The sequence below is a fragment of the Vigna unguiculata genome, chromosome 7 (assembly GCF_037176805.1).
Source record: "Vigna unguiculata cultivar grain cowpea cultivar isolate G323 ecotype 2 chromosome 7, ASM3717680v1, whole genome shotgun sequence".
In the NCBI taxonomy this organism is placed as follows: domain Eukaryota; kingdom Viridiplantae; phylum Streptophyta; class Magnoliopsida; order Fabales; family Fabaceae; genus Vigna; species Vigna unguiculata.
Window position 1 is genome coordinate 46,127,808 of NC_140798.1, and position 72,089 is coordinate 46,199,896.

The following is a 72,089-nucleotide window of genomic DNA, read 5'->3' on the forward strand; positions in this document are numbered from 1 at the left end:
CAAATTAACAGATTAAAAGTATGAACTCCGCTCATCACCATAGTGCAGGCTGGCAAATTGACCTATAAAATGTGTATGAAGAAAAAATGGTTCCAAATTCCATTGTAATGTGGTTATCTAACTGACGGGTGCGCTTGAGGGAGGTACATGGACCTCACATGCAAATGCCCAAAATTAATTATGGGCCGTAAGAAAAAGAGAAATTGTGCAAACATGTTAAAACTTGTCTCTGGCCGAATTGGAAAGTGTAGATGATGGAGATGGAAACGGGTTAGTCGGGTACGGATAGTGTCACCCGCTATCCGATCTGATATGTGAAAAAATATTTGCTGGTTATCTGTCTAATTGTTTGTTAGATATTTATTTAAAAAATATTTGTAATTTTTTCTAAAACTTACGGATATATATGAATATTATATTTATGTATCTATAAATATTTTTAAAAATATTTATAATTTTTTAAAACAAATTTAAATAAAAATATAAAAAGTCTAAAATATAATTTTAATTAAATTAACTTAATAAAATATAAATTAAACTTTTATTTTAATTGAATTAAACTTAATAAAAAATAAAATAAATTTTACTTTTACTTTTTATAAGTAATGGATATTTATAAATACAGATAGTATAATACTGACGTCATATAAGTATTAAAAGGTGATATGGAAGGAGGAAAAAAAATCTACAACGAATCTTCGATGGAACGTGACTAAGGAAAGAAAAGGAACAACAAGTCAAGATAGCTTATAAATTAGTTTTGAGTAAAGGAAAATATAAAGAACTTGAAGATGAAATTATAAAATCATCTCAAAGAATGAAAAAAATAAATAAATCAATTAACTCAACCACTTGATAGTTGAACTGCTTTGTGTTCAAAACTTAATTATTCAGTAGTCAAGCTAGTTCATTTTGTATGCATCTTTTCTGATTTAAAAAAAATATGGGAACTAAGATCTCCCCCATTATGATGAATTGCTACTTTACACTTTACTGGCAAGTGAACCTCTTTAATCATCTTTCAAATTTTTTTTTTGATTAAATATGTTTTTATTGTGAAAATTATTAGCCCATTTTCAAAACTTTAGATTAATTAGTCCCTCATCTTAATAAACGCTTGAATTTAGTCTTTTAAACCAAATTTTGTTAAGTTTATTTGACGTTTTAAAAGCGTTATTAGGCAAACATTAACGGAAAATGAGTTAAACTATGTAAACAAGTTAAATACTATCATAAAATACGTTTAAAACATCCAATTAGTTTTAAAAAATTTAGTTAAAAAAACTAAATACACGTATTTTCAAAGTTAAAAGACTAAATTAGTCTAAAATTTTGATAAGGAACTATTTCCGATTTACACGGGACCAAAATCATATTTTACTCTTTTTTTTTTCTCTAACTACCACAAAAAAATCTTAATTTAAATTGATTTTAACGTTTTAGATCATTTAAGATGTTCGTTGTCCAATTTCATCATCCTATTTTGTTTTACACTTTGTTTATATTCAGAGTTTATTTACAGCCCATTCTGTCTAAAATTATTGTTTCATTAACAGTGCCGTTATCTAAAAAAAATACCTGAGTTTTTTTTATACATGTAAATATCGATTAATACAAGTATATATATATATATATATATATATATATATATATATATATATTATAATATATATATATATATATATATATGATATTTAAACAAAGTTATTTATAATTAAATCTTATTTTATATTAATGTTAATATTAATATTTTTAATCAACTAAAATATTTTTTTTATCTACCATATTTATCAAATTAATCATAAATTTTTACGAATTTTATTTTTAAATATTTTTAATTTCGTTTCTTTATGTTTAAAATAAAAATATTACTTTATTTCTCTATTTCCTTAAATTCATTCACCAACTTTCTCTTGAATTATCTTCAAAAAATAAAAAAAATTAAATATGATATTATACTAATGGTAGACTTGACTATATTGTCCACATAGTAAAATGGTGATCAATTATAATATTTGAATTAATTTTGTATGACTGTTGTTTTTCGTTATTTTAAAACTTTTTGGCGTAAACACTAAATCAATAAAGGGACTGAATATTGAAGTGAGAATTTAAATGGATGTCTATGTAAAAAATAATAATAAATTTAAGACGGTAAAAATGATATAAGTTAGTTTCATTATTTGTTATATAATCACCGCTACTTGTATATTTTTATCAAAAAAATTTCTATTATTTTCACTATTTTTTTATCTTTGTTTTCTCGTAACAATTATTATTGTATTGTCATTACCTCATAAAGTATCACCATTTATATTGATTTTTTCTTTATTGTCATTAGTAATTTAGTAATCTCATAACAATTATCATCATTCACAATTATTTTTGATATTTTCATATCATTAATTGTTATTATGATCACATTATTATCATGTTCTTCACGAATCATTATCACCATCCCCACACATACTGTTATTCAACTTTTATGATGATGTTGTTCCCGAAAATTATATACAATCACTTTTCATTTTACTGTTCAGTGTTTATCATATTCTTGTAACATATGTCATCCTATGTTGTTTGCCACCAAATAAGTTTTACATATTCAGTTTCGTTTTAACTTTTTTTAATGAAATACGCTATACTTTTTAATTTAACAGTTAACGATGTTTTTCTATTTTTATAATTTTTTCATATTATTTTTAATATGGTTTATTTTTTAAAATAAGTTATTGTAATTCCTTTTATGAAAATCGTGATAATAAAATTATTACAATGACACATAGCTTTTGTGACTTATATTATTAGTCAACATTGAAAACTCTAAAATTGTTCTTTCCTAGTCTAAAATAGACATGTTTTCTTTCTTTTATTTATTTTTCATCACCACCCTTTTCTCCTTTCTTTTCTTTTTCTCTGTTCTGAGTTAATTTTATTTTTCATCTGTGTTGATTACCGCAGAACCTCTTATAAAAAAATGTATACTTCTTAGAAAAAAATTCCTTCATTAAAAATACATATATAAAGTTCAAAATAATCACAACTTTTTTTTACATGAAAAGGTTGGGATCACAATTTTTTTCATTATTTTAGAAAAAGTAAAATAAAATAAAAAACAGACATATTAATTTACTGGTTTAATTCTAGAATCGATTTGAACTATTATCGTAATAAAAATTACATTGATTGATAATTTATAATTTTAATAACCATTTTTATTATTTTCAACAGTCAATTTGATGGGCCGCTTTAATTTCAAAGACAGCAGTAGTAGGTAAATTATAAACAAATATATATTTTTTTTCATTAAACGACCTTTTGAACAAAAAATATATTGCAAGTTGCAAGTCATAAAACTAATATATTACATTAATGTGAACAAGTTTTTGTTTAAAATTTATGGATAAAAAATATAATTGATATATAACGTCTATTAAAGTAATCGTAGATTCTGTATTAAATATTGATCATCAGTAAAATCAATAAATATTTTTCTCACATAACATATTTAAAAACTAGACTTTAGACTTTTTAATTGAAAAAGCGATTCAACAAACTTCTTTATAATCACTTTTAAGCGAAAAGGATGAATAAAATTAAACAAAATGTCTACAACATTCAAAATTAGCTGTACACAAATTAAGAATTTCAAAAAGGCATACAAAAATTACAAATTAATTTATATATAAAGTAATTTTATTTCATAAAAGAATTTATTATCATTTTTTTCTCTAAAAGGTTTTGTGATGAATTTCGTGGAAGCTTAAACAGAACAAAAATCAAATGTAAAATAAAAACCAATTCACATATTCACATGTCTTCCCAACTTTAGTTAAACAAGACAAATCCAAATGCTCCCATCCACCTAAGATGCTTTACTTCTTAGGGCTCTCTCTGTATTTCTCCACGTGACGTAACGTAACGTAACATAATCAAATTCTTCCCAACAATCAAATATATGTTTGTTACAAGTAGTATACAGCTCATAAAATCTACCATAAATTATAGATTACAAGAACTGTTTTTTATCTTAAACGTTTTTTTTTTCTAAAAAAATGAAAATTGAATATTGTTAAAATAAAAATCTCATTAATTTTCAAATATTATAATTAAAAATATGGTTAAATATTATATGTGTCCCTTAACTTATAAAAATTGAATCCTCCAATATTATCTAATATTAGAAATGTGTAGATTTATTTTTTTAGTAATTTTTTTAAAGTTTATTTTATGTTTGAAACATGTTTCATAACAATATATGAGTATATGAGTTGTTTAATACATTATAACAAAGACGTTGGTTAAAAACATGTTTGAAATGTTAAATAAATTCAATAAAATACATTTAAAAGAAGACTAATTTCAATATTAAGTGAGAATTAAGAGATAAAAAAGATATATCTGATGCTTAAAAATATTATAAAATCTTCAAAATGACACGAACTGATATAAGATGTTGATAAAATTGTGCCGAAAACAATTCATGTCCTAAGACGTAGGATTAGTGACTATTATGAATAATTTAGAATGCATTTCAATGATAATATATAATGTTTGAATATGTTACAATTAACATATAAATTTAATTACAAAATTAAAAAAACAATTATAGTAATTTAACAAAGATATTTCATATAGAATATGAATATCCAGCCGCACATGTACTTTTATGATCTTTCTACATTAAAAGGAAGGATATATCCTATTTAGCAATAGTAAGTGGATGGTGTGTGTAAAAGGGACCTTTGTCTCTCTTTTTCTTTTGTGAAAGAAACTAAAATCGGGTTTTGAGATCTCACGAGTATAAACATACCTTAAAACTATTCTCATACACTTTACAGAGTTTGTATAAGGATCACAAAATTCAAACTTACACTTTTAAAGAATATGAGTATGAAACTCATCAATTATGTCAAAATTTTGTCTTTACATTAAACAGATAAACATTGATGTTGGGAATTGATTGGGTTATCTACGGCTATGTTAGGTTTCAAACTTATTTTTCTTGTGCGTGATGCGGACTTTTCCACCACATGGCCACTGGTGCGTGAACAGACACAGGAAAAGAGAAGATTAATGGCCTTCGAATATTATTGGTGTTGGATGCGTGGGTTGGGAGAAAAAGAAAAGGACCATTTTTTTTTTTGGTACAAAATAATTCCAGAACAAGGAACATATTTGTACGAAACATCATCAATAATGAATCAACTTTATCAAAGTTTTCTCCCAAATTATAATAATATTCCAGTTTCGTGTGAACCACAGAAAAGCATGCCCAATCTGTTTACGAATGGTCAAATTGAAAGAAAAGTAAATGGTTGTCGACCATGTTCTAACTATAAACTCCATTATTTGTTTTGATTAATGTTCATCTTTCATAGTACTTCACAATAAAAAAACTAATTATTCACCGTTTGGCCAGTTGTTCTGAAAAAAGTTCCAACCTTTAGATCTGTCCCAGACATGTTAATTGCTGTCCTTTATGTTATTTTTAATCAGATTTAAATTAAAAAGTAATCTGATGTGTTTTTCATACCAATTATTTTTTATTACAATAAGTTATCTTGATTTTTAAATAATTGATAAAAACATCTTCGTACACATTATCATTAATTTTAAGTCTTTTCTTCACTTTCCTCGTTGTCCTGTAGTCTCTCTTCCCACAAACAACTAACAACTATCTTTCAAAGCATTTTCTCATTCACACACACTCGAAAAAAGAAAAGGAAAGAATTTTATTAAAAGATGTAAAAGAAAAGGAAAGAATTTTATTAAAAGATGTATGTATATTAAAAGATATACAAATATTCTTCAAAACATAATAATAATAATAATTATACGATTGTTATAGGAATTCAAATTAAAATCATATCTATTAAATATTTATAAAATTAAAAATTATTATTATTATAAAAATATTATTATTTTATAAATTAAATACTTCATTAATAAATATTAGTAAAATATTATATTAAATAGAATACGTGTTAAACATAATTACTTGACCTACTTTGAAGTATTCTAACATAAGTTTGCACAATTTTTTACTTTTTGTTTTTTTTTTTTTTATTTCTTATGTGCACATGAATTTTTATTCTAGAATATATTCACTAGATATTAGATAGGTGTTATTACGGTTGCTTATTTTTTAAAAAAAAAAACAGAAAATAAAATGGTATTCCAAAATTTTGAAATATTTTAACCATGTAAATAATTATATCTAGATGTATGAAATTCATATATAAGAGATATATTTAGCTCATAACATCAATTTAAGATGTAGAACTATTTTATTTCATATGGAAATGCCTATTTCTGGACAAAAGTTAGATAGAAAAACTGTAAAAGTAAATTGAATTGACAAAATCAAGCATGTCTGTATATTACGGTTTGTCCAATTAATACTTATCTAAAACTTGTCAGTTATTTTTAAGATAAAGTTGTTTCAGCAAATTTAAAGATTAAAAATTGAAAATTATAACTTAAATAAAAGTTATCTGTCACTTCTACTTTGTTTTTTTTATATATTTAGCAACTTTTTCAAGTTAAATGGTAAATTATTTAAAACTGTTTTGTCTAATAAAAATATATTAATGTTAAACATTTTCACATCTTAACGTAAATTAGTGCTTCTTAAGGCCTATTATCTTCTTATTAAACGACTTTCTGTAAATAAATAAAAAATATTTATGAAAGCTAAAATAAAAAGTGACAAATTTAAAAAATCGTAGAATTATATTAATACTTATTGATATATATAAATAAATAAATTTTTGGTGGCTTAGTGATTTATTGAACAAATTAATTTCATAATTCGTTGAGCAAAATTGCATCTACCGAATAAATTATGCAAAATTTTAAAGTATGCCCAATTACTCAAAACCAATTTCAATTCTAAAAGCAACTATTTCATACATTCCAACATGTTTAAAATATGTAAAGCACAATTTAATTATATAATAAGTATAACTCGGATTGAATATCCAAACCTAAAGTCATATTTTAAATTAATGAAATCACAGTCACAACTAATTTAACTAAAACTCTTCAAAACATAATACCAACAATTCATCAACAACAACTTATTGATTTAAAATCAAATTCCAAATAATTTTTGCTATCTAACAATTAATGGTAATATTATAGAGAATAACAAAAAAGAGTAATCAAGACTTCTAGAAATATTATCACAACAATAAAAACACAAATTAAAGTACTTTTTATTTGATAGAGCTATTAAAACTGCAAAATATTTATAGTACAAAAAAAATCAAAGAATTTTTGGCGAAAACATATTGCAATGGGAAAAAAAAACCCAAATTTAAATTTAAATGGATAGAAATGTTTCACGTTTTTCAACCTTCTAGTTGTCACTTGTTTTTTGGAAAGATGAAAAACGTATCAGAAATGAAAGGAGAAGTTAAAGAAAAAAAAAAATAGAATAAAAAGTGTAGGCGAGAAGGAATAAAAATTCCAAAAAGAAATAAAAATAAGAGAAAAAACAAAGAAAATGAATCTTTGACCCAAGACTTCCATATTAATATTTCTTAGATTACATTTACATCTTTAAAAAGATATTATTTTTTATTTTGTTGACTTACACGACAACAAGAATATATATTTTAAGATAAATATTTTAAATTAAAGTAAAATTTTAAATTAGGTTATCAAATATGTTTAAGTAATAGTTTCATATTATGTAGGAGTCAGAGATCAAGTGCAATTTAAATATTTTTTTTTTCTTTCATCGTCTGAAGTACTTTTTAAAGACAAAATTGTAACAGAATTACACACTCCAAAGCGGACAATATCTTAGGAACGCGATCCTTGTTTCTAATGATGTTGTTAGATCAACTTGAGTCAGGTCAGAACAAAATAAAAAGATAAAAAAATAACACACACACTATTCAATTAAATTATATATTTTAAAACATATAGTTACTTTAATTTTTCATTTTTTTTACCTTAATTATATTAAATCAATATTTTTATTTGTAATATTAAACTTACTATTATTAATAATAAATACTATAAATTAGTAGTATAAAATATCCAAAACTTAAGTATTAGACATTTTTGAAGAATATAGACATATTTGCTAAAAAAAACATATTTTTACAAAAAAAAAAAAATTGAAAGCAAAAAGTTAAAAGTTTTAACAAAAATTATTTTTTATATTTATAGAAAATAAAAATGAAGATAAACAGTGTCAATGTAAAAGAAATTATGATATCAAAATAGGAATGTCAAAGTACAATTTTTTTCCATCAAATTCAATAAGTTGAGTGTATTCAACAAAATGGTATTAGTTGATTCTGGTAAAATCAGTAGTTGAATAGGACAAAATGGGAAGAAATTAAAAGTTTTAAAGTTGAACTTGAAAAACGGGGATAGGAAGCAAGATGGGTTGATTGAGAAAGAGGTTTGAATAACAGTGATATATATTTTGTGACTAATTCCTCTTTGAAAAATAACACAGAAAAGGTTATAATAGGAAAATGCTTTGTCAAAAGTTAGCTAAATATCAATGCCACTTCCTTCAAAACCAAGTAAATGCGAATACTTAATCACCCAAAGTCGTAACCAAGTTTGAAAGCAATTACCCAATTACTTCAAGCAATTTCTCTTTCATAAGAAATCGGTGGAATTAAGGATACTCATTTTTTATCTATTTAGTATTCAATTTTTTTAGCTATTTACTCCTTAAATAAATATTTTTACTTTTCATTTTTATTGTATTAATTATTATGTCCTTTTATATTGTTTCATCAATAGTTTTACGTATATTGTTTTTAAGTGAGACAAAACTCTCACTTCGATCTAATAATCTTATTTTTACATTCATGTGGTCTCATAAACAATATAAAGTTTAGAAAAACAAACTCTCTTTTTTTAAATAAATTGAAACTTTGAAATTTAATTATAATTTAAATGTTTTTTCTTCATTAATTTTTTAAGACGTCTTTTAAAAGTAAAATTATAACAAAACTCTTGATTGTAAAATAGACAATAAACAATTCTAAAAGGTTGTTTCACTCACTAAACTTTATTACCACTAAATAAAATTATACACAAATGAGTTAACACGACGTGACGTAGTGAGAGTGACTTAAATGGTTTAAATATGAGACAAGTATCATGGTGGATATCTTGAATAGATAGCATTACATTATTTTTGTTCAGACTTTTTTTCTTCAATTTCAATTAATTTGTAAGAATTAAGTTATTCATATAATAATTTCGATGATTGGAACATCGACTGAAATTTAAATAGTAAATTATTTTGTAAATCAGGAAAAATTTAATTTATAGAACCTCGACCATTATTTTCAAATTTCATTCACTTCTTTATATAAAAACTGGCTTCTAATAGAAATTAACTATTTTAAAGAAAAAAACACTTTTTATGAATTTATTTAAATAAACGCTGATTCTGATTATTAATTATTTATGTCAATTTTTCGAGTCTGTAGATGGAAGAAAATCGATGAAAAAACATCCTTAACGTCACAATAGTGAATTTACAAGATTGAAAGCGATTGATAAGTTTAGTTAGATTTTTTCACCATTCCGCGTGTTGAGCGTGTTTGGCTTGGTAGATAAACGAGGAAAAAGAGTGAATGAATGGTGCATAATTATAGAGGATTTTTGTTTTGCATGAGTATATTTTTAAGACGATTTTTCAGATATTCTTTAACAGCAAGAGTTACTTAAACCATCAAATGAAAAAAAAAAGGATAAAATCAAGATTATCATCTTCTAAGCATGATTAAGAAGATAATATTGATGAAGTCCAACGCAAAATTATAAGACATGTATGTGTATGAATTAATTTATCAAAGCATGCACTTTTTTCATCTAATTATTTATGTATTATTCATCCTGTATTTTTTAATTGAGACAGTTCATTTTGACATCCTTAATACATGTTTGGAAAAGTACCCGAAAAATTTAGTTATAAATTAATTTTCCTTGACATATATTGCAAATGATGTTTTATTTAAAAAAAAAAGTTAATAGTAAATTTTAAGACAATTTTTTATTCGGTAACAAATTTTAAAAGGTTAATTTTTAACTTGGAAATGATTTTAAATTTCAAATTATTTCTAACTGAAAATGAAACCTGACATAATTAATCTAAAATTATGCTAGTTGGTATTTTAATCTTTTTATGGATAATACAAGTGAAGCCAAGCACATGTTAAGTACGAACGGCAACAAACATCTTTAACAAACATCTTTATCTAGAAGTTTTCGAGACATGAACCAATTCAAAGTATCAAAATGATGCAAACTATGTTAAAAATAAGAAAAATCTAATTTTGATTTTCATATCATACCAATTATTTATTTAATAATGTATGCGTTCTTCTTATAATAATGCTACCCACGTTTCGTTGTCATGTGGATCGACAATTCTATCTACTTTCCCACACATATATCATATTGTTTAATATATATATATATATATATATATATATATATATATATATATATATATATATATATATATATATTTATTTATTGTGATTATAAAAATAACATGTCTTGAAAATACCACATCGTCTAGGATAATTAAGGGGATATGTACTAGTAATTATATAATGGGTTCTAAGTCTATGATGTTCTTTGTCCTAGTCAAACACACTTTAAAACTTGTATTTAACTTTTCTTATACTCTTGTAATAAAGTGATGTGAAGTTTGAGTATATATGTTATACAAATTTTCATATAGTGTTACCCTCTTTTGGTTGTAGTTTTTATCCGATTTTGGGAGTTTCTACGTTATATATATATATAAAAGGATTTGATGCTTACAATGTCTTTAGTGGACTAATAAACTTAACGTCTTTCGATTTCATTCAAAGTTTTTAAGTGTTTTATGCATCTACAATTAAAACAAATTTCATAGACAATTTACTTGTGGATTAAAATCACAATATTTTTGTATCTTTTCTATTATTAAGGATGAAAAGTGGAGGAATAAAAAAGTAAAGAAAAATGAAGAATTGCATATGAAGAAGAGAGTGATGGTGAAGAATATGTAAGAATGTAAATTGCAGACAAAGATAACCAAGGTTATATGGGTTAATATATTATTCTAAGTGTTAGATCTCAAATCACTTAATTTAAGATATCATACACTAAAACACATATTTTGTTAAGTTCATTTGACGTTTCAAATACGTTTGATGAAAACATTTTAGTTATTTACACAGTTTGAAATATTTTTATTATAGTGTTAGCGGAGAAACGTGTTTGAAACATTAAATAAACTTAATAAAATTTGGTTAAAAGAACTAAACTCATGCATTTTTAGAAAAGATGACTAATCATAAAGTTGAAGTTAAGGAACAAAAAAGCATACTTAATCATAAAAAATACTACCCAATTCATTTCAAACATCTCAAAATTCGACATCAACAATATCAATATAAAATACTTCATAAGTTAGAATTGAATTCAAAGTATTTTTCCTTCTTTACTTTATGTTTCTTTTAATGATTTGCTCAAAGTAAAAATGTGAGAAAAAAATATAACTTGTTTTCATCATTATAATAAAATCTCTCATTAACAACTAATTGTAGTGAAAAAAAAATATGATTAGTCACTATAGTGATCAATTTAGATATCAATTTACAAAATAATTTTTTTTTATTAAAATAGTCACTATTAGGAATAACAAATTATAATTTCTCTCTAAAATTTAGCTACCAAGGTTTTAACTGTAAAAAAAAAATAGTTTATAAATTGATCACTAACATTAGCTACTAAGGTTTTGGTTACCAAAGGAATTCATTTTTAAAGTAGTTTCTGATTAATTAATGACTAATTTAGTGACCAATTATAATTTTTTATTTGTTACGATACATCCAATAGTTTCATATCACTTAATAGTCGATATTAGACGCAATTTAAATACTTCTTCATTCTTCCACCCTCAGACATTTTTTAAGGACAAAACAGTGACAAATCTCCACACTTCAAAGTGAATAATGCTTCGAGAACATAGTGGTTGATTCCAACGATGTTATCGAACTTGTAATCCGAACATTGTTCATAATAGTAATTATTTTAGTAACCAATATTTTTTTTATTTTGTAAATTAATATCTAAATTGGTCATTATAAAGACAATACATATATTTTTGCTTTAGATGTCACATGCACCCAAACTATTTATATATTAACTGTTAAAAAAAAGAAAACTTGAATATTTGAGAGAAAACAATCACTTATTTAAAACATTTTTTTTTTGTCTATATTACTATATTCTCTAATATTTGTGTATAAATATTATTTCATTATATAAAAAAAATTTCTAGAAATTTAGAAGAAAAGAAGAAAAAAAAACGTTTAACAAAAACGATATACCCTACCCATCCTTTTATTGTTATCAAATATTAATTAAATATCTTTTACAAAAAATAAATATTACACCAAATAAAATATGATATTATTTCATATTCAACGTAAAAAAACATATTCTATTTATTATAATAAAATACCAATAAATAAAATTATAATTATATAAATATTAAATAATAATTTGATGGAGGTAAAATAATTTTAAAGAAGAGTAGAAATTATAGTGTCTTAGAAATAAGTTTCAAAACTTAGGATAAAAGATAATTAATATAAGTATGTTAAGTTATCTAATTAATTAAATACATTTTAGTAATTAAAATGGAAATGAATATGAAAAATAATGACACAAATACACTTATTCGTCCATATTATCCGTAGCTAATTTAAAAAATCTAAGTATTATCAATATTTGTATTCATTTTCAGTTAATATATGAATTCTCGATTAAAATCATGACAGATTCAAATAATATAAACATAAAAAAAATTCTTTTGTCATTCACAATTACGACGATAAATTGTAATATTATATAACACTTATAATAAAGAATCATGAAAATAAACAACCAACATATCAATTTTGTCTAATTAGTTGAGCACGTTTACCATGTGTCCATTTGATCACTATTCTTTTATTCTTTTTTAACCCATTCAACTACATTTAACATAAAAGGAAGAGTTTCGATAAATTATAAAAGAATAAACTATAAAATGAATTAGTTTAATCAAATTTAATATTATTTAACCTGCTAAACTTTATTTTTTTAAAGATGTACATCTAAACTCTAAACTTTAGTTCAATCATTAAATTTTTAACAAATGACATAATTAAGAATGACAAAGGAATTATTGAGACTCATTTTCATTGGCAAAATATGGGGTGAAAAAAATGAGACTAATTTACTTACAGATCTATAATGGTAAAGTGACATTAGAATCTTGACCTGTTTAAATTTTTTATAATTATATTATTTTTTGTTATATATATATATATGATTATTATTATTATTATGTGTACTTATTAAATTATTTAATTATAATTAATATTTAAATTAGTCGGATTTAAATTATAATACTTTTATATATTTGTATCTCCTAAAAATTATAATAAATTTTTTTTTTACTATTTTTATTTTAATTTAGAAAAAATGTTGAATATACGTCGTCTTTATTTCTGGTTCACTAAGTCATACCAACCATATAATGAGTTAACAAATTAAAAATATGAAATTGTCCCGTAAAACTAATGTCAATTAAGATCATAAATAAGTTTGTCCTTGGAGATATTTTTGTTTTGACGGGACTTCTCTTTATTGATTGGGTATGAATATGGGTATTGGCATCGGCCGGTCTTAGTTAATCCGTAGGGAGTCATGGTCCTCCCAATTTTTTTTAACTATATGCAGTACATATTTTATTTATGAAAATTAAATTATATATAATTTATTTATTTTATAAATTATAACATTTAATGTTAATAAATGATAAAATATAAAATTAAACAATAAACAAAATTATTAAAATATCTTGTGTCTTCTCTCTCATTATGATTTTATCACATATTGTATTTATCTTCTACTCTGGTATATTTTCTTTTGTTTATGAAAAAAAAAAAAAGACGTTAGACAAACACTAACTCATCCTTTGTATTTTAATTTCTCATCTGTTATAATAGAAAATGTAATTCTTTTTTGTTTATTATAGGAAAATATTAGTTCAATAAATAGTATATTTTTTTATCTCGTGAGTTTTTTTGTATTTGTTTTATGGGTATAGAATAAAAAGATATGTATTAAATTTCAATTTTGTATTAAATTTTGATAAATTGTTTTTTACTTTTTTTTAAATAGATATATAAATGAACAATAAAATAATATGTTATTGTTTAGGAATGATAAGAGAAAATACCTGTAGAGATGAAAACAAGATAAATTTTACTTTACATAATTTTGAATTATTCACAATCCTAATTTTGAATTAGAGGGAACCTTATATAGAATTAAAAGAATTATAGTTGTAAGATAGGAGTTTCGTATTAACTCTTTTGGGAGATATATGAATTTTAAGTATATTATTTTGGCCTTTCCAAATTTTAGGACCAAGATCTACCACCAAAGATCCTATTTTTTTCAATTAGGTATGAGGATAGGATGAGGTTGTACATATTTGTCCCGTTTCTGTCCCCAAAATACCTATCCCTATCCTATATATAGTAAACATTCACTTAAGTTTATATTTTGATCTTGAGAGTTTGATCCAGACTTAATTGGAATACAGACATATGAAATATTAAGAGTCATAAATATGATGAGTCATATAATTACAATATGAAATATTACGAAGGTTTAAAATTTGTAAACATTTTAAAAAATATGAGAGATACAAGAGATATGATAATTATAAGAGATATGTTTAATAGTATAAACCTTTCATTTATTGGGTAATATAAAAAAGAATTATTGTATTATTATTATTTTTTATTACATTTGAATAACTAAAAAAAATGAAATCGATATTTTCCTAAAAAAAAAATGAAAACCAAACAGATAATTTAACCTATCCATTAAAACCTTTCATAAATTTTTTAGTCAAATATCTTCATTTTAGTCTGTCCATCCTTGAAACAAATAACTCAATAATTTTCTCTCTATTCTCTCGATCCATTCTTAAAAACAAACAAAACCTACCGATAAACCATACACGTGAAGTGGGGATGGAAGAAGTGGTCGTTGCTGCACTGTGGGCCGATGGAGGGAACTTGTTAGATATTGGAGTAAATCACACCAACATTCATCATCATTTTTTCAAAATACTCTTATACCCACCATTTTTTTATAATAAACTCTCTAAATGCTTACATATAACACAAGATTAGAAGATATGTGTGGTCCTTTTAAAATCATGAAATACATTTATATTATAATGGAAGATAATGAAATGTTTTTAAAATAAATGAGAAATTTATGCATAATTTAAAAAAAATTGGTATGTTAGTTTAATTTAAGAAAATCTCAAAAAATAAAAATAAAAATGGTAGTATAGATATTTTGGGAGCATGAACTCACCTTGCCAACTACTGCTACTTCTACTTCATTCCTCCCTTCACGTGGTGGTTGAGAAACCCAACCACCTTTTCTTCTACCTTAATTCTTTCGCAACTCCCTCAAACATATAATCTGTTCCAACGCATTTTAATTCAAATCAAAACCTATTAAGTTTTATATCTTATTTAATTTTTTTTTATATTTTTTTAAAGTTTTAAATAAATTTTAATCAAGAAACAAACCCCTTATAGTGTGGCCTAAGCAAATCATTAAGGATGAAATTTTATTCCATTTCTGGTCCATAACGTGTTATTATTGCAATAATTTAAGCCAACACTGACCCATCTGCCCCAGGTTTTAAAACAATTTAGGTTTCGTTGTTGCATTATAAAGTAAGCACCAGTGTATTTTAGAGATTTTACAGCGCTGTATATGCCTCGGTTCATGTGGACTCGCTGCATAAAAGCACGCGGTGGCAGTTTTGTAATTAAATTGAACTTTTATGCCTCGGTTGTCATAATAACCGAGGCATATAGAACTAAAAAAAATTTGACTCAGCGCCTTGACCACTAATTTAATTTATTTATTTTTTTCACTGATGCAATATGCCTCGGTTCTCTCTTAACCGAGGCAGTAGAGACACTTAATTATTTTGACCACTGCGTTGACCCCTAATTTGAATTTTTTATTTTTTTTTACTGAAGGAATATGCCTCGGTTCTGTAATAACCGAGGCAGTAGTGGTAATATATGCCTCGGTTCATCGCCTACCCGAGACAGTAAGTGTAGAATATGCCTCGGTTTCGAATAACCGAGGCAGTATCCCTTCGTAGAGTTAAAAAACTCCAATTCCTTCGTTGTTCTGCACTAGTGAAGGTACTAATCACAATAGTCAAGTTACTTTCCTATCATAATAGCAAGTTAACAACAACTATTGACTACACAAGCTGATGTAAGACAATTTTTTATATATTTACATTTCATATAATTTAAACAATTACAGAATTTTTTCAGAATGTTTTTATTAGTTTCACTGTCTTAAGGAACACGTTATCACTTACTGAGAAATATATGACCGATAAATACTATTATTGCACGTGTGAATCTTGCTGTAACAGATTTTTAAAATATACAAGGCATGAAAATGAAAAAAAAAGTGATAATATCTTTTATTTTAAATCGTGTACCCAAAATATTTTCTGGATTAAAAGATGGAATGTGTTAATAATATACACAACTTTTTAAGATATGCTACAAGCACGCACGACCACACGAGTTTGACTCGATAATTTTGTAGAGGAATATATAGGTATAATAGTAGCTAGTTAATGAAGGATCAAATCCAAAGAATCTATATTTTTTAGATTAACAATATTCTAATCACAATTCCCACACACCAATATTAGTGTGAAAATCTTAAATCTCCAAATTTACATGCATGACTTGAATTAAAAAATAATTCTTATATGTAACTGTTAACGATAAGTTAGTAACTTACTATTAGTTTAGAGCAAAAGAGTTAAAGTGAGGGACCGAGTTCATAATATTCTAACCAGGTTATGAATTTTAGGTTTAATTTGAACCTTAGGTTTTATTAGTTGAAAAAAAAAAAAACATAACTGTGAATATTTGTGGATATAATTTGTAAAAATAGATATTTTTTAGTTGATATATGTAAATATTTAGTATGGGTATTTAACAAATATTATTAAGGAACAAATTTTATGGTATTCAACCTGTATGTATATAATATTCGCTGAGTTATTGAATAATGATTGAAAGTTTGATTTCATATAACTTTTTATCTTTTATTTAAAGATATAAAATTGAAGTTATTTTTTAAACTTATATTTTAGGTCTACTTATTTAAATTTGTTTTCAGAAAATAACTAATTTCATTTGTGTTAGTGTTTTAGTATGCAAATTTATTAATTGTACTTTAAAATTACTATTTTTTATCTAAGTTTATATTTTAAAGACTTAATTTTAAATTTTATTTAGATAAGATCAGTAATAAATAGACACCGTACTTATTACTAAATGAATTTTAATTTTTTGATTAATTTTTTGTGTTATTTCTTTGTTGTACATTTACAATATACCGATAAACATTTCTTTTGATATTTTAAGATATGTTAAAGAAAATATCTAAAGTTATGTTAAAAAAAAAAATTTAAGTATTAACATAAGTGTATTTTAAAGACAAAAAAAAAAAAATCTAAACTCTACACATATTATAATATCTAAACCTATCAACCACATCATTTTAGGTAGCTTTTGACAATAATGTTGAACTAAAAAAAATTAATTTGCTTTAACAATGAATTTTTAGTTTACGAAATTTATAATAAAACATGTATTTTAAAACTTAGGTTATGAAATTAATTCTGATTTTTAAATATAATAATTTGAAATAAAAAATTATACCACGTGTATATTTTGGTATTTTTTTTAATGAAATAGGTTAATTCATAGTTTGACTCATTGACACCTTTAATTAAAATTATTAAAATCAATGCAAAAAATCTATAAATAAAAAAAAAACTAAAAATAATACCTAACTTCTATTTGTAAGTGTTAATTGTAATTATTTTAAAAATCTACTTATAAAACATAACTAATTCTTATCACTATTGTTAAGAAAAATATTGTAGCTTACAATGAAACACTAACAACTAAGTTTTACCGAAAAACATGCATCAAATTCAAAATAGCATGAGATATATGACATTTAGTTATAATTTTACAAACTAGACGGATTATAAAAACATTATTAATTAAATTTAATTATAAGAAGTAACGCATCACCATGAATAGAGTATGCGAAGATCTATTAAATTTCATATGCTATAAAAATATTATAAATTATTAACGAAAATACAGGTGGCATCGTACCGGTTCGACCGTAAGTTTATCAAGCTTACTTTAATTTTAATTCAAACTTTATTTTTATTATGTTGCTGTATTATTTTAAAATATAAAAAATATAAATATTGTATAATAGTATAAGAACTAATAACCAATTTAAAAATTAAAACTGCGATGCATTTTCTAAAAGGATGTTTATTAAAAAAAATTAAAATTAACGGATACCATAATCATTTTATTTTATGAGAACGTCTAAATTTAGGAAATAAATTAAAAAAGTGTTTTGAAAAATATAAAAAAATGATAGCGAAAATCATATAATTTACATATGTTTATAAATGACTAATAATACATATTAATAAACTGCCTCGGAGAAATAGTGCAACATGAAAATTTTGAAACGCCTTAATTTAAGATTATATAAACTTAAGAAGGTAAGTAATTATAAATTACTATATGTGTGTGATTTAGTTGTTATTTTTTATTAGTAAGCTTTTTAAAAAATAATAAATAGTTGGTTTAAAGGGAAGATGATGAAGTAAAGAGGTTTTGAAGCACATGAGAAACGTTGAGATCTGGAAAGCAAAGGTGTATCTTTTTAGCAATTAGGAAATAGGAATAGTTAAAATGATAAATAATAAAGATAGAGAAGATAAGAATTGGTGTAACCCATTGATTGAGGCAGTGATAGTGGGCAACATTATCGTAGGCATTTTTAATGCAATTTTTATTTTATTTTAATTTTAATTTTATTTTTATTGACGTTGCCACCACTCAAGTAAACCTTTCATTTCAAAGCTTCTCAGAAGGCCAACCCATAATTCCCTTCGACCAAGTTTGCAATTTTGAATGCAATTTTCAAGTCTAAACAAATCCCATCACTGTTATAAAATTAAAAAAAATGAATAATGAAAAAGCTTTAATTCCCAAAACACCCTCACACTTAACCCTTGCTTTGTCCGTTTTTTCTTTTTCTTTTCCTTTTGGTACCAACCAAAACACCTAAAAAAACACCAGCCGAACCGGGCCGAATAAAGCACCAAAAGCGGTCATTGACTAGGCGAGTGGGACCCACGCAACTGACCCGGACTCCAACTCCAAATTCAACTCCATTTAATATTTTAAAAAAGGAAAAAGCAGCCACCATATTCTTTTTACAACAAAACCATAAAAAGCTAAAAATAAATATTTAAATAAAAAATAAGAAACATGAAAACAAAAAGGCAAAATCAAAGTCTGTGTGTAATGGGCTAAGAATTCGGTCCCACGCGCCTGCGTCGTCAGCATCATTACACCGTACTCTTTCTTTCTCTCTCTCTTTCTTTCTTTTCTTTCTCTCTCCATTGTCCCCCTTTATATATAAGCCTCACGAGATCTCTTCGCCACCACAACCCGCCGTGTCAACTCTCGTTGAAACACCACCGATTAAACGTGTCTCTTAAATCTAATTCCCAAAACGCTACCGTTTTGGCCTTCCTTTCTAAGTATGGGTGATAGCGATTCAGGTTGCAAGAAGCGTGTCCGAGATGACTCGGACGACTCGGTTCTGGAATCGCCCGAGGCAAAGCGACTCAGGGACGATTTACTCGAGTTCTTCGACGACGCCGACGATGCGCCGTCCACTCAGGACCTTGACTCCGTCATGAAGAGTCTGCAGGAGGAGATCTCCGGCGTGACGTCAGATTCCGGCGAGTCTCAGGCGCAGATCGGATACCTCCTGGAGGCTTCCGACGACGAGCTAGGGCTTCCTCCAGCCGGAAACTCGTCGGTGCCGGAGAAGAAAAACGAGGAGAATGAGTTGATCCGAGTGGCGTCTGACTCGTCAGGAATCGGCGAGTTGTGGGAGTTTGAGGACCATAGTTCAAGATACGATTCGTTTGATTTGGGAATGGGATTCGGTTACGAGTGCGATACTGCTACGGAATACGCTGCGTTTGAGAAACTTTTCGATCATTCGGATGTGTATTATGATTCCACTGATTTTTCTGATACATGGCGGCATGAGACGTTGCCCACACAATAGATATTTAATTAAAAGGAAAAAGAAAAAAGATAAAAAGATAAAAGTATTAGAGATGTACATATTTTTCACTGTTTTTTGTTCCCTTTTTTCTTGATGAAGGGAATTACAGAAGAAGTTTAGGATAACAGATGCAAAGGAAATTGCTTAGTTATATTTCTAATACTTTATGAAGGGAGTAAATTACTGGAATATTCACTATATTAAAATCTAGAGTCTGAATTGCACGTCTAATCTAATTATCCAAGAGATTTTTTGAAATAAAATGTTGATTTGGTTTTGCAATTACAAGAACTGGAAAATAGTATCTCTCTTCTTCTCTGCTAGATGAACTGCTGCTAGACTGAAGAAACACAACTTGAAAATTTTGAATTTTAGTTTGGCGTGGAAAGTAAAAAAAAAAACTGAGAAAATAATATTTGACTGATACGATAAAGAATTTATTAGTAATATTTGATTTAATTTTATGGTTTGTTCTTCAATTTTTATCAAATTCTATTTTATTTAGCAACAATGGCTACTAGTATTTGTGTTTCTTAATAAGTGGTATTCATCTGCTTTATAAATTTTGGTTCGTTGTGTTTTCTAATTAAGTGATCTTAATATTATAGATAATTTTTTTGGTTTCAATTTTTTTTCATCTATTTATGTTCTATATTCTATAAAAAAAATGGATTATAACTTCTATTATTAGAAAGAGAAGAGAATTGGGGATTCTATTTTTCTAGAAGAAAAATAATATCTATTTCTAGTTATAGAATTTTTCATTTTAAAATATTGGGATATTTTAGTTAGCACGCTTAAAATGTTTGTAATTAATTGTTAAAAAGTACTTCAATTATCTTTTATCCTTTGAAGAGAAGATAAAAACAATCGGAGACCAAGACATGAACTTGAAGAAAGTGTCCGACCAGTCCTGTATAAACAAATAATAAATTCAACATATACAACACAGTACTTTGAATTAATACCTCAAATAGAAAAAAAAAACTATAATAATTACTTTTAGATTTCATTTTATAAGAACGATACAACATATGATATACAAGTGTTTAATAATGAATAAAACATTTTTTTTTCATCTCACTGTATACCTTTTTTGAGAAAAACACTTCTTATTTTCTCTCGTTTCGTTTTGTAAGTTTTGATCGTGTATAATTTTTTTTTAATATGATAATATATTAATAGTAGTTAGAAAAATACATTTAACAAATAACAAATTTTGATATACTATAAATTAATCTATCTCTGGTTGCTTTAAGGGAGAAAAAAACTAAAGTTTGGTAGACTTAAAAACAACGATATATTGGGAGCTGAAAGATACTTTAATTTGATTGAGAAGAATGACAATACCAAAGTATAGCACGTGATGATGCCATTGTTAATCTTGGGTGGTAGACGAAGAAAGGAGGATGGTGGATTTTGGGCCTAACTTTTGTGTATTTCTTGCACATTTTACTTACATACTTGTTGGTGCACCGTACGTTTAACTTGGGCCATTTTTGGTGAGTAAACAACTGTAGCTTCTATAAGCTTTACAAGTGGCTCACACCTCACCAATTACTGCAAAACTTAATTCAGATTTACAAAATAAACAAAAATAAACAACGTTGTATTTGGAAGACAGAAAAGGACATGGTTTTAGGTTTCTTTTCCTTTTCTACATATTCTTTGTTATGTGAACCGATGGAGAAGAGTTATGGTAGGCATAAATGATAGGTAAACCTAACTCATCCAACACGACTTCACACCCAAATAAAAGAAAATTAATTAGATGGATTAATCCCGTTAAGGAAAATGATGGTGCACACCACTATTGAAAAGTATACACATAATAAATGCTTCATTTACGTCACCATTTTAGTTTAAGCTCTTTCGATACTCACCCTTTTTTTTGTTCTATTTTACACATATAGACCATACCCTATTTCCGCATTAGTTATTCCACCCCACACTTTGTTCAGAGGTGCCATTTGAATGAAAGTCTTACCTATAAGTTATTTAAAAAGAAAATCTGTTTTATCATAAAGTTTTTAAAAGACTGACGTATTTGTGGTGTACTATTCCGCTAAGCAAACTACTTAGTGGTTACATTTTTCTCACAATACCATATATGTCGAATAATTTATGTATAGGTGTTATAATAAAAAATGACTTGTTTAAAAGTTCTAATACGACTGTTTAATTATATATAAAGTTATTCTGAAACTTTTTATGTTTATTTTTTACACAGACCAATATATTTAATAGTAAGACAGATAAATAAATATATGCATTTAAAACAGTATAATCAATTTAATATAAATTTAAAAATAGCGGTTCAAAAATGATTTTAATAATATTTTTGGTATGACATATTCAAATAATTTTTCTAACTTTTTGTCTATGAATACATCCATAGGGGATAAATAAAGGTTTAAATATATATTTGGTCCATATTTTTGTTGTTTTTATTTAATCTGATTTTCATTTTTTTTATGTTCAATTAAGTCTTTATTTTTGTCAAATTCTGGTCAATTTAGTCTTTTTCATTGACGGTGTTTAAATAGTTAACGTTTTTGAATAATACATGTCACAGATTTTTTTTTTAATTTAAATTTTAATTATTATTGTTTTTTTTTTAAATTTCAAAAAATTTGTCCACGTGTCAAGTCACAATTGTGTCACATGTCAAAAAATTATGTGTAGATACATTATATATATTTTTTATTTTAATTTATCAAAAAAATATTTTTTATTGGTTTATACCAAAGTCTAAGGACAAATAAGCTGGTGCTTGTAGTTTTTCGGAGTCATATACTTAAAAAAAAGTTAAATACTTCCGTGGGTATATTTTTAATTTCTGTGAAGAAAAAATATTACAACTAAGAGCAAAGAGGAAGAAAAATTCGATAGCGAAGGAGTTTTGCAACTTCGGCCCAAGTCTGGCCCGTTAGATACGGGCCGAGTATCGACCGCATCGGTTTATATTTATTGGCAAGAACAAGTTCTATTTTCATTAAAAATAATAGCACAGAATACATATATCCTTTTATTAATATATGGAGTAGAAGCTATATTAATAGTTACAATAAATTTAAAATTAGGAAGGCCTTTTTTTGTACCTTTGAGGAAAGATTATTGATGTAGAGCCAAGGTCGTTAGTTTGTTTCGTTTCTCGTCCGAATGATGATACCTAGTTTGAATATTGCGATCATTTTTTTAAGGATACTTAATTGAAAATTGAAATAGTTGATGTAATGTTTTAATTGATTTTCAATTTTAATTCATTTGATTGTGCTTATAAATTATAGAGCTAAAATTTCGAGTTGAAAAAAAAAAAAAAACTGGTGTCTTTCATTGGTATGGGCTCGAAAAGTGTAAGCCCTGCCCACGACAGTTTTTCTATTTCAGCCCAAAAAGCAAGTTACCTACAAAACAAACAAGATGTATGAATTATTTGAATTTGACTTTTTAAATGTTGGAAACCTTAACTAAATAATTCCGGAAATAGATACAATTTTGAGATTGGATTCAATTATTTAAATGAGTAAAATTAAAAATTTATAAGCTTAATATCAAGTTATTAACAGCTCGTTTGTATAGTTGTTAAGAAACCATTATGTGATGGTTTTATTTGAGATTGTATACTTTTTTTTTTCTTATGGTAAATTTTTTGCATTTTGTGATAGTTTTATTTGTATAATACTCAGATACAATAATTTTCCTGATATGGAAGACACTATAAATTATTTCACAAATTTAAGACATATATTTTAATATTTAATATAGAAGTAACTTGTATTATAATTTTTTTAAGAAACTAACACAAAGTTATGAAATGGTCAACGATATTTTTCATAATTGACATATTTTTAATAAATGTTAAAATATGATCAAATTATATATTCATTAAAAAACCGAAGAAGAAAGGTTTGTTACATAATATATTTTTGAAAAACATTTCACCTCTTTCGTTCTTAGTGGAATATATAAGTTATATAAGAGCAAATTTAATGAGAATTTGTTAAAATAAGGTTATTTATTAAAGAAATATTATTTAAATTCATGTCTTATAATTTTTTTTTCAATTTTAATGAACATATATTTACAATAATTTAATTAAAATTATGTTCTTAATAATAAAAATTCATTTTAATAATTTTTTATTGAAAATATTCTATATATACAAAATCTCCTTAAAGTTACTTTCTTATCTTTTATCTAAAATCTTACAAAATCCCTTTGATTGTTGAGAATGCACATTAAGATATAGTTGACGAATTATTTAACCATGGTCGTTACCTAAAGCCCATCAAGGCCCATAAAATCATCCCCAAAGACAGAGCGCGTCATGGTCTTCACTCAACTACTGCCAGAGTAAAAACTACCATATTTCCGGATATATAAACCATAGCATATTTTTGGGTATATAAACCATATATCATATATACTTTTATTTATTTAACCATGTGATATAAGTAATATAAGAAAAATTAATAAATAGTGATTTATTATTTATAGGAAATAGTAGATAATTTAATATAACAATAACAATAGATTAAATATAATGTTGAAAAAAAAAACAGTAATAATATTAATCTTTATCTTAAATAATATATATAAAAAATCGTTATACAGATCAATAACAGAATCTATGATATTAATCTTAATAAAGATAAAAAAAATAAAGATAAAAAGAATAATGATATTTATCTTAAAAACAAATACATCATCCAAAGATTTATAAAAGGTTTACAATGAGGCACAATGGTCTTCTCACACAAAAATCTAGCTAATTCTCTCATCTCAATTCCCACCCATTCTTCTTCCACGTTAACGCCAATTCTTCAGCATCGTCCACGTCACCACCTCAACTCACCGAAGCTGCGCGTCTAATCACGCTCTAAAAAGCGTGTGATACTCCTCACCCAACCACTAACATAAACTAGCATATTTTCGGGTATATCATATCATATTTCCAATTATTTATTTATTTATTTATTTATTTCAGTAAAAGAGGTTTTTATTCACATTTGTTGCGCCTTTGGCTCACTCTCTCTTGTTCCTTTCTTCTCTACAACGTTGTAATTGGTGTATTCGGATCGGCGGAACTTTACCGTACCGGCGTGACTTCCGACGCTGTTTGTGACGCCTTACTGCGATAGGTGACGAAGATGAAGGTTTTCGTGAAGACTCTCAAAGGCACTCACTTCGAAATCGAAGTGCAGCCTCAGAATACGGTTTGTTACTCCAAACTTTATCGATTTGGATTCTTTGCGATTTTCCTTTTTCTATTTCGGTCGCTAATTGCGTCCTGTTCTTGAATTCTTTCAAAGGTTTCCCCTCCCTCTAGAACCTGAGATTGAGTGTTAATTAGGGTTTCACTTATTTGAATTCTAATTTAATTTTGATGGCAATTTGGATTTAATTTGTTACTTGAAAGTTAATTCCTGCTTTTTTGGAGTGACTATTGATTTGGTATATGGAATATGCTGGGGAACGAATGAAGTCTATTATTCTCGTCATAACAACATTCTCTAGCTAGATAACCATATTTTTAATAACTTTTTTGTCTTCCGGATCATTGCTCGTGTGAATTGGTGGCAAACTTGTTATTGATGATTCTATTATTAGTGGGAAATCTGTTTTCTATGTTTGGGATTCTTGGGGCATGTGATAGTGAATAAGTTCCGCATTGACAATATCTGGAGTATTACTTCTTAGGAATATCAAACCAGTTTGTATTATATTTTTTTTTTTTGATAAGTACTGGTTCTAAATTCTAATTGCTACTCATATCTATGGAAATTTAAATGCCCGGCTTATCTTACTGTTACCGCTAACACTTGCTCCAAAAACTGACTTATTACCTTATTCTCAGAATGGATGTTATCTTGGTAACTAGGACTGCAGTTGATATGTGAATAATGAGCGCTTTTTAGTGTTTTCGGGGTTGCACGTTTCTAACAATCCAATTTTTCTAAATGCTTGATGTGACCTAAATGTGGAGTTCTATATAATCAAATTTGTCGACGCTTCATCTTTTAAGGGCTTTGTGATTCACTTCTACTTTCTTCTGGTTTGTTTAACATCAATAACTGATTTGTCACATTATTTTCAACCGTGAATATTCTTTTCAGGTTTCTGAAGTGAAGAAAAGTATTGAAACTGTTCAGGGTGCAGATGTTTATCCTGCTGCCCAGCAAATGCTAATTCACCAAGGGAAAGTTCTGAAGGATGCTACTACCTTGGAGGATAATAACGTAGCTGAAAGTAGTTTCATTGTAATTATGCTATCAAAGGTAGTTTCTTTGGTTCATTTATTTATTTATTTTTAAAATGATAATATGTTGCATATTCTGTTTCAAATTTATGTTGAACTAAATTAGAATTATATGTTTAAAATATGCTAGAGTAAGAGCACTTCTGGTGAAGGATCTACTACAACTGCACCATCGACCAAGGTGAAAACACTTTTTAAATGTTATAAACTTTTGCAATATTTCTATCATGTAGACTTTACCCTGTTATGGGATATGATAAGACAAGCATAATGTCTCTTATGCGTTATCTAAACATTCTCTAAAAATTATGTATTCATTCCAGACACCACAGACTAGTGCACCTCCTACTTCAACAGCGCCAGTGTCAACAGCTCTTCAAGCTCCAGCTGCAACTGAGGCACCGTGAGTTGCTAATCTTTCTAGGATATTTTTTATTTGTTTAGATAAATGTCAATTTAAACTATTTTAATGTGTATTATGTGCTATATAAAGGCTTCATTTCAATTCGACAGGCCGGAAACTGTTACTGCACCTGCACCTGCACCTGTATCTACACCTTCAGTTCCAGCTCCTGCTTCTATTTCTTCAGGAACTCCTGTGTATGTGTTATGCTTCCTGCCCTGTGTAGAATGTAGAGTTTATAGTTGCTGTTATTTTTGTATCTGGAAAGACAGAACTCTTCAACTTGCTTGATTCTTCTTTTAAATTTTGTTGCTAAAAATGTCTTTTTAATCAGGGAGGGGTCTGATATCTATGGGCAGGCGGCATCCAATCTCGTTGCTGGAAGTCATTTGGAGGGAACTATTCAGCAAATTATTGACATGGGTGGAGGGAGCTGGGACAGGGATACTGTTGTCCGTGCTCTTCGAGCTGCCTATAACAACCCTGAGAGAGCTGTTGAATATTTGTATTCGGTATGTGAATTTTAGACGTTAAATACTGTGCTTGATGAATTTGTCCTACAAGTATTTCAGTCGCATATAGTTAGCTTAATATAGTATCGTAGTTATTTGGGTGGAAGGTGGACTCTTTTATTTTGTGATATTTTCTTGCCATCTTTCCTTTTTTAAATCCAAATATCATTCATCAACATTAGGGTATCCCTGAGCAAGCTGAAGCTCCACTTGTAGCCAGAGCTCCTGCAGGTGCGCAACCCGCAAATCCTCCTGCAGCTGCTGCTCCACAAACAGCACAACCTGCTCCGGTTACCTCAACTGGGCCTAATGCTAATCCTTTAGACCTTTTTCCGCAGGTAGCTATTACATTTTTTATTACTGAAGAGAGAATGAAAGCTTTTGGTTGTTGTATACTGAACTTTGTGTAACAGGGCCTTCCTAATGTGGGTGGTTCTGGTGCTGCTGGTGCTGGCTCATTGGATTTTCTACGCAACAGTCAACAAGTATTATTATCTTTCTCTTCATTTACCCCAGAATTTCTTGCTTCATAGATATGTTTTAAATAGATATTTCAATTATGTTCATTCGCATTTCAGTTCCAAGCCTTGCGGGCTATGGTGCAGGCTAATCCACAAATATTGCAGGTTTTCTTCTTTGCTCAGTAGTGTATCACTGTATCATATGTTGTCTTCTTGATAGTTCCCTGATTCTTGTTCTTGCTGCAGCCTATGCTACAGGAGCTCGGCAAACAAAATCCTCATCTTATGAGGTTGATTCGAGATCATCAAGCTGATTTCCTTCGCCTGATAAATGAACCTGTGGAAGGTGGCGAAGGGTAAGGGATCATCTGATGTTCTTTTGTAATTTTGAGTGTGTATAGATAGGAGGGGAAGTATCTTTTCTGAATATCTTTTGCATGTTCACTGAATTATATTTTTCATTTAATGTGCTTCAGGAATATATTGGGGCAGATGGCTGGTGGCATGCCTCAAGCAGTGACCGTCACTCCTGAGGAGCGCCAAGCTATTGAGCGTGTAAGTTTGACTTCTTTTTAGGATGTGATGTATATATGCTGATACGTCTGAAATTTATAGTAATCTGAGTTGTGGTTTTTGTTTTCAGCTTGAAGCAATGGGTTTTGATCGTGCGATCGTATTGGAGGTTTACTTCGCGTGTAACAAAAATGAGGAATTGGCTGCGAACTACCTTATAGATCACATGCACGAATTCGATGAACACCAATAGATCTACTTTCCAATTTGCCAAATTATTTCTTTTCAACTTCTTCTCTCGATGGGTCTTTGTTACACTCGATGTTTAATGAGTTGATGTTTGATAATGACAATCTCAAGTGGATAAGTTTTAGCCTCTCCTTTATTATTGCCCTTGTATTTATCATTTCCTCCCTGTCCCTCGAGATTTTATTAGTATTCATATACATAGTTGTTTGCCCCCAACTTATTGGGTTTTTGTGCATCCCTTCTAGTTCTAACGTTTGAGATTCTGCATGTTTTATATGCCAGTAGTTGATTGATGCCAAATTAGTCCTCTTTTGAATACATGGAAATAATTTAAAAGTAGTTATCATCTTGAGTATTTATCGTAAAAATTAATATGAATAGATGTCGGAATTAGCTAAAATGTTAAGAATTTATTCAAAATCAAATCAACCATATTCTAAATGTTTCTTATTGTACTGAATTTTTCCGTTAACGGTTATGAAACTTAGGTAATTTTGTATGGGGTGACATAAAAAAAAAACGAACTGGGATAACTCTGTATAGTTAATGTAAACATGATTTAACTTATAAATTATGTGCCTCGTTAAGTGTACTCGCTGCCATGTAGACTTCAATATAAAGCTACTGGTTGCAATAATTAATTTGAGTTTTTGGTTTCTGGAAGTATAGTGGCTATTGTTGTCAGGATTGGTTTACAAAAATAGAGGCACAATAGATTTTGATCTGACAAGCTGTTGGAACTACTAACTAGTGATTGTTATCCGTTGAATCACCACCGCCCCTATAGACTCGTATATGTCACCAATTTTCCCTGCGATGCTATTTTTATGAGTCCACGTCTACCTCTGCCTGACAAATCATTAGTATTCTGATCAGTCCATCTCCCTCATTCATTTGTTACCCATTCTTATCCATCTCACAAATTATCACGAAAAAAAGAAAATAAGAAATAAATAAACAGAATGTTAAGTATTAGTGATGATTTGAATTGACTTTTATCGTATTGAATAGAGCTGTCAAAATGGGTTAGAACCTGCAAGCCAATCTGGTTTATCATGAATTCGGGTTGAGTTGAAATTTTTTTACAAATTTATATACCGGTTGATTTTTGATTCGGCTCATTTAAAACCTAGCTCATTCGGGTTGAACCCGTGATGAGTCGGAGTTGGTGAGCCAACCCGCAGATAAAAGGGTCACACTAGTGTTTTTTATTAAGTTGGACTTTAGATTGCATTTTTTAGTCAACACATAAATAATTTGTATTTTTTTTATTTTGGTTTATATTTGGATTGTATTAAAGTTTATTTAGATTTTAATTAGAATTATAATTTCGTTTTGACTGAAAAATAAATAAAAAATTATTATTTTTTAATTAAATGAACCCGTAAGCCAATCTGTTTAACCTGTCAATCCGTAGTGGATCGAGTTGAATTTCAATATTTTTGGCTCGTTAAAAGGTGAGCTGGGTTGGGTTGACTCACTAAATTATCAATCCATGGTGAGTTGAGCCAGGTCGAATCAGGTTATTCGTTTGGACAACTCTAATCCTGAGTGCATCGTTATTCCTTAGTCCTTTACCATCATGACGTAAGATGAGAATTGATGATCTAGTTTATTACACCTCTATACATGTAAGAAAATAATACATGGATATTATTTTCTTAGACCTCCATTGATCTCACGAATATGTGTAATTATGAAACTTGGATGTTTTTTTTCGAGATAAGAATGGTTGCTTACATAATATAAAATATAACTGAATATGTACACCATAGATTATTTTACATTAGCTGACTATTGTTTGTTATTTTGTTATATGATAACTGTTATGAATCTATTTAATATAAGAGCAGATAAAATTGAATGTTCATAAAATGATCAAGTAACTGCATAAAGGATTTGGGACATGTTTTATTTTGAAAAACATATCTTTCGTATGTTATCATAGTTCGTAAATTTCAAACTAATTTAAGAAACTTTCTTTACAAGTACTTATGGGGTGTTACAAAATGATCCTAAAAAGAGAATAGGTTGGGCCAGGGCCCAATAGAAAGAGGAAGAATAAGGAGGCGATGGCGCGCGAATGTTGAATACGAAGGGAGCAGGAAGTTAGCAGGGGTGGACATTTGTCTTTCAGGAGTTTGAGGGAAATGAATTGCAAGGAATGTTGTGGCAGAGCGCATTTGTAGCGAATGTTCCCTCAGCGTCTAAACACGCGCTTTGCTTTTTACCATTGCGAATTCCAGTTCCAATTCCTTTTTGACGTTTGAGACGTTCGCAAACACATTGAGATCAAAGGAATCGATAAGCGATCCAGCTATCGAAGGAAGAATAGGATGCCCGAGATGGATGAGGGCGAGGTTATAGATCAACCTCTGACGGCCATAGCAGAGGCGTTTGAGGAGCTGTCGAAGTGGATGAAGGAGAATAACGACGGCAAACACATTCGCCTCGACACTTTCTGCGAGGCCGCCTCTCTCGTCTCCGTTCTCTTCCGTTGTCTCGGCCTCGCTTTCAAATTCGCTGAATTGGAATACGTCGCCAAGGTTTATCTTCTTTTCTTACTTCAATCGTAAATCACACTTTCTTCTCTTCAAACTTCAAAACTACCACACGAGATTGACCGTTGTGGTCCTCATTCGATGAAGAAGACATGTGTAGTTATTTCTATTTTGAGTCCTTTTTTTTTTAACAAATTACTCCAACCGACTCTTCGTATGAATTTCATACAGTATCCTTTTTTTTTTTTTTAATTTTGAAGATAATCACAGCATGATTTGCATTTCTCTAATTAATAACTGTGACCGTTGATCTACTGAGGAGAGTTGGGTTTTCATGACGCGATCAATCATGGTACTTATTTTGTTTTTGTTTTCTGGAGAATATGTAGTGTTGAATTGTGTCTCTGACAAAATTTATTTGGAAGGAGGATATTTTAGGAAAATAAAGAAAAAAAAATCTTGTAGTTTTATTTTGTTTAAAATGCTTCACTTAAATAATTGAATTCCAGATACAATGGTTGGAAGAACGAACACTGGATAAATGGTGCATGTGAAAAATGATAAAAAGAAAACTGAAAACGGTGATTCTTGCGCTCAGGCGATTAAAAGTTATGATTGCAGAATTTAGTGTATTTTAATCTCTATTTTCCTCGAGTTACTCCTTGTGGTCAAAATCATGTTATCTTTGTTTTTCCTTTCAATTTTTTAGATCATATTGAATTTGGATTGTTTGAAAAAATCATGCACTTATAAACTCGGATATTGTGGTGTTAAATATTGCAATTAACACATAACTTTCGTTTAGTAGCTCCTACATTTTGCAATTAACCACGCTGGTTGTGTACACCATTTGGTTTCTTCAGAGTTAATTTTCATCCAACTAGTTTCTCTCTATATTCAGTGCATCATCTTTGCTTTACCTCCTAAAATTTTCACTTCATCCTGTTTTCTGGCTCAATTTGAATGTCTGACATTGTTCCTAACTTTATGAACATACGATGTTGAAATGAACAGCTAGAAGGACTACTGGAAGCATCAAAGACATGTCCCACTCTAAAGGATATTCTTGAAGTTGATGTTGCCAGTGACACAGTGAAACAATCTGGAAGCTATTCCCGTAATCTGCGTAGAGTTCGGCAGGGTCTTGATCTCGTCAGAGCTATATTCGAACAACTTTTATCCACTGAGTAAGAAACCTTTTTTGTGTACAACAACATAAATACAATGCTGAATTTTCCGTGTGAATTATTAGGAAAGGAAGGAAATGGTTTTCACACTAGTCCTTATTACCTTTCACTTTTTCTTTAGAAATATAAAAAATAACTTCTGTTAACCATTGTGAAATGGTGTCAGAAGAAACTTTTTTTAGAAAAGAAAAGAGTACCATTTTCCTGTCTGTTAGTTTCGCCTGCGTTGAAGCACCACATCATAAATTCTATCATTTTGCTTTCTTAATTTAAGTGCCTTGTGGATAGTTGTGATATCTGATTTGTATTTTGGCATTTTCAGAGATTCTTCTCTAAAAGAGGTGGCTTCAACAGCTTATGGGCAGGTTTGTGCACCATTTCACACATGGGCGGTACGAACAGCTGTGTACGCTGGGATGTATACACTTCCAACGAGAGAACAACTTTTGATGAAGCTCAATGAAACAGGTAATTTGCATTGTTTTATTATGTTCGGTGATGTGCTTATTAAGTATATGCAATGAAATATATGATGTGTTTAAATAGATATATTGGTGTTGTAACAGATTGGGTTGAATATAGTTTTGTTTGGATAGATATAGATTTATTTAAAAAACTCAAGTTGTAATAGCTTTTTTTTTCAAGTATGGTTTGACATTTTCAGAAACTGTCTTGTGATGTTAGAATTTTATTTTATAATAGTTATTTTAGAATAGCTATGTTTGGCCTATTTCTAAATAGGCTAATGATAGAGTAAAAAAATGTAAAAGCAATGAAAAACTACGAGAATTAAAATCACTGTTACTTAATGTCCAACTAAATTTTTAGAAAGCATTGGTCCGACATGACATATAAGACCTTAAAAGCTCATGGAGTGAGCTAATCTATTTCTACTCAAGTGAATCCATTGAAAAACTACAACCATATGTGTGTTGGCAGTTATAGTTTAAAAGTTACCACTTACTGTTGAATTTGTCGTTAATCCTAACATGTTAGTCATCTTTTGAATTTCCTATTTGAACTTATACACAACATATTTCTATTCGCTGTATAATTTCATTATTGTTGGCTTTCATTTTGGGGTTAAACAACTTACCTTCTTAGCATATTCTATTTAATTATTTTCAAATTTATAAAAAAAAAAATTTGCATAAATTCTGATATGAGCAAAGGGTTTTTTAAACAAACTTTATCCCATTACCATTTAGATAGATTTTTCTTGCACCAGTCCTTCTTACAGAATATCATAAATTCTTTTTGCAGAGCAATCAGCCGAGAAGAAGATGAAAAGGTATATTGCTGCCTCACATCCGATTATAGAATACATTGATAGTCTGTACCTTTCTCGAAATATTACGTTGGACTGGTGAGTTTATAAAAAGAAAAAGAGAAAATCTACTAAGTTGAATGCCCTTTCTATTTGTTAGAAGGCAGTGTCGTGTTGTTGTATATATCAGCAACCTAAGTACACATGCTTCGATTTTTGTACTATATATATAAAAGATGTAATTATGTTAGTTTTACTCGACGCCTCTTGGCCCTTTAGAGATACCAAATAGATTTGTACTAAATTACAATCAAAATGCATGCGAAATTTTCAGCTGGTTTATAGTTTTTGTGTTTCTGTATGCACGTATACATAATTTGTTTAGAACTACAGAAACCGTTACGTTTGAATCCTGTGAAAGTACAATTATGAAATGAGGATGCGACGCATTTGGTGCATTATTACCAAATATCAAATTAGCATTTTACGACGAAAATTATATGCAGGTTTTATTGATGGATGAATTGATATTCGGTACATTTTATTCATCTGTGATTTTAAATTGTTGACAGGGGCATCGAATTCGCACTCGAAACCTGTACACTAGGGTTAAAATTTGTATAATTTTCTTATAATGATGAAATCAAACATTCATAAACTAAGGTGTGCAAGTTTCATTAAACTTACACCAGTTCAATTTTTTTATTAGTGGTTTAAAAGAAATATACAAATAAAAATCATATAATCTTCTGCCTTTTGGCAAATGTGTATTGGAAACTATTGCTAAACTTTACATATATAAATGGTCTTTCACTTTATCTTAGGCCTGGCCCTGTTTAAATCAACTGTGACTTTCCTTTTAGACTAAAAAATATGTAAACAATTGAAACTTTTTACTCTCGTCAGACAAGGTAAGCTTCGTGACTAGGTAGTGTTTGGTTCGGTATATTTTTAAGAACCAAGTCAAAACACTAAACAATCTTAATATAAAATAGGTATGAAAAAAGAGCTTACAATTACTATTACGCTTGTCTAGACATGTTCACTAATTGAGGTGATGTTCTTAAAACCGAATTAATTTGATAAGATTACTCAGTTAGACAAATAAGTCACTACTTAAGACGCACGAGTTTAGCACGTTGGTTATGTAATGAGTCAATAAAATACAAAAATAACCCAGCATGTTTAGAAACATGATTGATTTGGCTAAAGTGAGTTGAACCAACTGAGCTAAACACATAAAAAACATTTGGTAATCAAAATAGGATAAAGATATAAGAGAGAGACGATGATATCAGTTGGAGAAAGGAAGAGCGCATCACAACTCCCATCCTTCCTAACCAATTTACCATGCAGGAAAAGAAAGCATTGGCTGAAATATATTCTTGGTGGGAAAGAAATTCACGATGAGATGACACATGTCCTGATTTGGGACATTCTTTTGTTAATGGCCCTTGTTGAAGGTGAAGAAAACAATCGAAATACGATGAGTGCCAACGGACCAGTGAGAATCCAATACCAAATCAAGAAGTAAAATGTTTTTTATTAAAAAATCGAACCTTTAAAGCTGCTTTACTGCTTACAAATAGATTGTCAACATAATTGCCTTACAACGTTGCTTTCCCTGTCAAAAAATCTAGTAAATGGTCCTCAGGATAGCTCCTAAAAGATAAAACATGATGAAAGTTGAGGGGGGGAAATCAGAAAATGTTCAGCATTGAGCCAAACAGCTTCTCACCAAAGTGTCAAGTCGTGATCCGGTGGTGGCCATACTTTTATGTTGGAAGTGCATAATGACTATAATGTCAGGCTTTCTGGGTTTTCAATGATTTTTGAGAATGTCTGGAGGAACGCAGCCAAGTCAGCACCATATATTATTCGATGATCAGCAGTTACATTCACCTGAAAAAGGAAGTTTAAATCAATTCTAATCGCATTTAATGGTTCAAATTCAGCTCTACAAACTTAAAACAAAAACATTAAATATGGTAATGCAACCATGCATCTTAAGGGTAAAGAGCAGAAAGGAAACGTTGTTGAGTACTTAAGTTATATTGTAATTTCCAATATGCAGGTAAAATATGAGGATAACACATTGTTCGGGAGCAACAACGCCTAGGAATTTTTTTTTTTAAACTAGTTAACAATCGTCGGAATGTTGTCTTCCTAAGTTCACATTCCTAGGAAGAACTTAAGCTTGAAAGAAAATGTTAAACTTCTCCGGAGTATATGAAACAATCCTCCAACTTTCAGATGATAGATTATACTTTTGTATAAATTGGGAAATTTAACAATTAAAAAAGTGACCACGGCAGCTCTCCCTTATACGAATGCTGTGCAAGGACAAGATGATAATTTCCTTGAAAGATTTGATGTTTAACTTGACCTATTGTGTGGAAACCTTGCGCAATAGCATGCTGTTTTACAAAGGCTATTTCAAAACAGGATAAAAACTAGGGCTTGGGTATGATTGTTCCATCATCAATTGGCGAAAGCCTGTAGTGAAGGCTCTAGTGGTTGTGGTTATATATTTAAAGGCATGCTATCTAGATGGATATTCATATTGGAGGTTGGAAGTCCCTCTCTTTCGACACCAAAGATAAAAAAGTCCGGTCATTTAATGGGTCAAGGAATGTAACAGAGTGTCAGAGTAAGTACACAATCACTGTTAGTTTAGTAACAGGTTTAGTAGCTCGCTTATCAATTTAATCAAAGGCTTAAATATAGAGACTAAATTACTAATTAAATCTACTTTTAACATTAGGCTATTGAGAGTAAAATACTCAGTTTAGCGACTGTTGCACAAGTCAACACCTAGTACTGTCTGTATCTAGCTTTCTGCAGGCCTTTACCTTCTATATATAAAGGATGTTAAAGGATGTCTTGGTAACAATGTCGATGATTATTTTAATTTGAAAAAGTAATTCTTTTGATATGAGAGGCCAAGACTTAAGCAAATTAAGGATCCAAGACCAGGGGGGAAAGTTTAGATAACACTTTCTTCAAGAGAGAAGAACTACACATTCCAAGCCAGATAAGAATGATTTATTTGTAAGGACAAAAATCCGCAAGGTAAAAGTAGCAGCAAACAAAATTTCAAGAAATGGAGACTTCAGAGGATGGACTCTGGTTTTTCTCTTAAGGACAGTAATCCAGCAAATTTTTTAAAGATAATAATAAAAATGGTCAACATTTTAGACAACCCATTGAATTAAATCTGGAGAAAAATGTATTTTGAAGCATAACACCGCACAGATGTAATCTAAAATCAAATCTTAAACCCATTTATTAACTCTACCCAAAAATGTAATCATGTAGCACAGCTCCATGCAGATGTCCAAAATTTAGGCTATGGCCCGACAACTGAACTTTCAGAAAAGTATCATTATGCAGTATAACGCCATGCAAATACAGTATAAGGTTTATGCCCAATTGCCTACATGATAATTCTGGCGCATTGCAAAAAAGGTTCTACTTCCTTAAAAAATTGTTTGTGTTCCCCTGGACTATGTCCATTGTTCTAAGCATAAGTGCGTAAACAAACAAAAGAAGTTATAACAAGTAACTCACCAGCATTTTATTCTTCACGCTGAAGAATCCATCTTTATCAGCCAGAACAGTGGGCTTAGATGCTCCAACAGCCATGATAGCACCCTGGAAATAAAGAGCAAGGCAAAGTTTAACCCCCAAATAAAAACGTGCCACAAAATGAGCAACAGCATCTCCCAGAAGCAAGACTTCAAAAGTCCCAAAAGTCATCACTAACCTGGCCTGGTGGGAGTATGGCATCAAACCTGTCAACTCCAAACATACCCAAATTGGAAAGTGTGAAAGTTCCTGTTGCACGCACGATCAAATTTGAGTCAGAATTAAAATACTCAAGTTCCACATAATGATAACAAATTGCCCACATTGACAATAACTACAAAGAAACCTGAATTATACTCATGAGGTTGCAATTGCTTTGCACGAGCTTTATCCACTAGCTCCTTCCATTTTTGGGACAAAAGATACAAGTCCAACTGCCACAGCCAAAAACAAGTACCCAATAAAATTAGACAAATAACAACAGCCCTATCTTCCTAGGTGAGGTCAGCTACTCCGATAAAGATTGATCAAATTCCCTGGCTACAGCACACAGCATTATACAAGAAACACAGTAATTTTGATTTGGGATAGAGAAGCCACACACCTTATCTGCATCCTGGAGAACAGGAGTGATCAAACCACCATTAATTGCCACGGCAACAGCAACACTAACGTTACTGTTATAGACGAAGTTCTTACCGTCTTTGCAGGTGGCATTGACAACAGGGTGCTGAACAAGTGCCATTGCAGCAGCCTTAGCCAAAATAGCCGTCATAGTCACACCCTTCGGTTTCACCTAACAAAAAGAAAGAACACAACACAAACACACCATTAAAAATTCCTCATTCCAATAAACATAATTCACATAAACCAAACACTTCCTCGTAAGCATATCCATACCTTCGCATAAAGAGCATCCAGTGCATCAGTAGTCACAGGGTACCCAACCCTGAACGTAGGCACAGATAGACTCTCCACCATGTTCTTCGCCACCGCAGATTGCATCGTAGTGAAAGGAACAACACTCGAACCCGGAATGGGAGGCGGTGCAGCAGAACCAGCTGGAGATTTCGGTGCAGGAGCAGGCGCCACCGGAGCAGGACTCACCGGCGGAGACACATTGCTCTTCGACGGAGCTATTCCGGCCGCAGCCTCCACATCCGCAGGAGTAATCCGACCAAACGGACCGGATCCAACGACCGTCGCAATGTCCACCTTGTGCTGCTTCGCGAGCTTCTTAGCCTGAGGCGTGGCAACGGTCTTCCTTGGCCCATCAGAAACGGACTTTGCCGGAGGAGTTGGTGGCGGCGTAGACTCCGGAGCAGCGGGAGCGGGAGCGGCGGCGGCGGGAGCGGCGGGAGAAGGAGCAGATTTGGCGGCTTTGGCTTTTGCTTCGGCGACTTCTTCGGGAGAATCAACGAGAAGGCCAATGGGGGCTCCAACGGGGGCGGTTTCCCCGTCAGGAACGACGATGGCGGCGAGGATGCCGTCGTAGAAGGTCTCGACGTCCATGTCGGCCTTGTCGGATTCAACGACGACAACGCTGTCGCCCTTGGAGAGTTTGTCGCCCTCGGATTTGATCCAGGAGACAATTTTGCCTTCGGTCATGGTGGAGCTGAGGGCGGGCATGAATATTTCGCGGATCTTTGCTTGGACGGAGAAGCGGCGGCGGGGGAATGCGATGAAGCGGCGGCATGGGAGGAGAGTGGCGGTGGTGGAGAGGGAGGAGGAGAAGGAAAGGGTGTTAGGGAGAGATGCCATTGTGATCGTTGCTTTGAAAAGAGAAGGCGGAGACACCTATGAAGTGTTTGTTAGTTGGTTCACTCACTTCTTTGTGTTCTCAATTCGCTCCCTCAAATATCGATCAACACTTTGGAATTTCTATCTCATTTAAGCCTCGCTAACTTAGTACTTATCGCCCAAATAAAAACAATAACGAGACAATTTCTAGATCATTAAACAAGATCATCATGGTAATAAGAAATTAATAGATGCATTACAAACTGTAATATAACAATTACATTTCGTTTATACATTAAATAGTTTAGTCTAATTGGTCGATGAATTGTTATAACCTGTTTAATTCATACAAAATTCAAAACTCTTAATTTATATAGAAAAAAAATAGACCGTTAACTGTTTCAGAAATGTTTCTATTTAAAGTAATTTTTATAACAAATTAGTAATCTTTTAATCTATAATTTAGTAAGGTTTTCAAAAACACATTATTCATGTATTTTAATTTGATTTCCAGTATTATTAATTATAGCACTTGAAATTTAAAATATTGTTAAGTTACGTGTTTAAGTAGTTGAGAGTTGATAAACTATAATCTAAAAAGCATTTAATGTGTTATATCTAATATTGATAAGAGTCGTTGGTACCAAAAATCTAGAAGATAAAAGAGAGATGTTATTCTCTTAAATTAACATAAATCTAGGAGATAAAATAAATATCAATTAGGTATGTATATCAAATCAAAAGCAAGATAATCGTATAGAATGCATAAAATTGATTATTTATAAGTAATCCAATTATATCCATTAACTATGTTTTGCACTTGTTTTTATGTGTTTTAGTTGAGATATACATACGAGTTTTAGTTAAAAAGAACTTTATTTTGATGTTTGAAACTAGAAAGGATAATTAAAATTAATAGTTTTTAATTGTGAACTAAACTTAGTCAATATGTTAACTTTTAGTTTCTATAATTTTTTAGTTAAATAAAATTACGTAATATATAAATTGTACAGAGGTACAACTTGTATTAAGGACTTTTAACATATATAAAATAGGTACCTTTTGAGCCCATGGTTCTGCTGATTGCTTTTGTTTGGATCATTAGCCCACTTTTCCTTTTTTTTTTTATCGTATCCACAAAATAACAAAATTAGTCTAACAAAAGTATAAATTTTGGTTTTAGTTTGGGTAGGATTTTTTTTTTTTTTTTCAATATTTAAATTTATTTTTAAAATTTTTATTGTTACTTTCAAGATAGATAAACAGTATTTATAATAAAGGATTGAAGTTTTTTAACGTGTTATATACAGTAGTATTAGATTACAAGAGGTATTGAATTGGAGTGGTAATTAATCTTTTTCTTCAACATTTAACAATTACTATGGATAAAAAATAATTTTTTTAATCTAAATAATTTTTTTAGAAATGAAAATCAAAAGGTACCTATTTTATAAAATAAAAAACATAATAAATTTATTTTTAAATTAATAATTCAATAAAAATAGTTAATTGTTTTTTTACTATTGAATTGAAATTTTGAATAATGCTGGATCAGTACTATGGTGGGTAGAGGAAATTCTTATATCTGGAGCACATGGATGAATGGAGATGGACTTCTATATTGAGAATTCATAGAATAAAACTTAAACTTAATTTAATTTTGTAAAATTCACCTATTAAGTGAAATCTTTAGCACCGTGCTTAAAATATATGTAAAAATTAAGGTTGTTATTTTACTAGAATAATGAATAATTTTAAAATTAATGAATAACTAATAGATACAGTATATATTATACAAAGTATAACTAATATAATTTCATCAATCCATATTTTCAAATTAAAGTTATATTATCATTATTAAATAAGTAATATTTTAAATAAAAATATATATAATTTACACCAATAAAGATTCATACTTGACTTGATAATTCAATGATAGATGGATTTTCCTTTGGTTATAAGTTATGCAATGAATATATAGAATATAGTGAAATATATAGAATTAAAGTCACAGTCAGATGATAAATGAGATGAGTTTGTGAATGTCCAGTGTAATCTATAAAAGAAATATTTTATTTTAATCAAATTTCAATTTTAAATAACATATATTAAAATATTATGTGATAAAAAAAAAACTAAATGAGAATTTATTACATATTTCAAATGCTATGAGTTACTGTACAGTATGGCCTACCATCGGTCAGGCGGACCAAGAACCATCGGCAGGCGGATCCTCTTTTATGAAGACAACCGACAGGATGCACGACCCATCGGTCGGGCGGCCACACCAAAACCTAGATCAATAATCAGGTTTAAAACGTAATTGGGCCATGATTAAGAAACCCTAATCACAGGCCCAAACCAAAAACTATAAATAGAAGCCCAAGGTAAGTTGTTAAGGACCTTCAACTCGCATTTTATTACAGCATTTACTGCTATCTACTGATCGGTCTTCAACTGACTTAAGCATCGGAGCCTTTTAGACAGGTACCCCGATCGCCCGACCAAGCGAACGGGAGGAGAGCCGAGCTACGGAGCGAAATGCAGGACCTAGATGTTAACTGTGGGCAAATCCGAGAAGATCTTGACTGGACGACCGAGCAACAAGAGAAAGAACTGTATAAGCTCGCTAAGGAGGACGTCAGACAAGAGGAGAAAAAAGGTAATTTGAGTGTTGATTGTAGGTGCTTGGTCGCCACACTCGAAACATTTTGGCGCCCACCGTGGGGCCGAGCAGTCATGGGCCGATAGGCCGATAGACCTTATACCCTTATGGTGACCACAAGTAACAGGACCAGTAACGCTGACGGAGGAGGATGACCGACGATCAAGTTGACACCAGGGCAATGATCAGTGTTTTGCAGCAGAGGATGGAAGATGGGCCGATAGGCCGACCGGGACTCCCTATGGGACCCGAACTAAGCCTGGCGCCAGAAGGAGGAGGAAAGGCCGACGATCAAGTTGACACCAGGGCGATGATCAGCGCTTTGCAGTAGAGGATGGAAGATAGGCCGATAGGCCGACCGGGGCTCCCTACGGGACCCGAACTAAGCCTGGCGCTAGAAGGAGGAGGAAAGGCCAACGATCAAGTTGACACCAGGGCGATGATTAGCGCTTTGCAGCAGAGGATGGAAGATAGGCCAATAGGCCGACCGGGGCTCCCTACGGGACCCGAACCAAGCCTGTTCGATCAAAGGGCGAGCTTTCTCGAAAGCCCCATTCGAACAGCACCGACCCAAGCGGTCAAATGGAACCCCGATAGGGTATAAGTGACATGCGCTGTCAAAACAAACGCCCCTACAGGGCTTTACAATAACTTAGCTAAAAATAGCTTTTCAATGCCGATGGGCCGATGGGCCGATAGGCCGACCAAGGCTCCCTAAGGGACTCGAACCAAGCTTGTTCGATCAAGCGGTGAGCTTTATCGAAAGCCCCGTTCGAACAACATCAACCCAAGCGGTCAAATGGAACCCCGATAAGGTATAAGTGACACGCGCTGTCAAAACAAACGCCCCTACAGGGCTTTACAATAACTTAGCTAAAAATAGCTTTTCAATGCCGATGGGCCGATGGGCCGATAGGCCGACCAAGGCTCCCTAAGGGACTCGAACCAAGCTTGTTCGATCAAGCGGTGAGCTTTCTCGAAAGCCCCGTTCGAACAACATCGACCCAAGCGGTCAAACGAAACCCCGATAGGGTATAAGCGACACGCGCTGTCAAAAGGAACGCCCCTACAGGGCTTTACAATAACTTAGCTAAAAATAGCTTTTCAATGCCGATGGGCCGATGGGCCGATAGGCCGACCAAGGCTCCCTAAGGGACTCGAACCAAGCTTATTCGATCAAGCGGTGAGCTTTCTCGAAAGCCCCGTTCGAACAACATCGACCCAAGCGGTCAAACGAAACCCCGATAGGGTATAAGCGACACGCGCTGTCAAAAGGAACGCCCCTACAGGGCTTTACAATAACTTAGCTAAAAATAGCTTTTCAATGCCGATGGGCCGATGGGCCGATAGGCCGACCAAGGCTCCCTAAGGGACTCGAACCAAACTTGTATGCGCTGTCAAAACAAATGCCCCTACAACGAATGCCCCTACGTGAGCTGATTAACAAATAAATAACCAATGTAAGGCAAACACGTAAGCTGATCGTCATCAACAAAGAATCCTATCTTTTCACTGTGCCTCGATCGGGCTTTTGGATAAACCCTTTTCGCTTCATCTCTAACATTGCTCAAGGCTTGGGGGGCTTGTGTACAGTATGGCCTACCATCGGTCAGGCGGACCAAGGACCATCGGTCAGGCGGATCCTCTTTTATGAAGACAACCGACAGGACGCACGACCCATCGGTCGGGCGGCCACACCAAAACCTAGATCAATAATCAGGTTTAAAACGTAATTGGGCCATGATTAAGAAACCCTAATCACAGGCCCAAACCAAAAACTATAAATAGAAGCCCAAGGTAAGTTGTTAAGGACCTTCAACTCGCATTTTATTACAGCATTTACTGCTATCTACTGATCGGTCTTAAACTGACTTAAGCATCGGAGCCTTTTAGACAGGTACCCCGATCGCCCGACCAAGCGAACGGGAGGAGAGCCGAGCTACGGAGCGAAATGCAGGACCTAGATGTTAACTGTGGGCAAATCCGAGAAGATCTTGACTGGACGACCGAGCAACAAGAGAAAGAACTGTATAAGCTCGCTAAGGAGGACGTCAGACAAGAGGAGAAAAAAGGTAATTTGAGTGTTGATTGTAGGTGCTTGGTCGCCACACCCGAAACAGTTACAAATATTATATGGCTTCAAATTACCTTAATTCATGAAATTAGGATTCTCAACTCGTATGAATATCTATCTAGACATAGATCAATGTATGGTATAAAAAAGATGTAAGCATGCACATGCATGATGAGTGAATTATGGAATAAATTTGTTGAGGACATGGAGCCAAATTCTTGAGAAACAATCACAATAATTTATTTATTATGATGAAATTAATTGAAACCATTTTATCATATTATCATATTAAATGTTTGGATAGTTGATGTCATCTTTATGTAATGATCCTGTATAATTATATTATATTATATACATACAAGAATTCATAAAAGAAACTAACTTATTAATCTATATATTTCTTTAAAGAATTCATATATTTTTCTTTAAAAAATATTTTAAATTATGAAAATTTTGTATGACCTCTTTAAATATTTGTTCAAATCGAAGGTCGAATTTAAGTTTAATTCTATAAAGTCAGTTTGTAAATTGAGATACGTACTTTACTTATATATTATAAAATTGTCTAGATTATCTTTGTGAAATTGTCTTTTCTAGATTATCTTATTTTGACGTGAGATTTCTAACGGAGTTAAATATAAAATCCATTTTTAACACTTTTACATCATGGAAAATAATCGTAGAAGCATAAGCAATAAGAAATTGTTTGAAATTATGAAACAAGAGGGAGATCGGTGTGTTTATACATAGAACTGTCACATTTGGCCTATTTTTGCCGTGTTTAGCTTGATGACAGAGACATTTTGAAAGTAGAATACCACAACTTCAATCTGTATAAAAGGACCCTGCTGGAACCAACTGTTTGACTTTAGTTACACAAAGAGGACCTACGATAATGAATCCAATGCTTTTAATCTTCACCATAGTCATAGCTATCTACCATCATTACTTAAACAATAAATACTCAAACTTCTACCTTCCTTTACTCTCCCACCAGAAAAATTTAGAGTAAAGTGTATTCATACAACGGTTGTGTAATTGCACTGGCTTAAGCCTAGCAGAGTCAACTAAGTGCATCATTAGCGTAGCGGAACAGTTCAGTTACTTTATTGGTAAGTAGAAAAAAACCAACCAAGCACTATGTGGGGCATGCTCCAGAGTGAAACAATAATCAATCATCTCCGTTAAAATAGCCTCAAAACCTAATCTTTTTTTTCACTTTCTTTGCCATTCATTCCTATCATGCTTTCTCCATTTTCTGCCCACCATGAACAAGCATCCCAGGTGGTGGTGAAGTTGTTCTATCACCGTAGAAAGTGATTTTCACAGTCATACATCATTTTCTGCACATGTCTTTTTTTATGTAGGATGGTATTGAGCCTGCAATACATAGGGTCTGCTAGATTAATGCTGTTATGGCTTTTGAAGATGGTTCCAAAAAGGAGATACAGAAAGTTGGTCTTGAAATCTCCAACCGTTTTCCTCTTACAAGGACTACTCTTGCATCTATGGAGTCCTTGTCTTTGCCAGTGGTACTGTAAACTCCTTCCTTACTCTGTTTTTGCAGTTTTGAAATTGACCATGAAATTGTTTCTGATTTCAGTTTGGTTCTTGAGTTGAAAACAGGTTCAGGAAGTTGTTCTTTCTGCTGATATGCAATGTGAGAAGTGCCAGAAGAGGGTAGCTGATATTATTGCTAAAATGAATGGTAGGCCTCTATTTTACATTGAGTGTGGATTAGTGATTGCAAAATTTGGACATTGTTTTATGATTGGCTTTGAAGCTCTATAGAGAACTGAGAGATCTCACCGTTCTTGTTGAGGGTTAGTATGACTACTTGTTTGCAGAGAATTGACTGTTTGGTATTTCATATGACTGAGAAATTCAGAATTTCTAACTAATTATCTTTTACACTGAGAAATGGTTAGAGAGGAAAAGTTCATTGGCCCATACTGTTTTTGTTGTCACATTTGATTAGGGTGGCATGTGTTTCGGCTGCAAGGCTGGGGAACACTGTTATTTATATCTGTACTCTGTACTAAACCAACAACTGTTATTTCTTCTGTTTTTGGTCTTTTTCTTTTTGCAACTTTGTTACCTTCTTATTTGTGTTGGCCTTTTCCCCCAAACATTATGCAAGTTCAACAAATTTAAAGTAAAAGTATTTTAATTTGATACAAGTATTTTACATTTATTAAATGTTATTGGTCTGGTGGAATGGAGGTTAAAACTTTTTTTACAAACCACCATACAATTTTATTTGGAAATTAGGATTTGGATAAAGAAACTATGTATATGGTAGATCATACTTCATAATATAAAGTAATATTTATTTATTTATTTTGGTATTGAAGTTGTACTTTGTTTAGGACGGTTTTAATGTCCTTTAACATTTATTTAGAAATTATGGTTAAAAAATAGTATTTTAGTTATTTATTTATTTATTTAAAGTGAAGTTGTGAGCATTTTACATTAGAGTCATATTTACAAAGAATACTTTAATTGAAAAAAAAAAGTTAAAATAAGCTTTATTTTATTTGTCAAGCATAATTGACCTTTAAAAAAAAAAAACAAGTCCACAATTGCACTTATTTTACCATAAAGAATGTTTAAGCATTATCTTTGATATAACCTTTTGTTTCTTAGAATTAGCATTGCGCTTATTTTTTATTTGGACAATAAACAAATGAGATTAAAATTTGAAACACCTTTTTCTATTTAATATTTTTGAGATGTAATTCTAATGGGCAGATGTTATGATTTTTCAGCAGAAACGGAGTCAGTGGTGGTGAATGTGTTGGAAAAAAAGGTGGTGCTTACTTTTAGATTAACAACTATTGGTAAAGTAGTCTCTCAACAAATTACTCCTCTCCCTAAAGTTGCAATTATCAAAAGGATATTTCGTTTTTCACGGAGCTAAGTATCGCTTTCAAGAGACCCACATGAGCATAAGATTTTTGTAATTTGATTTCCCCATGTACAGCAAAAATTTACTGCATTTATGATTGAATTTCTTTTGTAATTGCCTCTCACTGAATCAGCCTTGTTGAGATACGGACATTCCAAGTGATTTTTTGGTCTGTTTATTTTAGAGGAAAACATAATTAATTTGATTAAAACAAATTTGAGGAATATGTAACTAAGTTAACCTTAATTTCAGATTTGTCTCGTTTGAGTGTTAAAAAGTCTCTGGTGAGCCGAATTATTTTGTCTGGTCAATTTCTTTGGTGCCCTCTGTAAATAATGTTTGGTGTATCATAACTAGGGTCACTCAGTGTTACACAACATCCTGGTCAGCATCTTTAATTAGCTGAATTCCAGTGTATGTATTTTTTATAATTCCATTAAGTATAAGTACACAAACATGACTTTTTTTCCTCTTAAGCTATCTTATTCATCTATTTCACAAATACTCGCAACCTCCATTTCATTTCGCTTAATTTTTACTCAACACCAAACTATTTCATCTAGTTTACAAATAAAAAAAGCCTGATCTCCAAATATTTTAAGGTAATCAATCTAAACTTTAATCACTTCCATTTGATTTCATCGACCATGTAGTGATAAAAGTCCTTCTAAGTATCAAGCTCGTTGTGCATACATGCACTTCAAAAAATTAAAAATAAGGTGTGCCGAATAAGTAAATTTTGTTTTAATAAATCAAAAGTTCCATTTTTTTTTTTTCAAAAGAAATAACATCAGCACTCATGCACATCTTATTTTATAGTTACAAGTAGTGCAGTACAGAATCTATGTAGCAAACCTTATTTGTCTTATTATGAAGTGTTTAACCTATTATTACATAATTTTTAAAACAAAACAATCTTAAATTTGTTATATGTTCCTATAGTTGTAACGTATTAAAGTTTTATTATAAAATTGAAATACTCCTTGCATTTTTTACATTATTAAAATCAGTGAAAATAATGCTTCCGAAGAGTTTGATCTATAACAATTATTTGTGGTATTAGATAATTATTATAATCTAATTTAAATATCTAACATTAAAATTAAAATAATAGTCAGAATTATTCATAATATTAACATTAATTGATTTAGAAATGGGTAATGAAATACTACCACAACTCTAAATATCGTATTATAAATTACCAAATATATTGTTTTAGAACTAAAGACTACTTAGAAGTTGAGTAAAAAGCAAAAATCGAAGAGACGGTTCTACTATTCCCACTCACTTACATCACCGCTCCACTGCCGATCAAACCATTTATTATGGGTCCAACTCCACCAGATCGTATTTTTATTTCCATATCTAGATCATGCACGAGGACCTAGTGTTTTTGCCCGGTTATTAGGACCGGCAAGGCCAGAATTCTGCTCAGATAACTTCCCATGCCTAGGATTTCACACATGAAATATAGCAAACTATCCTAAAATATCTTTGTTAGCTGTCCCAATATTCCCTCAAAATACCAGTATTACTTACCTGAAAAACCGCCACCATTGGATCCATATAAACGACTAGATAGCACCTGCTTTCCTTTTGGATACTTCACCAAAAATGGTTCATGAAACATGCTATTTAAGCTACACATCCAAGAGATCGAGATATTGAATGAATAAACGGTTCACAGATATCATGCGAAAGAGTTTTCTGTAGGTACACAATATACACATCCGAGGACAATCTCGTTTCAAAAGCTTACCATTGATTTGTACAGCCAAGGTACATCTACATTACTACGTCAATATTTGAGATAGGTCTTACGTTTCTCCAAGATACATTTTATACAATTATCCAAGAAAATAGGAAGCGGTAGTCAATAGGAAGTCGTTTCAAGTTTCAGAACTCCTAAATTGGTAAAGCTATAGCAATCAAGTAAAGCTTTTTCTCACTGGGTGAGGCAGGTCTGCTTTGTTCTCCAGTACACAACATTTACCGAAAAATGGTAGTCTCATCTTTCCAATTTTAGAATAGTCATAAATTAGTAAGATATGGCAGTCATGTAAACCTTGACTCTCTCTTTTGCTACTTAAATTGCAAAGCCGTTTTATTTTCTATTCATTATCAAATTAAAATATAAAAAAGCTAAACTGACAGCTAAAGTGTACATGCATTGAAGCCAGCCCAAGACTGCAAAAGAATTGACCAACCTTTTCTGCCCAGACTCTGTTGAGATTTTAGTATTGTCTCTGCTGAGTTTTCAAAATATACTAATATTGGAATATTAAAAAAGCTTTCAATATGTTCTAAAATATCAAAAGTCTATTTTGTAGGCACGGCAGAAGGGCATCACCAAAAAACCCAACAAAAAACTCCAAATTCAGTCTATGATGGAAGCCATGGAGAATGCATAACAAAAAAGACTGCAAAAATAAATTTAAAACGACAGGATCATAGACTGGAATCAAATCTTGAAAGAATTTGATTCAGTGTGTTTCACATAGTCCTTGAACTGAAATTTTTATTGGAAACAACATAGGTTTAATTAAAAAAAAGCAACGTGTTTCAGAAGTTCAAAAAAAAAAACACTCAGCACAGTATCATTGAATTGATGGTGAACATAAATATATGCATCGAGAAACATGAGTGAAAAAGAAATGACGAATATCTAAATTGAAGAACAGAAAGAATAAGCAAAGAAAATAACACGTTATAGCATCATGGCAGCACCATAACGATAATTTAACAGCATTGAGTTATTTTTTAGTCCCCTTATGGTGGCATCCCAACCCTATTCGCGACCATCTTCTTTCACTAAATTCTACTAAATTTTAAAATACGTATGCGTATGTCATCCCTACAAGAAATGAATTCCACTGACAAATAAAACTCAATTCCATTCTAAAAAATAAATAAAACATGAAATCAACGTGCTCGTCAATGAATCACAAGGAAAAGAACAAGATTGGCCAATAACAAACAATATTAGGTGTTTAGGACAACATGAAACATGAGCATAGCAAAAAACACAATTTAATTAGAAGAAACAACTCAGGAAGTAAGGCACACTGCCCGGCAATCAAACCTAAGCGCCATCTACATTCAACATAGGAAACAAGCAGCAAGAAAGTTTTAACGCAAATTGCAAATGGATATTCCACAAATTCAGAAACAGGAATAAAGACTAGGTTCACATTGTACAAAACTGGATGCAAAGGACCATCAATGCCTTCAACACTTACAATGATGAGAAAGGACTTGGACTTGAACATACTTACAAAAATTGCAGGACCAAGATGCAGTACCTAAGATTTAAAAATGAAATAAGAATCAGATTCATTTTGCAATTTTAATCCATACCACAAGCTTAACAGAACAATAGTTTCTGAATTTGAATTGCTCACCGTAAAACGAATTTGCTTCAAGAACATAGCCAAAGACATCCAGTGGAATTGCCTCCAAAATGACCCGCCATGGATAAGATGCAACACAAGTTTATTAGGATATGTGTATGGGTAAATTTAAGGGAAAAAAGTAATAATAAAAATAACACAAGACAACAGATGGAAAGGCATGCTCAAGTACAATTCAAGAAATAAGATATCAACACACCTAAGTCATGACTGAAAACAAAAAGAAATATGGGGAAAAAGCTGTTGCTTACGAATTCGACCATGAAACATTTTAAAAGACAGTAAAAACTAGGCGTATGGCCTAGTGGCACATGTATCTAGAAGCAGAAGCAGGTTCAACACTGACCACTTCCCTCCCCTTAACTCATGTACCCAGCTAACAACAACAATTAACGTGAGTACGTGCTCAAACAGCACCAACAACCACTGGTTCTCCTAAAAAAAATAGACAGTTCAAGCTCATTGAAATAAGTTCCTACTCGAATGTGGTAGTTATTCTATTACCACTGTTAATAAAAATGGAAATCAAAACTCATTCCAGCACGGTGAAATTAATCTCCCAATAAACAAGCCAAGGTACCTTCTCCTGGGTTCCTTTTAAGCATCTAAGCATGAAGGGATGCCTCAAACCAGTTGTGTCCTGAATGAGAAACTAAATTAGAATCTCCAGAATCCAAGGAATATATATGAATTGACAGTAATAAAGAAAACCAAGGGTGACAAGAATATAATCTATGCAAATAGTATAAGCAAAACAAAATAAAAGTTACACAAAATTGAAAAGAGTGAAGAAAGAATGAACCAGCCTATCAAAAAATACAAAAATTAAACTTTCCGAGAATGTAATTGGAAGAGGAATGTTTGAAGTACAAATACAGCTACACTAAAGGAAACTGCCATTGGCAAGTTGTCTTACAATAGAAACAGTACATTCCACTGAAAGAACCGCCAGTAAATTGTACGCCTGTAGGGAGACATCACCCTTTTTCACTTCAACATGCTGACAACTGTGATGACACTCCTTGGGCCATACACAGAAGATAGATAGTGCCAAATAAAATTAGAACCTCAACATCAGTTGGATCATTATGTACAAATATCAGTTTTGGGAGTCAATTTCAGCAACATTGTTCACTTGCCAGTGATGAATGGGTGGTTCAGAGCTTGTGACACTGTCAGCCTCTTGTCTGGATCCAAGACAAAAACTTTTTCCAGAAGATCCTTAAAGTTGGCTAACATTTTTGGATCCTCCCCGGTAGAGCCAGTGATGAGTGTCCCAATATCTTTTGGCTTGATGTTGAGAATCAGCCGCTTTATGGCCTATTGAGGAATATTTATGGCATCATTATTCAAACTAGTCAAAAAACCCATTCACCATTGATAATAGACCAGCTTGAAATACAATCTAAAGTCTGCCTTACCTTTTTTGTCACAGGATCTTCCTCGGTTGCAAGAAAATTCAGGTCCTGATCAAAATGTTGTTCAGTAAATGCTCCCTGTAAGGAAGATAATAAAAAAATAAGTGGATATCATTAATAATAACAAATTTATTTACACCAAAAGTTGAATTGAAGGTACAGCCACATAAAAGGAGTGATTTAGGAACTAAAGTCAAAATAGATACACAATATCAAACTTGTATCAAGTATTGAAATAATCCATACTCAATAACCAAACTGTGGCTGGACACTAATAAAAAATAAATAAATAAAACAATAAATGTATACCTTTCGTAACATCTTCTTTGGAAAAGGGCCTTTCAGTTCCATGTGAAGTCGTAGCATGTCATTGTTAGTAAGCCCAGGGAAAAGAACCTTACCTACATATAACTCGTACAAACAACAGCCTACAGACCAAATATCCAACGGATGATCGTATGCCAAGCCAAGTACTGCATACAAACATTCAAAAGCCCAAACATTTGGCAACCATCAGACATTCAACAAGAAAAAAGCAGTTAGGAATCACAAAATCGTAAATAGAATGAATGGAACTTACTTATTTCTGGGGCACGATAAAAACGACTCACAAGATATGGTGTAACTTCATTTTTACCAGCAAACATGGCATTACCAAAGTCACAAAGCTTCAAAACATTTTTAGCCTCGTTTACCTTATCAGAAGGGAAAATTGAAGATAAAAAAGTTAGACTATAGATTTTTTTCTTGAAATTATGGCACAAAACTATGAAAAAAGTTATAAAAGCAAGTATTTTAGGGCATACCAACATATTATCTGGCTTTATGTCACAATGAAGAACACCACAGTTCCGGAGATGCTTCAAGGCAATAAAAAGCTGTTTGGCGTATGCTCTCACAGCTGTTAGCCTAAGGCCAATATTGCGACCAAACTTCTTTAAAACCTCACGGAGATTCATATTAAGAGATTCAAAAACTAAACAAAGATGATTCCTGTATCTAAAACTTGAAAGGAAACGAACACAATGACGTTTATCATCTGGATCTGCACCTACTAATTTCTTCAATATGACCAATTCATCCATACCAGCCTTGTACCTGGCACGTCACATATGTAGAACAGTGAGCAAAAAATCAAAAAACGACCCAAAAGAAAAAGAGCTCACTGATGATTCCCAAGAAACAAACATCACTCACATGGTGTCATTATTACGAATTATTTTTATTGCTACTTCCTCTGGCTCACCATTTCCCACCTTCAGATTCTTTGCCCGAACAACTGTTGAAAAGACACCCCTCCCATGTGCAGCAGCGACTTCATATCGGCCATCAAGTATTTCACCAATTCGATAGCCTGCATAACAACGTCACAGCATAACACAATGAACAGAAAAACAAATGTATCAGAGAAATTCCAACAATTGCAAGAAAATCTGATAGCCCCCAAAGATTCTACCATATGTTAACAGGTTTCGACAATAGATCCATGGTAAATGCCACAGGTAAATAAAGACGTGTAACATGTCAAAACAGACCACTCTGGGTCTTAAATTGCACCATTTAGGCAAAAACTAAAAGATAGTTGAAGCTATTTCAACTTGGGGGGGAGGGGGGCAGGGGGAACTTGCATTCATGTATTGATTATCTCCAGTCATTCCTTCCAAAAACAACAAAATTAATGTAACATCTTTGATATAAAACAAAAAAAAAATTAAAAATAAATTCAATGCTGTTACATTTTTGAAAGAACAAATATAAAGACATGTTAACAATAGCCAACCAATAAATAAGTTATGTAAACAACTAATAATGTTTCCGGCAAAGACAAGCCAAAAAATATTCGTCAAACTCTCAGGTCTCAATACAACAAATTAAAAGAAAGTTAGGAAAACAGATACATAAAATCCAACGAATTACTTACTGTAGTATCCCTCTGCATCATCCCAGTTGTCATGTAGGCCAACCCTTTCAATCATTAAACCATCACCTTTTCCCTGAAAAAGAAGGTAGTACATCTTAATAGTTAAGGTAAGAGCAAACATATGAATAAACAATTATGGTTTAACGTTTAAATTCAAGAAAAAGATACTGAGCATAATTCCAGAAGCAACTGTAATAAGTGTGGTGAAATTGTATCGAAGAGTGTATGTGATGGAAAATATACAGAAACCAGATATATTAGATCCATCCATAACGAGAAACGATATCACAGTATAGTACATTCCGTGTCTCAACACTCTACTATGAAGTAATACACTACAATTCAGGTACACACATAATACAAATTAGAATAGTATGACCAGAACACTTACTGATTTTCGAACTCCCGTTGGTGTCTCCCCAAATATATCGTCACAGTACTTGTCCTCTGATCTTTCACTCTGTGAGTATGACAAATGAAATTAAAAAATCCACCAGATATATATATATATATATATATATATATATATATATATATATATATTTCAAACTTGTAAAGTAATTTTTACTTCAAAATAAGGGCGGACCTTTGGAGTACCCTCTCCTAGGCCTCCAGCGAGAGATATCTTCTGAGAAGCAACATTCACATTTTCAGGAGATTTTCCAACAGCAAATGATGGCTCCACATAATCAGCATCATCATTCTTACCATCATGTGCTTCAGAGATTTCAGTGTGAATGTCTGCATCCTTGTCTAATAAGAGCACATTACAAAGTTACTAAAAGTAGTCCAAGTAGGGAGATAACAAGGGGAAAATGAAATAATGATCAACACTTTTCACATATCTTCTCTTAAAAAAATCTTCTAATTTCATAATTCAATATAATGGTAATAATATAATAAAACATCAATAACTATTTAAAACTAGAAAAATGGTCACATGAATCTTCAATGGTGTACTTCAGGTGCGACCCAAACATGTAATGTTAATATTTAATATTTCATACGCTCCGATGCTTCTTTTACAGGATATATATATATATATATATATATATATATATATATATATATATATATATATACATATATATATATATATATATTGAGAGAGAGAGAGAGAGAGTTTGAGACATAAATACTCAATATTTTTGATGAAAAATGTTCGGAAAAAAACCCAAAAAAATTAGGGGTGGGGGGTTCCCTGTGGATTCATCCATACTTGTGTTGTTGAAAAAGGCTAATTTCCTATGCAAGAATTAAGGTACCGAGTAATCATTTAAAGATCAAAATGACAACAAGAAGACTATAGATGAAGACAGAATTAAAACTTGTGACCAGAGGTAATTTAATTGATACTATCCACCCATCATACAGATCAATAAAGAAATGAGGAAAACAAACCTTTTCGTTCATTTCCAACCACTTCTACTTTCTGATGCTGATTCTTGTATTTCTCCATTATTGCTTCCCTTCTTCTTCTACTCTCTTCTTTGATCCTGTTGAGATCTTCCTCTTCTTGGTCAGGTAAGTGCAATGTATCCTCCTCTAAGTCATCTGGTTCAACCTCACTGCTGCATTCAATATACATATACAAAATAAATATTTCTAAAAATAAAAATAAAAAAATAAGAAAGATTGAGTGCATTGTTTAAAAAATAACTAAAAGTGATAGAAAAGTGGAGAAAAATAATGTATATAGAAGAAAATGGGATTTAGTCTATGAAACATACCTTGTTCGTTTGCTTTCATCCACTTCTGCAGTACTTACCCTTGAGGTATAATCCTTTACAGGATTACCAGAATTTCTTTTTCTATCCCAATGGTAATCATTTTCTTCATGTCTCGAATGTTTTCTATATCTATCTCCATTGTCATTACCATCTTCATGACGCACGTGCCTATCTTTACCATTTGCAGTGTCTCTATCTTTGTGCCTATATCTATCATCTCGCCTTTCCCTCTCCTTTATATTATCTCTTTCTCGATTCTTATCATCCCTTTCATTCTCCAGGTCTCTATCTCTCTTAGCATCTCTTGTTCTGTCCCTACTTCTATCTCTTTCCTTTTCCCTTCTCATATCCCTCTCAAATACTGTCTCCCAGCTCCTATCCCTTTCCTTTTCTTGCCTCCTGTCCCTATCCTCCCTTTCCCTGCTCCTATCTTTTTCTACATCCCTTCTATATCTCTCACGGCTCCTTTCACGTTCCTTTCCCCTTTGGCGGTCCCTCTCAATCTCCTTACCCCGGCTTGTTTCCTCTTGTTTCTTTTCTCTGTACAAGTCTCTATCCCTACTCCTATCTCTATCATGGGCCTCGCGATTGTGATATCCACTACTGTATTCCCTTCTATCATCTACCACACTTCCATGACCATGTTCCCTTCCTCGTGCCCTCACTCTTTCCTCATCATAGTCATAGTCAGAGCGCCTTCTCTTGGAATGAACATATTCATCAATGACACTACGAGAACGAGACCTGTCTCTTGTATGACCAATTGATCTTGATCGACTTCTATATCTGCCATGAGAAGGAGAACTTCCTGATATTCTACCTTTGTCTCCTCCACTTTCAGATGACGAATTCCTATGGAAATATGTTTTCCTAACATCAACCTCCAGTGCTTCATTATCAAAGTCACCTTTTAGTTTCTCATTCCCTTTAAAATGTCCAGGTTCCCCATTTCGCCACTTATCCGCCCTGGAAGATTTAGGATTCAAATAACCATTGTCCAGACCATCTGTAGCAAGCTTTCCATCTTGAGTCTCGGCACTTAAACGATTAGGAGAGACACCATCTGCATTGGTTGCAGGAGTAATAAATTTATGAACCTTGATGTCCTCATTAGTTTCTGAATTTACAGCCAGGTGTCCCTGTTCAGCACAAATGAAAAATTGAGTGCACATGCAGAAAACCAAAGTGCTGGAGGTGATGCCAAATGAAATAAACGGTGCGTTAAAATCAGTCCATGAGCAAAATTAAATTTACAAAACTCATAACCAGCTCTTACAAATTAACTGTAAGCCACCAGTCTTCACTGAAACGCCTAGAGAGACTTCTTTTGCAATTCACTCATGTTCGTGTAGTGCAACCAGGTTCTTACATATCTATGAGACACTGACAGGGTACTATACCAAAGCTCTCAGGAATTAAAAAAATAAAACTCATTATACGTCCGAAAACAAAGAATCGCTGTGCTCTGTTTGGTCATCGAGAGGAAGTGAGATACACCGAAACACCTAAAATACTCAGACAGAAAAACCATTTCGAACCAAAAAACAGAATTACGAAAAACAGAAATTTCTTTCAAATCTACTCCAATTGCCTCTACTTTCTCCGAGACCAAACAGATATCACGTTTATTGATACACAAAAATGAAAACAAGTGAACTAAAACAAAATAAACGAAATCAATCGAAACATACCGAATTTTGATTATCAGATTGAACATCTCGATCTCCAGTCACCTTGATTTCACCAGGTTCGACATCAGATTCCGTCTCTTTTCTCCCTACCTCACTATCGAGAGCTTCGTCATCGAGGATCTCTCCTTCCTCCACATCGTCCTCCGGGAGATGTCTATGCGGAGTTGGAGAAGGAACAGCAGCAATGGTTCGATCATCGAATTCAATATCTTCGTCGCGCTTTTTGCTCCCGTGGCGGTGGCGGTGGCGGTGGCCGTGGTGGCGGTGCTTGTGGCGCTTCGAGGATCTGTCTACGTCCTCCGGGGAGGGTGATCGGCGATGCTTGTGACGCGAGTCACGGGCATCCGTAGCCATGATTGGATGAGTAGTTAGGGTTAGGGTTTTTTGGGTTCGTGCTTGTATATGAAGCTACAATGGCAGAAGAGCGAACGATTATAGCACGCGCGGAGTTTCGGTATTGGATCAGATTGAAGGACCTGACCTACAAGTACCAACTAGTTAATTTGTACGTGCTTCACAAGCGCGTCTACTTGTAGGCCTCTCCAAGTAATCCTTCTTGATTCTTTATTATCTTTCTTTTCTTTCTTATTCTTTCTTTTTTATTATTTCTATGGCTAAATAAAAGCATAATACATTAGCAAGTTTAATTATTGTGAATTATTTGACAACTAATGTGTTCTTCCGTTATACAAACGGGTTGGGTCGAGTAGGGATAGTGCTTACCTGTAACTCAATTCGATCCATAAAAACAAATTTGTTCGCCACCCGCCTGTTTATTTGTTGGGTATTTTTTTAAAAAATATTTGTAGATATTCTTAAAATTCACGGGTACCTAATATTCACAAATATTTTTAAAAAAATATATTTTATAAATTTTTTAATATAAAATTATAAAAATAAATAAATTAAATTAAATTATAATTATAATTATATTTGACATAATAAAATATACTGTTAATTTTAATTTTAATTAAATTTGACTTAATAAAATATAAATTATTTTTTTTTTGCGGGTAACGGGTACCTGCGATTACGATAGTATGATACCCGCACCCGACCCGTTTATAAGCGGGTATTAAAATACCTGCTACCCGCAGATAATAAATACTCGCGGGTACTAACTATTCGTCGCATATTTTATCCGCAGATATCCGCGAACGTAAGTATTTTTACCATCCCTAGTCATACACAGGTTTATGATTTGGAATTGTAGAAGTATAATATATATATATATATATATATATATATATAATATAATATAATATAATATAATATATTATAATTTTAGAATGTTTAGGCATATGTAATATAATGTTTATTTTACTATACCAATAAATTCGTAGTATTTGTAAATTTTAGTACATCTATATTATTGTACAAAAATATTTTTTTACCTGTACATATTTGTCTTTAAATTTTATTCTTTGGGTTATTATTTATTAATTTTATTTTTTAAGGGATTTTTTTTTAAATTTAATCATTTTTTAATTTGACTATTCTCTTACTTAATGTTTTTAAATTAATAAACTGTTAATAAAAAAAAATCCTTAGTAAATAAATAAAAATGTCTACAAAATTGTAAAAACTATTTACACATACTTTTATAATTAAATTTTATTATTTGTATATCATAAAAAAAAAGTGAAGCATGTGTTTTTACTAGTTATTGGGTAGAATAATTTTGTTTTGTTTTATTTTCAACAGTTTTTTTTAAAATTGACATATTTATATTAACTTATTTTATGTGAAATTTTATTTGCATTATGTCATAATAATAATTTTTTAGAATATTTACTTAATATTCTTTTATTTAAATTAAATTACTTTTTATAAATCTTTCAATTTGATAAATATCTTTTAGTTTATAAATATCTCTTATATCTTAAGAAAACCAATTAATGATATCATAGTCATGAGTTCATCTTGGTGACCGATTTAGTTCACTATGACAATAACAACAATAACAACAACCACTACAACACATATATCAGTATAAGTTATTGTACATTAGAGGAGAAACGACTCATTCTTAAAAGGGTGGATTGTTAAGAACAATCTACAACAAATTTAGTTTAACAATTGGTAAAAGTAACAAAGTTAAAAAGCATATAAAAAAAACTCATAAATTCATTGTCTTAAGATTTTATTTACTTTAAAATGGAGAAAAAATCTTAAATAGGGTAGATTCATACCTCATCTATACAATATATTCTTAATAAACATTTAAAAAATATCTCATAGATATATTAAAGGTATAAATACACATTTGATACCCAAACTTTTTCGAAAAATTCAATGTGGTACCCGAACTTTAGGAATGTTCAATTTGGTACCCCAGTTTTGTAAAGAGGTTCAATTTGGTCATCTCCGTTAAGTTGGAGTTAACACCGTGTCCGTACAGGACACGTGTCAAGCCATGAAATTTCTTCTTTTTTTTTATTTTTTTTCAAAAAAATAATTTTTTTTTTCTAAAAATTTTAAAAATTGTCACGTGTCAGTTTATCATCGTGCCACGTGGCAGCTTACAAGCATGACGCGTGGCAGTGTAATAGTTGTTTTCAATTTAGTACCCCAATTTAAATTTTTGGTTCAATTTAGTACCCAAATTTTTTTTAATGATCCAATTTCGTCCTTTCCTATTTGAGACCAAATTAGTAAATAAGCTTAATTATAATTTATATAAACATGTTAAAATAATTGTTTTGAATTTATACATCAAATCACTACACCTAAATATTCAAATTATTTTATTTTTTACAAGTGTAAAAAATTTCATGTATAAAAAATTACAAAGGTTAAAATGAAAAAAATAAAATAATTTAAGAATTTAGGTGAAATGATTTGATGTATATATATTATAAAAAGTTATTGTAACATGTATATATAGGTTGTAATTAAGCTTATTTACTAATTTGGTCTCAAATGGAAGATGACGAAATTGAATGATTTTAAAAAATTAGGGTACTAAATTGAACCAAAAATTTAAATTTGGGTACTAAATTGAAAACAACTATTACACTGCCATGTGTCATGCTTGTAAGCTGCCACATGGCACGATGATAAACTGACACGTGACAGTTTTTTTAAATTTTTTGAAAAAAAAATTAAAAAAAAAATAAAAATTTCATGGCTTGACGTGTCCTGTACGGACACGGTGTTAACTCCAACTTAACGGAGAGGACCAAATTGAACCTCTTTAGAAAACTGGGGTACCAAATTGAACATTCCTAAAGTTCGGGTACCACATTGAACTTTCTGAAAAAGTTTGGGTACCAAATGTGTATTTATACCTATATTAAAATATAGGTCTAATTAGTCATTTGGTCAATATTTTCATCTAAAATTGTCTAGTTCGTCATCTAATTTTTTTTTTTAGTTTCAATTTAATATCGATTTGTGAAAATTGATGCAATTTGATTCTAATATGTGGAAAATTAATGCAATTTGGTATTGATTTGTGAAAAAAATTATGTAATTTATTGAAATGGATCAAGTAATTTTCATCAAAATTGAAGTCTTTAATAATTATGATTTGTTTTGTTAGTGTAATTAACATAATTCTTGTGTTAATGTGTTAACGTTGATGACAGATCATGACTTAAATATATCATTGATCCCAAATTTTGTTTATTTTATTAAATTTGATCCTCATTTTTTTAAAATGTTCAAAAAGGTCATAATTTTTGTAAATTGTGGTCAATTTAGTCATTTTTCGTGACGACGTTTAAATTGTTATCAGAAGGTAAACTTTATCAATAATGTATCACTGTGTGGTTTTTTAAATTTTAAATTTTTTTTTCTTTAGTTTTGAAATAGTTGTTAACGTGTCAAACGAGCATTATGACACATGAATCTGACAGTGTCACTTGTCAAGCCATTTTCACTCCCACATGTTAAGTCAATATCATTGTCACTTCTCTTATATTTAATTCAGTCTCAATTTTCGTTAATTTTTTCAAAATAAAAACTAAATTGAATCTAAAAAACCTTTGATAATTAACTTGACATTTTTTGACAAAAACATAGTCCAAATGACTAATTAAACCTAAAATGTATTATTGTAATGCTTATAAGATAGATATACCTAAGAATCCGTACCATGTATTTTGTTTTTAACTAGACTTTAAATATTTTTCATTTTTTGTCAATAACCAACTATGAATTAATGCATTATTAAAATAATTCCAATATTTTTAAAGTTTTAAATTTAGTAGTTCTGCAAGTTAAAATAAATTATTATGAATTTTACTACTACATTAATTTTGAAGTTATTGTGAGAATTTGAGAAAGAATAAAGGGATAAGAAAATGTTGAATTGTACATTTATTTATTTTTTAACACTCTCTAAGAAATTTTGTTTGATTGATGTCAACAAACTAAGTTGTGTGTCTTTCAAACGTTTTGTTAAACAAACTTTTTAAGGGAACGTGTTTTGATGAAAATTTGTTAGACACACCTTAAATTTGATAAAGAAATAAAAGATTAAATATTAGACCCGTTCGTACTCACAAATCTGTTTTTTCAATCTTGATTGTATTAAAAATCAATATATTTATATTGAATTTTAAAGGATAATATATTTATAAAATAATTTTATAATTATGTGTAATTATAAACATATATTTTTAATGAATAAACTAAAATATGAAAAAGAATTAATTATTAATTATGTGAAATTTTTAAATAATAAATTAAATTAAGTACTAAATATTGATAAGTGTTTTGAATTCGTAAAATATTTATCTTAACTTGATACTTATCATATTTTAATTGGTTATATTTGGTAAGTAAACAATCCATTTTAACTTATAATTACACAATGAGATTCCAAAAAGAAGAAAAATAAGAAATTGACGATTTTTTGATCATTTTATAACAATTTCTTGAATAATTAAAAATGATGTAGCTGAACCCAAAATTCACGGCTAAACTATAGTAAGGCGGTCAAGGAAAGATCCAAAATATGAATTTTGGAACTAAGCCACGATAAGACGGTGCTTAATACTTAAGGTAATGCATGGTTGAGCCACGAGAGATGTGCTCAACACTTACGGCGTGTTCGTTTGTAAAGATTTATCAAATATGCTGATTTGGAAGGATGAATATTCACTTAATTTCGTGTTTCAATGAGATGATTTAAATATAAATGCAAAGACGGATTTGCGAGATGATACAAAAATTCCATACTCTTGATATTGAGATGATTTACACAAATTATTATAAATTTTACCTTTATAACCTTAGATCTATAACAACTAAAACTGACATACTAATTCATAATTGAAGAAAAGTAAAATAAATTTAATAATTCATAGAATAACTCATCCACAACCCATTTTATAAATATATAAATATAATAATTATTAATAATTAAAATATCATTAAATAAATATTTACTTATATATTATTCATAATTGTTATATTAATTGTTAAATATACAAATATAAATATATATAAATTATATATTATATATGATTTATTAATATAATTTATTATATATATATATATATATATATATATATATATATATATATATATATATATATATATATATATATATATATATATATATATATATATATATATATAACCGGTTACGTAACCGATTACATAACATATATGACATATATGTTGTATAACATTTATATGTTATGTAAGTATATATATAATAAATTATAATAATAAATATTAAAAATATTTATAATAATCATTAATAATTAAAATATTATTAAAAATGTAAGGAGAATGTTAACCAGTGTCCTAAGAGTACTGGTTAAGGAATAATAAATGTGCTTTGATATCATTATTTTTTCATTAAAAGTTGAAATAATTAAATAAAGTAATTAAAATAGTATAAATGCACATAATAAATTTTATAAAGACAAAAATACCCTTTTAAATGTGTAGACAATAACTTACTGTTACAAAACAAGATTTTGAAATTTTTAAGGTTTCTACTGAAAAGAAAAAAAATCAATTAAGTCTTAAATTGACACTTTCATTATTCATTTTTTGTAACATTTTTAGATGTTTAACACTATTTTTTTTTCTGTTAATTTATACTTTCTTATGTTATTTTTTTTAAGTTTTAGATGTTTAACACTGTTTTTTTGTTGGTTTTTTGTTAATTTAAATTTTCTTATATCTAATTTTTAGCAACATTAAAATATAGTTATTTTATTATTTAATTAGTTTTTAAATTTTATTTGTGAACATTAAATAAAATATTAAATACACATGTATAGGGATGACAACGGGGCGGGGCATGAACGAGTTTCACTATCCCATATCCATCCCCGTAAACAAAATTCATCCACATCCCCATACCCAAACCCAACGGGTATCAAACTTTTGTCTCATCTCCATCTCCATCGGGTAACAGGTATAATCTTGTACCCATACTCATACCCGTTTTCTTACTACTTTAATATTAATTTTAACTAATTTTTATACAATAATAAAAATTACGGTAAAGGAAACATAATATTATCAAATATTCAATATTAGGAGTATGGTTGTTTCTTTGATATCAAATACTTTGAAATAAATTATAATTGTTTACATTTTATATTAGAATACAAAAAAAAAAAATTAATGAGAACCAAAACATTTATTAAATTTGCAAACATTAATGAAACCTAGTTGATAAACTTTAAAAATATTTTTTTTTAAAATATAAAAGGAAAAAATATTTAAATTAAAATATATTTTAAATGTTTGTTTACTTTAATTTTTTAAATTATAATGAATATATATTTTATACACTAATAAAAATTATAATACATCACTTGATCAAAATGACGCAAAGAAAAAATAAAAAACATAATAATAAAATTTTAACATAAATCTCGTATCTTTTGAACCACAATATATGTTGGATGGTGGTAAAAAAATATTCATGGCAATTACATCAAATTTTTATATTGTAGTAAATAAAAATTATTTATACAATTATAGTGAAAAAATTAAAGTAATATTGTAATAAGTTAAAAAATAAAAAATAATTAGATAAAATTTATCAAAATAGTATTCTACATGATGAAAATAAACAAAAAATAAAAATATTAAAAAATTATCAAATGTGTGTCTTATAAACAATTTGGAGACTATTGGAAGGAATCACAAAAACGGAAGCAAATATATAATTAAGGGCATGATAAGATGAAAAATATGTTAGAGATCTAAGAAAATTTTTCAAATATCAACATATATACTCGATGGTTGATAAAAAAAATGACGCAAAGAACAAATAATAAACATAATAAAATTTTATCATATATCTTGTATCTTTTAAACTCCAATAAATGTTGGATGGTGATAAAAAATATTCATGACAATTACATTAAATTTTTATATTGTATTAAATAAAAATTATTTATACAATTATAGTGAAAAACTTAAATTATGATTGTAATGAGTTAGAAAATAAAAAATAATTAATAAAATTAATCAAAATAGTATTCTACATGGTGAAAATAAACAAAAAAAAATATTAAAAAATTAATAAATGTGTGTTTTATAAACAATCTGGAAACTATTGGAAGGAATCACACAAAAGAAAACAAATATATAATTAAGGGTATGATAAGATGAAAAATATCTTAAAGATCTAAGAAAACTTTTCAAATATCAACATATATACTCAATGGTTGATAAAAAAATGACGCAAAGAACAAATAATAAAAATAACAAAATTTTATCATAGATCTTGTATCTTTTAAACTCCAATATATGTTGGACGGTGATAAAAAAATATCCATGACAATTACATTAAATTTTTATATTGTAGTAAATAAAAATTATTAATACAATTATAGTGGAAAAATTAAAGTATGATTGTAATGAGTTAGAAAATAAAAAATAATTAGATAAAAATTATCAAAATAGTATTCTACATGATGAAAATAAACAAAAATAAAAATATTAAAAAATTAACAATTGTGTGTCTTATAAACAATTTAGAGACTATTGGAAGGAATTGCACAAAGAAAAATAAATGTATAATTAAAGATATGATAAGACAAAAAATATCTTAGAGATCTAAGAAAACTTTTCAAATATCAACATATATACTCAATGATTGAGAAATAACAAAAATTATTTTAGCGAAATAAAAGAGTTCTTGAAATGAAATAAAAATTAATAATAATAAGTAAAGATTTTTTTTTTAAATTACCAAGCAAATGAAATATTTATGCTATTAAACACTTAAATTAAGAGTATTAAACATTCTCATGTAAAAGAAAAATATACAATAAATAAAAATATTAAAAAATAATAGAAATATTCAAATGTTAGACATAATTTTTTTTAATTGACATACATCATTTTAACATAATTACATAAATATTATGATAAGATAAAAAATATATTGGAGATGCAAATGAGTTTCATGACAAACCAAACATTTAGAAGAAATAAAAAATAAAAAGAATATATATATATATATATATATATAGAGAGAGAGAGAGAGAGAGATTTACTTAATTAATTGTGAATATTTTAATAATTTAAACGAGGACGAAGATATGACGGGGACGAGTATTATAGCGGGGATATATTCATCCTCATCCCCATCCCCATATCCAATTGAAAAAAATCGGGGATTTCCCATACCCATACCCATACCCAGTCAATGCGGGAATTTCCCGTCAAAACGGAGACGGGTTCGAGTAATACCCACGGGGATAGGTTTATTTGCCATCTCTACACATGTACAATATTTATGGGCATTTTTGTCTTAAAAAAAAAGTTGCATTAATGATTATTAGGTCTGATTTTATTTAATATTACACTTATCTATGTACTTTTGTAGGATCCAATGCATATTAATTATCCTTAACCAGTGTCCTTAGAGCACTTGTTAGCAAGATTATTAATATATTAATATGTAATAATTAGTAATATATATAAAATTATTATTATTATTATTATTAATGAGTAAAAGTATATAATAATTAATAATAATTATCCTATTGTTAAAAATTAATAATATATGTAATTATTATTATTATTATTAATTTATATATATATATATATATATTATAATGATTATTATTATTATTATTTTAAACTTTTTTTTTTACTTTTTTTAACTTTATTTATATAATTTTTTTTTTAATTTAATTGTATAATTTTTTTAAAAATTAAATCGGATAAACTTTTTTTACATTCATAGTTTTTTTATTTTTAAATTTTATACAATTTTAATATCTTTTTAATTTGCATTAGTTAATTATAATTATTTTTATATCATCAAATTATAAAATTATTATCTTTTTTCATCAAGGGTATTATGGTAATTTAATATTCATATCTATTTTAACAATTAATTTTATCTATCACATCAATCAAATTTCTTACTAACTTTCATAAAACTTATCTCTAAATCCACTCACTTTACTCTCCAAATCCACTCACTTTACTCTCTAAATCCACTAAAAAAAACACAAAAATTCATCCAACCAAATTTACACAAATTCATCTTCACACTCTCCCCCATATCTAGAGGTGTCAATTTGGCCCAGCCCACAGAGTTTGGCCCTGGCCCATGTGGACTAGGGCCAAAAAAGCCCACATTGAAAAAAAGCCCCCAACAAAGAAGCCCACAGGGCCAAAAATCCTACAAAAGCCCTATGGGCCAGGGCCAACCCATGGGCTTTCATCTTCCACATGAAAAATATATTATTTTTTTAAATATATTACTATCTGTGGGACAGGCCCAACAAATCGGACAAGCACGACGACCCGAATAGGTCTAACGACTCGGACCTGCCCGACGACCTCGACAAGAACGACGACTCGAACGGGCCCGATGATCCAAATGGGCCCAAAAACTCGAACGGGCCCGACGACCCAGACGGGCCCGAATACAAGACAAACCTGACAACACGGATGGGTCCGACAACCCGGACAGGCTCAACAACCCGGACGAGACAAACGATATTAACAGGCCCGACGACACAGATGGGCCCGACGATCCGAACGAGCCCAATGATCCAGATAGGCCCAACGACCCCAACGGGCCCAACAACCTGTATGGACCTGACGACCCAAACGGGCCCTACGACCCAGGCGAGCCCTACGACCCGAACGGGCACGAAGACACGTACGGGGCCGACGACCCAAACGGACCCGACAACCAGGACGGGCCTGACGACCTGGATGAGCCTGACGACCAGGACGAGTCTGACTACCCAGACGGGCCCGACACCCAGACGGGCCCAATGAACCGAACGGGCCCGACGAGTCGGATGGACCCAACGACCCGAACGGGATCGACGACCCAAACGGGCCCAACGACCTAGACAGGCCCGATGATCCAAAGATGTCCAACGACCTGAACGAGCCCGACAATCCGAACGAGTCGTCAGGCCCATCTGAGTCGTCAAGCACGTTCAGGTCGTCGGGCTTGTTCGGGTCGTCGGGCCCATTCGGGTCGTCTGGCACGACTTGGTTATTGGTAGAGATGGCAAATAAATCCGTCCCCGTGGGTATTGTCCAAACCCGTCCCCGTTTTGACGGGAAATCCCCGCATTGACTGGGTATGGGTATGGGTATGGGGAATCCCCGAATTTTTCAGTTGGGTATGGGGATGGGTATGGGGATGTACATATACCCGCCATAGTACCCGTCCCCGCCATATCTCCATTCTCGTTTAAATTATTAAAATATTCACAATTAATCAAGTAACTCCTATATATATATATATATTTTTTTTTCTATTTTTTTTTCTTTTAATTATTTCATTTGTCATGAAACTCATTCTTATCTCCAATATATTTTTTATCTTATCATAACATTTATGTAATTATGTTAAAATGATGTATGTTAATAAAAAAAAAATATTATGCCTCACATTTGAATATTTATATTATTTTTTAATATTTATATTTATTATAAATTTTCCTTTCACATGAGAATGTTTATACTCTCAATTTAAGGTAATATAAAAAAAAATTCTTTACTTATTATTATTATTATTAATTTTTATTTAATTTGAAGAACTCTTTTGTTTCATTAAAATAATTTTCGTTATTTTTCAACCATTAAGTATATATGTTGATATTTGAAAAGTTTTCTTAGTTCTCTAAGATATTTTTCGTCTTATCATACCTTAGTTATACATTTGATTTCCTTTGTGTGATTTTTTTCGATAGTCTCTCAAATTATTTCTAAAACACACATTTGTTAGTTTTTTAATATTTTTATTTATTGTTTTTATTTTTATCATGTAGAATAATATTTCGATATATTCTATCTAATTATTTTTTATTTTATAACTCATTATTAATCATAATGTAATTTTTTCACTTTAAATTATGTTTGAAGTGGTTAAAATTATATATATATATATATATATATATATATAATGATATTTAGGAATAATATATGATAATTCACTACAAGAAAAACATGAAATGGTGACTGATTTAGTTAGTAACCCATATCAGTCATTATTTTTCGTCATTGGTGGTAGTAGTTGATTTATTGTCTGAATCAATGACTAAATTAGTGACTGATTCAATGATCGAATCGATACTTGATTTAGTGACCAATTTAATTACTAATTTATTTGTAATTTAATGACAAATTTTTTTGTCACTAATGATATTTCTATTTAATTTTAACCACTTCAAACGTAATTTATAATTAGTTCTCTAAGGTATTTTTCATTTTATCATACCTTAATTATACATTTGATTTCTTTGTGCGATTTCTTTCGATAGTCTCTCAAATTATTTCTAAAACACACATTTGTTAGTTTTTTAATAATTTTATTTATTGTTTTTTTTCATCATGTAGAATAATATTTCGATATATTCTATCTAATTATTTGTTATTTTATAACTCACTATTAATCATACTGTAATTTTTTTCACTTTAATTGTATAAATAACTTTTATTTACTACAATATAAAAATTTAATGTAATTGCTATGAATATTTTTTCGTCACTATCCAACATATATTGAAGTTCAAAAGATACAAAATCTATGTCAAAATTTTATTATTATGTTTATTATTTGTTCTTTGTGTCATTTTGATCAAGTGATGTATTATAACTTTTATTAATGTATAAAAAAGAGATTTATTATAATTTAAAAAAATTGAAGTAAACAAACATTTAAAATATATTTTAATTTGAATATTTGTTTTTCTTTTATTATTATGTTTATTATTTGTTCTTTGTGTCATTTTGATCAAGTGATATATTATAACTTTTATTAGTGTATAAAAAAGAGATTCATTAGAATTTAAAAAAATTGAAGTAAACAAACATTTAAAATATATTTTAATTTGAATATTTGTTTTCCTTTTATATTTTTTTTGAAATATTTTTTAATTTTATCAACTAAGTTCATCAATGTTGTAGTTTGCAAATTTAATAAATGTTTTGGTTCACATGAAATTTTATTTGGTATTCTAATATAAAATGTAAACAATTATAATTTATTTTAAGGTATTTGACATCGAAGAAAATCCTCCTAATATTGAATATTTCATAATATTATGTTTTCTTTACCGTAATTTTTTTTCTTTTATAAAAATTAATATTGAAGTAGTTAGAACACGGGTACGGGTATGGATACGAGATTATACCCGTTACCCAGTGGGGATGGGAATGGGAAAAAAGTTTGATACCCGTTGGGTTTGGGTATGGGGATGGGGATGAATTTTTTATGCGGGGATGGGTATGGGATAGTGAAACCCGTCCCCGCCCCGCCCCGTTGCCATCCCTAGTTATTGGGCATGTCTGGGTCGTCGGGCCCGTTCGGGTCGTCGGGCCCGTTCGGGTCGTCGGGCCCATCTGGGTCATCTGGCCTGTTCGGGTCGTCGGACCCGTTCTGGTCGTTTGGCTCGTTGGGCCCGTTTGGGTCGTCGACCCCGTTTGGATCGTCGGGTCCATACGAGTCGTCGGCCCGTTCGGGTCGTTGGGCTTGTCTGGATCATTGGGCCTGTTTGAATCGTTGGGCCCGTTCGGGTCGTCGACCCGTTTAGATCGTTGGGCTCGTTTGGCCCGTCCGGGTTTTCGGGCCCGTTTGGGTCGTCGGACTCATCCGTGTTGTCTGGCATGTCCGGGTTGTCAGGCCCGTCCTGGTCGTCGGGCCCATCTTGGTCGTTTGGCCCGTCTGGGTTTTTGGGCCCGTCCATGTTGTTTAGCATGTCCGGGTTGTCAAGCCCGTCCTGGTCGTCGGGCTCATCTTTGTCGTCGGGTCTGTCCTTGTCATTGGGTCTGTCCTGGTCATTGGGCTCGTCCGGGTTGTCGAGCCCGTCCGGATCGTCGGACCCGTTTGGGTCGCTCAACTTAATCTTTGACTCTGGCTTAATGTAGTATTATTTTGGGGGCTAATCCACCTTAGCCCTAGCCCTAACCCACTAGAGAGGGGGCTTTGGGTGCTGAAGCTTTTTTTTGGCCCCCTCATTTGGGGCCCCCCTAAAAAGGGGCTTTATGAAGAGTGGGTCAGGGCTGGCCCATGGGTTATGGGCCAAATTGACACCTCTACTTATCCATCCCCTCAAAGGAACACAAAGGTGTATGATTGAACCACAAGAAAATACGTTCATCATTTAAAGCGTGCATGGTTGAGCGCCAAAAGTCAATATTTAACAATATTTAAATTATTATATATATGTATATGAATAATAATTATATACATATATATATATATATATATTATATTTTAACAAAATTTCACTTATTATTAATTATTAATAATATTTATTTACATGCATCATTAATTATTATAAATTAATATATTAATTATTATACTTTCAATAATATTTTAATTATTGTATACATTATTTAATATTATAATTTATTATATTATATATATTTAATAAATAATGGAATGATATATATTTTTATGTATAAATATAATAATTATTAATAATATTTATATAATAATTAATAAAGATAAAAATATGTTCAAAAAAGTATGGTAATTTGAAAATGTGGCAAGGATAATATTGTAAAATATTATCAATTCACTGCAAATCTTATTGTGAGAGACGAGATGGTATTATTAAACTATCTCACAAATCCATCCGCTTATAAGTTATATATTTGCAAATCGTTTTAAAAGTTATAATATTGTATAATTACTCATAAACATAAGTAAGCAAAACAAAATAAGAATTACACTATTTAACCCTCATATTACCTTTTAAAAGAAAAATTAACCATAAGTACTCCATTGATTTTCAATATTCAATAAATCATAAAATTTTAAAAGAACTCATTTAGAAATTTATAAATTTATAAAAAATTCAAATTGAATTAAATCTAAAATGAAACAAATGACAAGTTTGAGTATTTTGGTTTGCTCTGCCTTGGTCAAAAACTGGACTACACTACATCACCGGATTGATTTTCCAGAAATAAAAAACGAGACTTGTGATATATTTAAAACGAGAGTGACTGTGGAGATCAAGAAACGAGGAAGAAACTTGAAAGTGAAAGTAATGTTATAAGGATTAAGAAAATATGAGGAAAAATGAAAAACAAAATTGAGAAATTTGTGAGTTATTTAATTAATATATTAATTAAAATTTATTTTTTAACCAATATTTTTCTACATTGTCTTCAAAATGAATTTAGACTTAACAAATTTACGTTTTTTTAATAATTGTAACTTGCATATTTAGTTAAATAATTGTTCTCATCATCTGAATATCTGCTTGTAAAATAATTACGAATTTTAATGGTATTATCGTGTATAATAGTGTAAGAAAAGTAATATTACAAAATTGAAAAGTCAAATGAAATAAGAAGAATATTAAAATATAAACATTGAAAGTAAAATTTAAATTAAGTTAAAAAAACAAAATACTTAAATTGATGTTTAGAATGAACTTAAATACATAAATGAAGTTACAAGTGCACAAGCAAATAACATATAAACAAACAAATACATTATATTATTATCTATTATTGTCATTATATAAATTTATTACTTCTTTGATATTATTAATAGCAATATTATAAAATTATTATTGTTATGCTTCTTATTGTTAACTTTTACCTGATTGAATGCGGACTTTCTCCAACTTATCTCAAATTAGAACTAAGACAACTTGACTTGACTTACGCTATAACCAATTCGACTCAACTTGGTTTGATATATACTCGAACCAACTTGGTTCATCCTGGACCCTAACCATCTCGACTCTATTTGAGTTTGAACAAATTAAACTCTATCCAAATCTAAACCAACTTGTTTCAACATAAACTGACATTAAACTAACTTGACTTTAACTTAAAGAAACTTAATCCAAGCCGCACCCC

At 30.3% G+C, this 72,089-nt stretch overlaps 6 protein-coding genes across 11 annotated transcripts; 4 read left to right on the plus strand and 2 right to left on the minus strand.

The window, feature by feature from the left end:
• The first annotated feature begins 19,647 nt into the window (after positions 1-19,647).
• LOC114192192 (uncharacterized) lies at positions 19,648-20,507 on the plus strand. The gene has a single exon (XM_028081827.2). The coding sequence runs from the start codon at positions 19,765-19,767 to the stop codon at positions 20,299-20,301; it is 537 nt and encodes a 178-aa protein (XP_027937628.1). The 5' UTR covers positions 19,648-19,764; the 3' UTR covers positions 20,302-20,507.
• Positions 20,508-25,272: 4,765 nt separating this feature from the next.
• Positions 25,273-28,936, plus strand: LOC114192190 (ubiquitin receptor RAD23c-like). The gene is made up of 12 exons (XM_028081825.2): positions 25,273-25,520; positions 26,421-26,582; positions 26,694-26,744; positions 26,887-26,966; positions 27,077-27,163; positions 27,301-27,478; positions 27,661-27,816; positions 27,892-27,963; positions 28,057-28,104; positions 28,186-28,295; positions 28,416-28,494; positions 28,583-28,936. Exons 1-12 carry the CDS (start codon positions 25,455-25,457, stop codon positions 28,703-28,705), a joined length of 1,212 nt encoding a protein of 403 aa, XP_027937626.1. The 5' UTR covers positions 25,273-25,454; the 3' UTR covers positions 28,706-28,936.
• Positions 28,937-30,878: 1,942 nt separating this feature from the next.
• On the plus strand, positions 30,879-33,998 carry LOC114190663 (Glycolipid transfer protein (GLTP) family protein). The gene is made up of 4 exons (XM_028079636.2): positions 30,879-31,247; positions 32,217-32,389; positions 32,712-32,857; positions 33,653-33,998. Exons 1-4 carry the CDS (start codon positions 31,038-31,040, stop codon positions 33,757-33,759), a joined length of 636 nt encoding a protein of 211 aa, XP_027935437.1. The 5' UTR covers positions 30,879-31,037; the 3' UTR covers positions 33,760-33,998.
• Positions 33,999-35,172: 1,174 nt separating this feature from the next.
• Positions 35,173-39,122, minus strand: LTA2 (2-oxoacid dehydrogenases acyltransferase family protein). The gene is made up of 6 exons (XM_028081997.2): positions 38,145-39,122; positions 37,849-38,040; positions 37,591-37,678; positions 37,423-37,493; positions 37,227-37,310; positions 35,173-35,558 (listed from the first exon to the last, which is right to left on the minus strand). Exons 1-6 carry the CDS (start codon positions 39,003-39,005, stop codon positions 35,454-35,456), a joined length of 1,401 nt encoding a protein of 466 aa, XP_027937798.1. The 5' UTR covers positions 39,006-39,122; the 3' UTR covers positions 35,173-35,453.
• Positions 39,123-44,793: 5,671 nt separating this feature from the next.
• LOC114190634 (uncharacterized) lies at positions 44,794-46,908 on the plus strand. 2 transcript variants are annotated; one of them, XM_028079594.2, is made up of 3 exons: positions 44,794-45,255; positions 45,350-45,431; positions 46,495-46,908. In XM_028079594.2, exons 1-3 carry the CDS (start codon positions 45,139-45,141, stop codon positions 46,641-46,643), a joined length of 348 nt encoding a protein of 115 aa, XP_027935395.1. In that variant the 5' UTR covers positions 44,794-45,138; the 3' UTR covers positions 46,644-46,908. The 2 variants fall into 2 exon arrangements, with proteins under 2 accessions (XP_027935395.1, XP_085521223.1); XM_085665097.1 differs by having other exon boundaries at positions 44,834-45,255; positions 46,492-46,908.
• An 889-nt stretch (positions 46,909-47,797) lies between these two features.
• On the minus strand, positions 47,798-57,303 carry LOC114190989 (uncharacterized). 5 transcript variants are annotated; one of them, XR_003605908.2, is made up of 15 exons: positions 56,802-57,303; positions 55,111-56,249; positions 54,782-54,951; positions 53,967-54,133; positions 53,772-53,840; positions 53,381-53,453; positions 52,657-52,813; positions 52,515-52,557; positions 52,266-52,394; positions 52,040-52,154; positions 51,769-51,932; positions 51,463-51,537; positions 50,958-51,361; positions 50,033-50,681; positions 47,798-49,933 (listed from the first exon to the last, which is right to left on the minus strand). XR_003605908.2 is itself a non-coding variant. In XM_028080097.2 (12 exons), the coding sequence occupies exons 1-12, from the start codon at positions 57,153-57,155 to the stop codon at positions 51,173-51,175; spliced, it is 2,964 nt and encodes a 987-aa protein (XP_027935898.1). In that variant the 5' UTR covers positions 57,156-57,302; the 3' UTR covers positions 50,851-51,172. The 5 variants fall into 5 exon arrangements, 1 of the variants encoding a protein (XP_027935898.1); XR_003605906.2 differs by having other exon boundaries at positions 50,033-50,084; positions 50,622-50,681; positions 52,266-52,557; positions 56,802-57,302; XR_003605907.2 differs by having other exon boundaries at positions 52,266-52,557; positions 54,782-54,948; positions 56,802-57,302.
• Between the last annotated feature and the right edge of the window lie 14,786 nt (positions 57,304-72,089).

What these genes read in the sequence shown, in the direction of transcription:
- LOC114192190 (XM_028081825.2), top strand. Translation starts at nt 25,455, where the DNA reads ATGAAGGTTTTCGTGAAGACTCTCAAAGGCACTCACTTCGAAATCGAA. An exon ending in CCAGCTGCAACTGAGGCACC is followed by an intron (nt 26,967 to 27,076) that starts GTGAGTTGCTAA and finishes TCAATTCGACAG; the next exon opens with GCCGGAAACTGTTACTGCAC. An exon ending in CTGTTGAATATTTGTATTCG is followed by an intron (nt 27,479 to 27,660) that starts GTATGTGAATTT and finishes CATCAACATTAG; the next exon opens with GGTATCCCTGAGCAAGCTGA.
- LOC114192192 (XM_028081827.2), top strand. Translation starts at nt 19,765, where the DNA reads ATGGGTGATAGCGATTCAGGTTGCAAGAAGCGTGTCCGAGATGACTCG.
- LOC114190634 (XM_085665097.1), top strand. Translation starts at nt 45,139, where the DNA reads ATGGCTTTTGAAGATGGTTCCAAAAAGGAGATACAGAAAGTTGGTCTT. An exon ending in AGTCCTTGTCTTTGCCAGTG is followed by an intron (nt 45,256 to 45,349) that starts GTACTGTAAACT and finishes AGTTGAAAACAG; the next exon opens with GTTCAGGAAGTTGTTCTTTC. An exon ending in TATTATTGCTAAAATGAATG is followed by an intron (nt 45,432 to 46,491) that starts GTAGGCCTCTAT and finishes ATGATTTTTCAG; the next exon opens with CAGAAACGGAGTCAGTGGTG.
- LOC114190989 (XM_028080097.2), bottom strand. Translation starts at nt 57,155, where the DNA reads ATGGCTACGGATGCCCGTGACTCGCGTCACAAGCATCGCCGATCACCC. An exon ending in TGATGCAGAGGGATACTACA is followed by an intron (nt 52,814 to 53,380) that starts GTAAGTAATTCG and finishes GTTGTTATGCAG; the next exon opens with GCTATCGAATTGGTGAAATA. An exon ending in TAAAGCCAGATAATATGTTG is followed by an intron (nt 52,155 to 52,265) that starts GTATGCCCTAAA and finishes CCTTCTGATAAG; the next exon opens with GTAAACGAGGCTAAAAATGT.
- LTA2 (XM_028081997.2), bottom strand. Translation starts at nt 39,005, where the DNA reads ATGGCATCTCTCCCTAACACCCTTTCCTTCTCCTCCTCCCTCTCCACC. An exon ending in TTCTCCAGGATGCAGATAAG is followed by an intron (nt 37,679 to 37,848) that starts GTGTGTGGCTTC and finishes TGGCTGTGGCAG; the next exon opens with TTGGACTTGTATCTTTTGTC. An exon ending in CCATACTCCCACCAGGCCAG is followed by an intron (nt 37,311 to 37,422) that starts GTTAGTGATGAC and finishes CTTTATTTCCAG; the next exon opens with GGTGCTATCATGGCTGTTGG.
- LOC114190663 (XM_028079636.2), top strand. Translation starts at nt 31,038, where the DNA reads ATGCCCGAGATGGATGAGGGCGAGGTTATAGATCAACCTCTGACGGCC. An exon ending in AATTGGAATACGTCGCCAAG is followed by an intron (nt 31,248 to 32,216) that starts GTTTATCTTCTT and finishes TGAAATGAACAG; the next exon opens with CTAGAAGGACTACTGGAAGC. An exon ending in GAACAACTTTTATCCACTGA is followed by an intron (nt 32,390 to 32,711) that starts GTAAGAAACCTT and finishes TGGCATTTTCAG; the next exon opens with AGATTCTTCTCTAAAAGAGG.